This window comes from Hyaena hyaena, unplaced genomic scaffold (assembly GCF_003009895.1).
Source record: "Hyaena hyaena isolate Hyena2069 unplaced genomic scaffold, ASM300989v1 scaffold_73, whole genome shotgun sequence".
NCBI classification, from domain to species: Eukaryota; Metazoa; Chordata; class Mammalia; order Carnivora; family Hyaenidae; genus Hyaena; species Hyaena hyaena.
In genome coordinates, this window is record NW_024080705.1 from 1,170,658 (window position 1) to 1,234,556 (window position 63,899).

The window sequence follows — 63,899 nt, forward strand, 5'->3', positions numbered from 1 at the left end:
ATTGACATCTTTTTACTACATGGAAGCTCCCAGTCTGTAACACAATTTGTCCCTCTGCTTCTCTCCATCTTTTTCTTTTTTTTTTAATGTTTTATTTATTTCTGAGAGAGAGAAAGAGAGAGACAGTGTGAGCAGGGAAGGGTCAGAGAGAGAGAGACATACAGAACCCGAAGCAGGCTCCAGGCTCTGAACTAGCCGTCAGCACAGAGCCTGACACGGGGCTCGAACCCGTGAAGTGTGAGATCATTACCTAAGCCAAAGTTGGATGCTTAACCCACTGAGCCACTCAGGTGCCTCTCTCTCCATCGTTTCCTGTTTCTTCCATCAGCATTGTGTAGTTCTCAGCATATAAGTGTTATACATGTTTCATTAAACTTACACCTAAGATTTCGTTTTTAAGTGATTGCAAGTGATATATTTTAGATGTTCCTGTCCATATGTTAATTGCTAGTATATAAAAATGCAATTAATTATTGTATATCTATCTTATATTCTATGATCTACCTGAACTCACTAGTACTAGGTGTTTTTGTAGATGAATTGGAATTTTCTATGTAAACAATCATGTCATCTGCAAATATGGACCATTTTATTTCTTCCTTTCCAATCTTTATGCCTTTCTTTTCCTTTTCTTGACTTAATGCACCGACTAGAACTTCCAATACTGTGTTGAATGAGAATGGTGAAAGTAGGGTTGTCTGGGTGGCTCAGTCAGTTAAGCATCTGACTTCAGCTCACGTCATGATCTCACGGTATGTGAGTTTGAGCCCCGTCTCAGTCTCTGTGCTGACAGCTCAGAGCCTGTAGCCTGCTTCAGATTCTATGTCTCTCTGTCCCTCTTCCACTCATGCTCTCTCTCTCTCAAAAAATAAACATTTAAAAATTTTTTTAAAAAAATGGAAAAGTAGACATCCTTGCTTGTTCCAATCTTAAGGGGAAAAATCAGGTTTTCACCATAAAATACAAGGTTAGCTGTAGGCCAATATATATACATACACACATATAATTCTGTCAAATGCTTCTCCTGTATTGATTGACTTGATCATGTCATTTTCCTTCTTTAACATGTCAGTGTGGCAAATTATATTGAGTGATTTTCAAATATTGAATCAGCCTTGCATGCCTAAAATAGTCATATTATATCATTCTTTTTATAAATCCCTGAACTGTATTTGTCAGTATTTTCTTTAGGATTTTTACATTCATTTCCATGAAGGATATTGGGGGATTTTTTTGTTTGTTTGTTTGTTTGTTTGTTTTGGCACTGTCTCTAATTTTGTTGTCAGGGTAATACTAGCTTCATAAAATGAATTAGTAAGTGTTCCCTCCTGTTTTCTCAAATAGGCTACACACAATTAGTGTTAATTCTTTAAATCTTTGGTAGAACTCACCAGTGATATCAGTTGGGCATGAAGATTTATTTGAGTAGTTTTAAAATTCTGAATTCAATTTCTTCAATAGTTATAGAGCTGTTCAAATTATCTATTTCCTACTGAGTGAGTTGTAAGAGTGTGGTTTTTGAGGAATTGGCCCATTTTGTCTAAACTGTCAAACATTTGTAGAATTGTTTGTGAAATTCCCGTAGTATCTTTTTAGCATCTGCAAGGTCTGCAGTGGTGTCCATGTTTCATTTCTTATACTGGTATTTGTGTCTTTGTTTTTCCTTTCACTCTTGCTGGAGACTTGTCCATTTTATTGTGTTTTTTTTTGGTTTTTAAAAAATATTTATTATTTTTGGGAGAGCGAAAGTGGGGGAGGGGTGGGGGTACAGAGGATCCTAAGTATCTCCTTGCTGACAGGCTGACAGCAGTGAGCCTAATAGGGAGTTTGAACTCACGAACTGCAAGATCGTGATCTGAGCCAAAGTCTGACAGTCAATTGACTGAGCCATCCAGGTGACTCCATTTTATTGTTCTTTTCAAAGAACCTGCCTTTATTTCATTGATTTCTCTATCGGTTTTTTTTTTTCAATTTCATTGATTTATGTGCTTTGTTATTTCCTTCCTTCTACTTGCTTTGGATTTATTTTGTTCTTATTTTTCTAAGTTCTTAAGGTAAGAGCTTAGATGATTTGCCCAAGACTTTTCCTGTTTTCTAATGTAAACATTTCTGGTATAAATTTCCCTCTTACCTTTAGCTGTGCCCTATAAATTTTGATCTTTTGCATTTTCATTTTCATTTAGTTCAATGAAGTTTTAATTTCCTTTATTATTTCCTCTTTGGCCCAAGTATTATCTAATAGAGTGTTTTTAATCTTCAGGTGTTTGGAAATTTTTCTTTTATCTTTCTGTTATTGATTTTTAGTTTAAATTCCACTGTGGTAAGAGAACACTCTTTGTATGAGTTCAGTTCTTCACAATTTGTTGAGGTTTGTTTTATGGTCAGAAATAAACCTTCCCCCCACCCCCCACCACTACTGTGGTTAGAAGTTGGCAGCATGAGAAAGGGGAGGACCGAGTAGAAATTTGGGGTGTCATTAAGAAATACAGCCTCCCCCCAGACTGGGGTGCCTGGGGAGAACTAGAACTGCCTCAATCCAAGAGGAATCAGAAGATCAAAAGTGGTTTGGGAAGACTAGAACTGTCAGGGACGAAGGAAAGTTCCAGGGGGTGAGAGGGATGTTTGACAATTAGGGTGAAGAGTTTGCCCTCTCCCTGCTGGGATCCCCATTAGCCTTTCTGGTCTGGTAGGAAGAGGGCACCCCAAAACTGCCATGGACAGGTCTGGAGCTGCCAGATGGTTTAGGTAGGGGGCTGGGGAGGTTCATGAAGGCTTGCCCTCCAGGGAGATGATGACGCTGATCCCCAGCTTTTCTGTCAGAGAAGCTATCTTGGTTGATATTCCATAGGTGACTGGAAACAATGTATGTTCTGCTGCTTTCAGGTCTATAAGTCACTGAGAGAGATGTGTTGAAGTTCCTAACTATAATTGTGGATTTGTCTACTTCTCCTTTCAGTTCTACCAGTTTTTGTTTCACATTTTTAGAAGCTCTGTTATTTGGTGCATACATTTTTAGGTGTGTTATATCTTTTTGGTAGACTGACTATTTTGTCGTATATAATGCCATTCTGGTACTATCCCTTGCTCTGAAGTCTACTATATCCTGCTTTATTTTCATTAATGTTTACATAATACATCTTTTTTCATAATTTTACTTTTAGCTTGCCTATATTGTTATATTTGAAGTGCGTTTCTTATAAATGGCATAATTTTAAACCTACTCTGCTGATCTTTCATATGGTATATTTAGACCACTTGCATTTAATGTGATAATATGTTAGGGCTTATGCCGGACAATTTTATTTTGTTTTCTGTTTGTTTTCTCTGTTTTTGTTTTCCTGCCTTCCTGAGGTTACTTGTACATTTTTTTAATTCCATTTTTATTTATTTATACTGGTTTTTGTTATACCTCTTTATATAGCTTATTTAGTGGTTACTGTATTACGTTACACATACATAATTTATCACAACCTACTGATGACACCATTTTACTTTTTCTTTATGTTTTCTACTTCTTTGTTGAGGCTTTCTATGTTGTCATTTGTCACAAGTGTGCTCGTTATTTGCTCACTTCACTATTTGAGTGAAGTATAAGAACCTACTTCCCTTCGTGTCCTTTTAATCTCCCAATTATAGTGTAATTGTCTTAAATATTCCCCCTACATTATTTAGAACCACATCAGACAATGTTATTATTTTAGCTTCAACTGTCAAACACAGTTTAGAAAACTCAAGGGAAGAAGGAAAGTCTATGTTATTTACCCATATTTTTGCTTGCCATGTTATTTCTTCCTCTTGGTATTTCAAGGTCCTTTTACTTTTTCTTTTCTCTTTGGGGAACTCCTTATAGTCATTCTTTTAGAGTCAGTTTCCTGATGACAATTTATCTTAGTTTTCTTTCCAGAGGCTGTCTTCATATCCTCTTGCTTCCTGAAGGATATAGGATTCTGACAGGTATTTCCTTCAATGCTTAAAAAATATTGTGGCCTTTCCTCCTGGCCTCATGGTTTTCTAGAAAGAAATCTACTGACGTTAGAACTGTTGTGCCCTCAACTGTTGGTTGAGGTATTGTTTTACTTCTGGCTGCATTCGAGACTTTTTTTTCTTTGTCTTTAGTTTTCAGAAGATTAGTTATGATGTGTCTTAGATGGACTTCTTTGGCTTTATCTTCTCTGGAATTCATCTGCTTCTTTCATCTTTAGATTTACATCTCTTGCCAAACTTTGGGAAGTTTTCAGTCATTTTTTTTCTTCAAGTACTTTTGCAGCCTCACTTTCCTTCTTTTCTCCTTCTGGAAATTCATTGATATATATATATATATTAGATCTTTTATTATAATCCCCACAGTCCCTGAGTCTCTGTTCTTTTTTTCCCCTCAGCATATTTTATTGTTCAGAGTGGGTGATTTGTATCGTTCTATCTTCCAGTTTACTAACTCCATTCTGCTGTTCAACCTACCTAAATGTCTTTTGTTTCAGTTATTGTTTTCCTCATGGTCTAAAATTTCCATTTGATTTTTCTTTATGTTTTCTACTTCTTTGTTGAGGCTTTCTATGTTGTCATTTGTCGCAAGCGTGCTCGTTATTTGCTCACTGATGCATTTTTTTCATGGTTGAGTTAAAAAGTTTGTCAGACAATTCTAGCATCTCTGACATCTCAGGGTTGGATTCTATTAACTATCTTTTTTTTTCTCCTTCTCTGATACCTTCCTGTTCTCGGTTTTAATGAGTGATTTTCAAATGAAATCTGGACATTTTCATATTATGGTATGAGACTCTGACTCTTATTTAAACCTTCTGTTTTAGCTGGCATTTTCTGACACTATTCCAGTAAGGGACGGGAGGAAACTGCCTCATTAGTGACAGGTGGGAAATAGAAAGTGCAGGTTTCCCACTCATCCTCCATTGGCACCCAAGAAGGGGCCTGAGGGTGGAGGAGAGACGTTTTTCATTACTGTTGGGTGGGGATGGGAGTTTCTACTCCCCAAATGGTCTCCACTGATACAATGGGGAGGACTACGGGGACTTGTTATGAGCTAGGGAGGATGAAGGTGACTCCCTACTTGGATTTCTCTTTTGTACAGCATCATGAGGACAGAAGTCTAAGTTCCCTGCTTGGCCCTTGCAGGTGTGGATGGGATCACAGGTTTTACTATAGTGTTTGGTTAGAACAGTGCAGTTTTTGTCTAAAAGTTTCCTGTCTTGCAAAGTACTTTTCCTAGTACTTTGCTAGAGAGAGCAGGCTCCTTCAGGGCTTTTATGGTCTGTATCCTTAACGGTTTCCAGGCTTTCAGCCTCTTCAGTTCCTAATCTGAGATACACAAGACTAAATGGAAATTCAGGGAACTTACTTCTGTGTTGTGTCATTCCTCAGATCCCCAAATCCCCAACCAGTCTGCCTGCTTGTCTCCACCTTTCAAAGTCTCCTTATATTGATTTTATACATTATATCCAGTGTCATTAGTTGTACTTAACAGGAGAAAGGGGAAAACATATTCACCCCATATTCCCAGAAGCAGGCATCCAAGGCCAATTTTAAAGTTATGGAAATGAAGACATCTAGGTGCAAGAATAATAAAGTGACCAATGGATAAACAGAATCTAGGGACAAATCCATAAATTGGGATTTGTGGTAACATAGAACTGCAGAACAGTAGGGAAAAGATAATCTTTTTAGTAAGTGGTGCTGTGGTAATTGAGTATCCATAGCAGAATAAAATGAAATTGGACCCTTACCTCACATATTTATACATGTACCAAAAATAAGTTCTAGGTGTATTATAGACCTAAGTATGAAAGACAAAACAACAAAGAAATAAGAATGTAAACCACATAATATATATATATACATAAATGCATATATATATAAACCACATAATATATATATGTATATGTACATATACATATAGAGAGAGAGAGGGCAGTTCTAGACCTCAGTAGGCAAAGTTTTCTTAATTTGTCATAAAAAGTAACAACAATAAAGGAAATGAATAATAAATTTTACTACATTAGATTTATATTAAAAGTAAGAACTCTTATTGCTCAAGATACTATTTAAAAAAAATAATAAAATGTCAAGGGTAGCCTAGGTAGCTCAGTCAGTTAAGCGTATGACTCTTGATTTCAGCAGGTCATGATCTCATGGCTTGTGAGTTCAAGCCCTGTGTCAGGCTCTGTGCTGACAGCCTGGAGCCTGCTTGGGATTCTCTCTCTCTCTCTCTGTCTCTCAAAAATAAATAAACTTTAAAAATTAAAACAAAATTTCAAGTATAGTATGCAAGAAAAGGTCTCTGCAATACATATAGCCAACAAAGGACTCAGTTCCAGAATATATAAAGAGCCTTTACAAATGAGCAATAAGATAGACAATCAATAAAAATGTGGGCAAAGGATTTGACATTACAAAAGAAGAAATCCCAATGACTAATAAAATTTTGAAAGAGTTCATTAAGAGCTCATTAATAATCAGGGAAATAGAAAGTAAAACCATCATAAGATGCCACCACATGCTCATCAAATAGATTACGATTAAAAAGTCTGACAAGTGCTGGTGATGATGTACAGCAATGGAAGTTCCCATACACGGTTGGTGGATTTGCAAGTTGGTATAGCCATTTTGGAAAAAACACTTGGAATTGCCTAGGAAAAGTGAATATTTATATTCTTTATGATCCAGGACACTAAATGCTCATATGCACCAGGTCATGTATACAAGCATCTGTCATAATAGGAACTAGAAACAGTTCAAATGTCTATCAAACTAAATTGGAAAAATTAATTTTAATAGTGTCATACAATGGAATACAATGTGGTGTAATTAAATCTTAAAAATACTGTATTGAAGGGGCACCTGGGTAGATAAGTCAGTTGAACATCCAACTCTTGATTTCGGCTCAGGTCCTGATCCCAGGGTCGTGGAATTGAGCCCCGCATTGGGCTCCATGCTCAGTGTGGAGCCTTCTTGGGATTCATTCTCTCTCTCTCTCTTTCTCTCTCTCTCTCCCTTCCTCCCTCTGCCCCTCTTCCTTTCTTTCTGCTGTTTTCCCTGCTCTCTCTTTCTCTCTCTCTAATTAAAAAAAAAATACTATATTGAAAACATACAGCATAGAGAATGTAGTCAATGCTACTGTATCAACTCTACTGCAATTAAAAAAAATATTATACTAGGGGTGCCTGGATGGCTCAGTCTATTAAACAGCTGCCTCAAGTCATGATATCGTGGTTGGTGAGTTTGAGCCTCGCATCAGGCTCTGTGCTGACAACTCGGAGCCTGGAGCCTGTTTCAGATTTTGTGTCTCCCTCTCTCTGCCCTGCTCACGCTTACACTCTGTCTATCTCTCTCTCTCTCTCTCTCAAAAATAAACATTTTTTTAAATAATAAATAAATAATACTAGTGAATAAAAGAAGCCAGATCAAAGTAAACCTTACTGCATAGTCCATTTCTATAAAGATCAAAAGAAGGTAAAATTGAATTACATTATTTAGGGCTATACACTTTGTGTGGTAAAAATCTAAAGAGAAGCAAGGAAATTATTGCCAAAATGTAGGGGCTAGCTCTAGCAGAAAGGAGGGAATTGTGTCTGGCTTGGAGCATGCATGCAGTAGGCAGCAGAGGCTAGGAGGTCCTGCAAATATTCTATTTCTTGATCTGGTTGGTGGCTTCATGGATGTTCAGTTTATGGTAATGTGTTAAACTGCACAGAGAAGAGGGAGAAGCAGAACTGAAGAAGGAGTTTGTTTAGGGCAGTGGTCAAATGGCTCTATTCTTTCATTAGAGGCAGCTGAGGTAGGAATTAAGTGTATGGCCGCTAGGGCCAGTTGCCTTTTATTTGTATTCTCTGGCCCTGCTACCTACTTGCTGTGTAACCTTGTGCAGTTTGCTTAACCTCTCTGTTCCTTGATAGTCTCACCTGTGAGATAGATAACACTACCTAATGTGAAGAGTAGTAGCTCCTAGGCATAGAGTAAACAGTACGTGAGCTTTGTTAAATACGTAACATAGATTCGTTCCACATAAAAATTCTCTGACCACCTGTGCTGTGCTGGGTCCTTCCATCCGCCTTCCCAAGCCAGTGGACTTGGGCCAAGGGGGAACTACAGAGCTTTTAGAACTGGGGCTCCCCCTTAGAGTCATTGCAGCCACCTCCCCCTGAAATCCTGGTTGGATCACAAGCCTCGGCGACGGCGAGCCCACAGGTTAACCAGGGGGGGCCCAGCTTGCTGCAGCCCTGGGGGGCCTGGAGGCCAAGCAGGCTCTTGCTGGCCGCCTGCTTCTACAGCTGGACACGGGGCCTTCGGGCAGCCTGGCACCAGAACCCGGGCAGCCTCGTCTCTCCGGGGCCTCAGAAGAGTAGAGGGAGGTCAGGTGATGAGAAAAGAGGGGCGGGAGAGAGCAGGAGCCAAGGGTCTGTGACGCTTTTCATCCCTTCCACAGAGGCGGCAGCAGAAAGAGGCATGGGGGCGGGGTGAGCGGAAAAAGGAGCCAAAAGCAGAGAATGAGGCCCGCCCAGCCGAGCGCTTTTTGTGGGGTCTTAATTAAGCCTGGAGGTCTTATTGTTCCTTTCATGGCGGAACATATGTTCCGGGCCTGGCTGAGGTTTGGGGACGAAACTTCAATGGTGCTGGGCCCTATGGCCTGCCGGGGAGGGGCGCTAGGAGAGGCAGCAGGGTAAGGGGGAACTGTCCCTAAGCCCAGCCTGAACTGATGTCACCTCCCAGAGTCACCTTCCACTGGGGCAGGAGATAAAACAACCAGAAAGGGGAGCAGAGCCTCCCTGCGGCTCCACCCGCGGCTCTAGTGCAGGGAAATGCCCACGGGGTGGGTCAGAGGGACCCTCACCTTAGCAGGCTGTGTGACCTTCGGTGAGCCTCAGTTTCCCAGTGTGTGCCATTCTGATGAGGCTGGCCAGGGGGCGGACAGTCACCAGTATCTGCCACTGCCATGAGCTGGAGCCCCCCAGTGGCCAGACGGCCCAGTAGTGAAGGACTTGAGCTGATTGCCTGTCAAACTTCCATTTGAAGGCTCTCTCTGCTGCTCACCAACTGGGTCCTCCTGGCCAAGTGATTCATCTCGCTGAACCCACTCCTCTGTAAAACTGGGGGTGATAATGCCCATCCTCCACGTTTGCAATGCGAATTAATGAGGGTGATCTGCGTCCAGCACTCAGCACATAGTGCCTCACGCGTGCTAACTGTTACCAGCAGTCTGTCCCCTCCTGGAGTCCTGACACAGCCCAGGAGCACCCCCGGTAGAGTGAAGAAATGGATGGTCGGTCACAGTGATGACCATAGCACAGCCCACCCAAGCTGCAGGAGCTCAAGGTGAAGAGTAAACTCCGTAGACGGGAGGGCTGAGGGTCTTGTACAAGCGCAGCAAGTAGAGGGCAGGGGTGGCCTTGCGCAGGAGTGTGGCATTGCAGAGGTGTGAGGCCGGGGCTCTGAGCACCTTGTTTAAGGACAGAGCAGGTTGACCTGGCTGGTTGGAGATCCTGTTGGGGAGCAGTGGCACAGAGCGCTGCCGGCGTTGTTTGGGTCAGAATGTAAAACAACATGCAGACGAGCCAGGGCTCTGGGCACTTCTACCACCTTATGATTAGAGCTTGGTCCATTCGTGGACCTCAGTGCCAAGGGAACCGGTCAAGAGAAGGAAAGTAGAATGCAGACTAGCGAAGGGTCCCTGGGTCAGATGTGGAGCCTGAAAAAGGAAGCCAGGCTGGGTCACCTTAAGAGTGTGGAGGGACTAGGTGACTCCCTAGAAACTGGGGCCCGAGAAGGGACTTACACAGAAACAGCAAATAGAGACAACACCCGTGCCAAGGCAAAGATACGTGAGAAATCCTGAGTGATAGAGATGGTGTCCAAAGAACCCAGGAAACTCTTCCTAGAGGAGGGTCAGCATTTGGAAAGAGCCACACCCAACAAGCATCAGCACCAAGTTACACCTACTACAGTCAAGTCAGAACTGCTCCGATTCTCCCCACCCCAGAGTACTAACCAGCAGCGAGGCAGGTGGGCAGGAGAAAGGAAAGAAGAGAGAAGCTGATCACACCTCCCACAGCACACTTGTCCCATGCAGGGCTCCCAAGACTCAGGGGTCTGAGCTTCAGGGAGGGAGACGCCCTAAATAAAGTTGGAGCCTTTACATTCCACTGGAAAAGGATGCTATTCATTACCTGTCAGTGATTGGAAAAGCCCTGAGAATGGCCAGAGATTTCACCCAGGGGAAATGAAGAAGAGATGGGAGGGAGAGCCAGTGAGAAGGGGCAGTGGAGAGAAATGACATAGCTACCGTCTGGTTGCATCCTAATACATCCAGCTCATTCAAAATCCAGTTACAGGGCGCCTGGGTGGGCTCAGTAGGTTAAGTGTCTGACGTCGGCTCAGATGATAATTTTACAGTCCGTGAGTTCAAGCCCGGCGTCAGGCTCTGTGCTGACAGCTCAGAGCCTCGAGCCTGCTTTGGATTCTGTGTCTCCTTCTCTCTCTGCCCCTCCGTCACTTGTGTGCCCCCCTCCTCAAAAATGAATAACCATTAAAAAAATTAAAAAACAAAATCCTGTTACAGGTACACAGCTATGGAATGATGATTCCCAGGTGCAAAAAGCAAAGTACAAAGCAATGCATAGTATGGTGTCTTCTATCTAAGAAAGGAAGAGTATAAACACAAACAAGTAAGTAAATAAATTTGCTTATGTTTTAAGCAATGAAAGGATAAACCAAAAACTAATAAAAGTGTTTTCCAATAAGGGGAAAGAGGAGACAGGATTGGAAAATAGCCTTCACTAAAAGTACCTTGTTTTATAGTTCTGAGTCTGGAGCCATCTACATGTCTTACATAATTATAAAACAAAATTAAATCAATACATTTAAAAGTAACAGCTAAAAACAACAGAATGAAGCATATGAACTTAACTAAATATCGGGGTTGTAACTGAGCCACAGAGAATTATTTCAAGTGATTTTAAAGCACAGAATTTTGTAATAGGGACTAAAATCTAGGCTTTTGGTATGGAGAATCCTCTGGACTCTCCTAATCTTCGATTCCACCCCCAGCCTCCTGGAGTACCTCACTCTCAAGCTAATCCATACATAGACACCAGCAATCAGTCAAAATTACCACTTTAATGTAACTAATTAGTTACATTAGTTTGTGGCCCTAGCTGCTTCTATTCCAGGTAAGCTGATTCTGACTGTGATTCTTTCTATTCACCTGTCTCTCTGGATTCCGGGGTGATGGTGTGCCCCGGGACTTCAGTGCTCTCTTGGGTCTAAGAAAAGTGGTTGATTTTCAATTTGTTCACCTTTTTCTCATTGTAAGTATGAAATGATGACTTCCAACCCCTTTACACGTTGAAACTGAAATGAGAAGTTCCATCCACAAATCCATTAGTTATTTAAAAAAAAACAACCAAGTTATTGATTGCGTTGGTGGTTGCTAGGTAGGTGGTCTGTCTGTCAGAATTCAATCACAGGCAGAACCCATCAGGAAATATTTACAATAAAGGGTTTATTACTTTCACCGTGTGAAAAGGTGTGCATGGGAGGAATTTGTAGTGATTTTTCAAATCTACCAGAAGTTTTTTTTAATTAAACCTTATATTTTAAAATAATTGTCGATTAACATTCTGTAGTAAGAAATAATGCAAACAGAGCTCTTATATATTTCATCCAGTCTCCTCTAATGGTAGCATATTTGCAGAATTCTGGTACAATATCGCATCAGGATACTGACATTGACACAGTCAAGATACAAAACACCTACATCACCACAGAGATTTCTGATGTTGCCCTTTTAGAGCCACACCTCCCTCTTCATCCTAGAAACCACTAATCTCTTTTCCGTGTCTATAATTTTGTCATTGAAATATTGTATAATTGGAACCTTATAATATATAATCTTTTGGAAATGATGTTTTTCGCTCCAGAAAATTATCTAGAGGTTCATCCAAGTTGTTGTGTCTATCAGTGGTTCATTCCTTTTCATTACTAAATAATATCCTATTGTAGGGATGTACGACAGTCTGTTTAACCATTCTCCCATTGAAGGACAATTTGATTGTTTCCAGTTTGGGCTTTTAGGAATAAAGCTATTTGTGATATTGTGATTTATAATAAGAAACATGTATTTAGTCTTCATATTCTTTTCTGATACAGAGCTCCTAAAGCCCTTGGGATTTCCTCAGTGATAAGAGAGGTGAAGATGTCTCTTGTTACCCATACCAAGTTCCTTTCAACCACACCTGAGTTTATGTTTTGGAAATCTTCTAAGGATGAGGGCTAGTTGCCAGGGGAACCAACCACATGATTAGAGGATCGAAACATTAGCCCCAACCCCTTGACCTCCAGGGAGGGGAGAGGGGATGGAGGTTGAATCAATCAATCTCCAATGGCCAATGATTTGATCAATAGGTCTCATGTAATGAAGCTTCCTTAAAAATTCAAAGGACAGCGGTTGGAGAGCTTCCAGGTAGGTGAACACATGGAGATGCTGGAAAGGTGCGATACCCAGGAGGGGCATGGAGCCTCCATGCCCCTTCCCATCTACCTTGCCCCATGTATCTCTTTTATCTGGCTGTTCCTGAATTGTATCCTTTTATAATAAACCAGTGATCTACCAAGGAAACAATTTTTCCTGAGTTATGGGGGCCCCTATAACAAATTAATGGAACCAGGAACCAGTCAGTCAGAAGCACAGGTAACAGCCTGTGATTGGCATCAGAAGTGTCAAGGGACAGTCTGCAGGACTGAGTCCTTAACCGGTGGCATCTGATGCTAACACTAGGTAGACAGTGTCAGAACTGAATTGACTTGTAGGACACTGAACTAGTGTCACTGAATTTCTTGGTGTGGGAAACCCCCACCCACACACACACACATTTGGTGACCAGAAGTATCAGATGTGGAGGAGGGTATTCTGTGGGTTGACGGAAAACAGAAAATTTCCCATACACTACGATAAGCATTCATGTACAGATTTTTGTGTAAACATGTCTTCATTTCTCTGGGAGAAATGCCAGGACAGCAATTGCTGAATTGCATTGTCCTTGTATGTTGGCTTTATAGGAAACTGCCAAACTGTTTTTCCGAAGTGGCAATACCATTTTACACTCCCATCAGCAACGTAAGAGAGACTAGTTTCTCTACATGCTCACAGAAACTTAGCATTGTTGCTATTTTTATTGAGCCATTCTGACAAGTGTGTAGCTATATTTCATTGTGGTTTTAATTTGCATTTCCCAGGGGTCAATAGTGTTGAACATCTTTTCATATCTTATGAATCTTAGAGATTTCATTTTCTTAGGTGCCATCTACGTATCTTCTTCAGTAAAATATCTGTTCATGTCTTTTGTTCATTTTCTAATTGGATTGTATGCTTTTTTTTTTTTTACTGTTTAGTTGAGTACTGTATATATTCTAGATTCTAGTCTTTTGATGGATATGTGCTTTGCAAATATTTCCTCACTCTATAGCTTGTCTTTTCATCTTTTTAGCAGAACCTTTCATAGAAGTTTTAAATTTTGATATAGTCCAATTTATCCATTTTTTTCTCTTATGAGTCTTGCTTTTAGTATCACATCTAAAGGCTTTTTGTCTAGATCCTGAACATAGATCCTGAGGAATTATTTTTTCCAGAAGTCTTATAATTCAATAGTTACACTTACGTCCAGAATTCATCTTGAATTAATTTCTGTATGAAACATGAGATTTAGGTGGAGAGCTTTGGTTTGTTTGCTTTGTTTTGTTTTGCCTATGGCTGTCTGCTTGCACCAGCACCATTTGTTGAAAAGGCTATCTTTCCTCTATTGAATTGTCTTTATGCTTTATCAAAAATCAGCTAGGCATATTTGCATGGGTCCACTTCTGGGTTCTCTATTCTGTTCCATGTGTCTCTGGTCTGTGTGTCTGTCCCTCCACCAATACTGTACAGTCTTGGTTACCATAGCTATATAATAAATCTGGAAATCAAGTAGACTTCATATCAGTCTTCCTTTTCAAAACTGTTTCAGCTCTTCCAGTTCCTTTGCCTTTTCATATAATTTTAGAATAATTTTTCTATACCTGCAAAAAATCTTTCTTTAAAAAAAAAGATTTTATTTCTTTAAGTAATCTCTACGCCTGATGTGGGGTTCAAACTTATAAACCCAAGATCAAAAGTTGCATGCCCCTTACTGGGGTTTTGATAGGAATTTGTGTTAAGTCTGTAAATCAATTTGGGAAGAATTGACATCTTTACTGCATTGAGTTTTCTGGTCCATAAACATGGTATGTCTCTACATTTATTTAGATCTTCTTTGATTTCTTCCATTGGCATTTTGCAGTTTTCAGTATACAAGTCTTGTACATATTCTATTAGATTTATTCCTAAGTATCTTATTTGTGTTGTGTGTGTCATTGTAAATGGTATCGTATTTTTAATTTCAGTACCCACGTGTTCATTGCGAGTATACAGAAATACAATTGACTTTGTATGTTTATCTTGTATCCTGCAACCTTGCTGAATTCACATATTAGCTCTAGGAGGTTTTTGTATATTTCTTATGGTTTACTATGCAAATAGTCATGTCATCTGCAAACAAGGACAATTTTATTTTTCCTCTCCAATCTGCATGCATTTTTCTCCCTTGCCTTATTACAGTGGCTAGAACTTCCAGTACTATATAGAGTGGTGAAAACAGGTATCCTTGCCTAGTTTCCAATATTAAAGGGAAAGCATTTAGCTTATTATCATGTCTTTCATCACTTAATTTTTCATCATTGTCTGTAGGTTTTTCATAGATGCACTTTTTTCTTTTAACTTATGAAGTTCCCTTCCATCTTAGTTTCCTGAAAGTTCTTACCATGATTGGGAATTGGATTTTGTCAAATGCCTTTTCTGCCATGACTGATATTATCATATGATTTTTATTCTTCAGTCTGTTGGTATGGTAGATTATATTGATTGATTTTCAAATGCTAAATCACTTTTACATAACTGGTCATGGTGTATACTTTTTTTATACATTGTTGGAATTAATTTGCCAAATTTTTTGAGGATATTTGACTCTAAGTCATGAGAGATACTGGTCTATAGTTTTGTTTTTGTTTTATAGTCTTGGTCTGGCTTTGTTATCACAGTAATGCTGACCTCTAAATGAGTTGGGAAATATTCCCCTTTGTATCCTCAAGAAAAATTTGTGTTAAGTTGATGTTAATTCTCAAAATGTTTGATAGAATTCTCTAGTAAAACTATTGAGATAGTTAGAGATATCGCTTCCAGAAGGTTTTTATTTATGAACTCAATTTTTAAAATTATCATTGAACTATTCGGATTGTGTATTCCTCTTGGCTAAGTTTTAGTAGCTTGTTGTTTGAAGGATTGACCTATTTCTTCTATTTGAGTACATAAGCATAACATTATGGTATTTTCTTTTATTAACTTTAATGGCTGTAACATGGACAGTCACATCTTTTTTAATTCCTCACATTGGTTATTACAGTCTTCTCTTAATTTTGTCAGTATTTGCTACATGTTTATCAGTTTTATTGATTTTTTCCGAAGAACCAGATTTTTGTTTTATTTCCCCTATTGTTTTCCTTTTTCAATTTTTTTGCTTTCTGCTACAATCTTTATTATTTCCTCTCTTCTTCTTGCTTTGGGTTTATTTTTATTTTGTTTTTATAGTTTATGAGGTAAGAACTTAGATTATTGATTTGTGACCTTATATTCTTTTCCAATATAAGTATTTAATGTTATAAATTTGCTCTAATCATTGCTTTAGCTGCATCCCACATATTTTGATATGTCATATTTTCATTTTCATTCAGTTCTATGTTCTTTTATTTCCTTTGCTACTTCCTCTTTAATCCATGGATTATTTAGAAGTGTGTTGTTAATTTCCAAGTGTTTGGACATTTTCTTATGGATCTATGTTGCTTAGATCCTTGTTGAGCTTCTGTCTAATAGTTATATCTGTTGCTCAGAGTGGAGTGTTGAAATTTTCAATTATGAACATGGATTTGTCTGTCTCTCCTTTAAGCTTTATCAGTTCTTATTTTATGTTTTTTGAGCCTCTGTTGTTCAGTGAGTACACATTTAGAATCACTGTGTCTTCTTCAGATTGATGGTTTTATCATTGAGTAATGTCCGTTTTTGTCTTGAGTAATTTTCATTGTTCTAAAGTCTCCTTTATCTGATATTAATCTTGCCACTTCTACTTTTTAAAATTTAATTTTTCCATAGCATATCTCTTTTCATAACTTTACTTTTGACCTACCTATGCTGTTGAATACTGAGGTCTTTGTAAACTACATGTGGTTGGGTCTTGCCTTTCTTGTCCACTCTCTCAACATCTGCCCAGTATTATACCTAAACAATTTACACTTAAAGCATTAAATGTAAATGGTAACAGTATATGTAGACCATTTATATTTTAGGGAATTATTGATATACTAAGTTTTACTCTGCCATTAAAATTTTTTTCTGCTTGCTTCTTTTTTAAAAAAAATTTGTTCATTTTTGAATCTCAGCTTCTGTTCTAGGTAATTTCGGTAAAAAATATATAAGGTAGTACCAAACAGTTGCTTTTGGTGAACTGAGGGAAGAAACTCTTCTACTAGGCAGGCAGCTACAACTTTTCAAAGGAGCCTACGTTTCTCTTTCCTTGCCTTCCAGTGGGTTACTTGAACATTTTTTTAGGATCCCAAGTTAACTTACAGTGTTTCTGAGTACATCACTTTGTATAGTTTTCTTAGTCATTGTCCTTGATTTGTAATACACATGTAATATACATGTGACTCACCTCAGTCTACTGGTATCAACACTTCAAGTGCAGTATGGAAACCTCACTTCCGTTTAGATGTCTTTAACTTCCCCACTTTTAAATATAATTGCTTCAAATAGCAGATGTTCTTATAATTTTTGTTTCAATCCTTGTATATAATTTATAAAACTCCTAAGAAGGAAATTCTATTGGATGGACCCATATTTCTGCTTTTTTTTTTTTTTTCTTAATTCCTAATGCTCCAAAGAACTTTTATCATTTCCCTTCTGTTTGAGGAATTTCTTTTACCCAGTCTTTAAGAATAGGTCTGCAAGTGATGAATTGTTTTGGTTTCTTTTTATCTTTTATTCCTGAAAGATAGTTCTACTGGACATAGAAATCATATTTGAGTTTTTCCTTCAGCAGCTGAAAAATGTGTGCCACTTCTTTCTGGCCTCCACATTTCAAATAAGAAACTGTTTTCACTAGATTTTCTGATTCATATAGGTTAATGTGTTATCTTTCTCTGGCTGTTTTCAAGATTTCTTCTTTGTCTTTAGTTTTCAGAAGTTTAGTCATTATGTGTCTTGGCATAGATTTTCTTGCATTTATCCTATTTGGAGTTAGCCCAGCTTCTTTAACCTGTGGGTTTATGTCTTAACAGATTTGGGGGATCATCAGCCATTGTTTCTGTGAATATGTTTTTAGCTCCACTCTCTTTCTCTTCTTATCTGTGATTTGAATGTTATGAATATTGGATCAGTTATTTTTGTCTCACAGTTTCCAGAGACTACTGAGAAAAAACACTTTCTTCCTCTCATTCTCTTGTTTTAAAATGCAATTTTGTTTCTGTTGTTCAGATCGGGTAAATTCTACTGAGCTATGCTCAAGTTCATAGATTCTGTCCTCCTCACTATACTATTAAACCTGTCCATTGAGTTTTTATTTTCTGTTATTACTTTTTTTCAGTTCTATAATTTCTAGCTGTTTCCTCTGCTTCTTTGCTGAGATTTTTCCAACTTGTTTCAAGACAATTTACAATTGCTTGTTGAATCATTTTTATGCTATTGCTTTAAAAATTTTCATCAGGTAACTCCAGCTCTGATTCATCTTGGTGTTGTAATCAGTTGATTGTCTTTTCTCATTTAAGTTATTGCTTTCCTTATTCATGGTGTGATTTGTAATTTTTTTTATTTAATGTCTTTGGAGATGAAAAATGTGACTATAATTACATCCAAGTGATAACTTTTACCAAAAGTGGCCAAATATTTCTTCTGTTTGAGGATACTGTGCCACACCAGCAGCAGCCAAGAAGGAGAGATAAATGAATGAAAATGGACCTGTGACAAGCCATGGAAAGCAAGTCTATAAAGGGCTCCAGCCAACTGTGGCATGAAAGAATAGCAGGCTAACATTAAATTTAGATTTTTAAGAGAGATTTCTTATTTTTTAAATATTGGAAATCCACTCTTTTTTTTCCCCAAGAATGTTCTGGCCAAACAAAACAAGATTGGATTAAGCTTTTAGGAAATCCTTTTATCCCTCATATTTGGAAAGATTCTGCAAGAGAAAAGGGATAGAAAATGCTAGGTATGCAATCAATCAAACTGGAAGTGTCACTCACTGAGTACAGTGACATAATCAGTTCACTAAAAGTACAATGCAGCTTTCAAGGATGCTGCTGGGGACTGAGTATTTGTGCACCCCTATCCTCACCCCCAATTCATATGTTAATTCCCTAAGCCCCAATGTGAAGGCATTTCCATATCCACCAAAAACACCCTTCAAGTTGAATGTGAAATAAAGATATTTGATAAGTGAAATTTGAGATAATTTGTCTCCAGTGAACCTGGGGTCTAAGAAATGCTAATGGAGGCTCTTCAAGCTAAAGGAAAATGATTCCTAATGATAACTCAAATCTACAGGAAGAAATGAAGAGCACCAGAAGTTGTAAATAAATAGGTAAATATAAAAAACTATGTTATTTTTTATTCTTGCGATTTCCTTAAAAGAGAATATACTTTTAAGGAAATAATAATAATGTAAAAAAACAAAAATGATAGTAACGCAAGATGGGTTTATAACACTTGTCATAAACATAGCACAAAGAATTCAGGGGATGGGTAAATGACTTCATATTATTGGGAAGAAATAATAAAAAGGTATAGAATTAAGAAGCAAATAGAGGAAATTAGGTGGAACACTAAAAATATGTGACCCAAAAGAAGGCAGAAAAAGAGAAATGAAGTAACAGAAACTTGAAGAAGCAAATGAAAAATATATAGCAAAATGATAAACTTGCACTCAACCATATCATTGATTACACTAGAGGTAAATGTATTACACACTCCAGTTAAAAGGCAGAGATTGTCAGAAGAGACTAGATTATTTTTTAAACCCAACTATATACTGTCTGTAAGACAGATAATTTAAATTAAAAAACACAGATGTATGGGAATTAAATATATGGAGAAATATACAATGCAAACACTAAACACAGAAAAGTTGGTATAGCTGTACAGTAAAATCTTGGTTCGTGAGCATAATTTGTTTTGGAAACATGCTTGTAATCCAAAACATTTGTATATCAAAGCAAATTTTCCCATAAGAAATAATGGAAACTCAGATGATTCATTCCACCACCCAAAAATATTCATATAAAAATTATTACAATACTGTAATATAACAAAATAATAAAGAAAATACAAAATATAAAGAAAAATAAACAAATTAACCTGCACTTACCTTTGAAAAGCTCCATGGCTGATGTGAGGGAGACAAGAGAGAGGAGGGTTATTGTGTAGGACAATTTTCACCATCACTAACAGAATCACTGCTTTCTATTGGCTCAGTGGAATCTTTGTACTTCTGTGCAAGTTAAACAAGGAACCGAGTCAATGTCCTAGAATGAAGTACATCATTCCTAAGCTCACTCTTGCATGAAAAAGCGAAGAACTGTCCATAGAAGCTTTGCGGTGACAAAAAATACACTAGTGTCAGTTGTGGGAACCTGCCAAAACTCTGAAAAATCACTGATTTCTGCCAAACACTGCAGCCTGAGACCGAGCTTCTGAGCATGGGAGATGATCACCCACAATCCCACAGCAAGAAAGAGAGAGAGAGAGAGAGAGAAAGAGAAAAGGAAGAACCATTGGGTCAGTTGTGATCATGCGACGTCTGGTGTTATATATTACTTGAATTGCAAGACAGCATTCATTTATCAAGTTAAAATTTATTAGAAATGTTTTTTCATCTTGTGGAACATTTGCAGAACAAGTTACTCACAATCCAAGGTTTTACTATATTAATGTCAGACAATATAGATTTCAAGACAGAGCTTATTACCGGAGATACAGAAGGCCATTTCATAAGATAGAAAAGGCAATTAATTAACAAGATATAACAATTCCTAAAATGTATGAACTTAATAGCAGCATTTCAACATTTGTGAAGTCAAACTGACAGAACAACAACAAAAAAGAAATAGACACATCCACAATCATACCTGGATATTTTAACACCCTCTCTCATCAATGAATTGAAGAAGTAAGCCAAAAAAAAAAAAAAAAAGTGAGAATATGGAAGATCTGAACAACACTATTACCCAATTTGACCAAACTGACATTTGCAGACTGTTACATCCAACAACCACAAAATATAAATTAATTTCAAGTGCATATGGAACATTCAAGAAAGACTATATTTTAGACCATAAAATAAGTTTTAATAGATTTCAAAAACTTGAAAATTTATAGACTGTTTCTCTGGTCATAAAAGAATTAAATTAGAAATCAATAAATAATAAGATATCAAGAGAGAACTAAATAGATATTTAGATAGTTTAGATAATATCTACTAATAAGATATTAGTAAAAACTAAATAGCACACTTCTATATAATTCATGAGTCAAAAGAAAAAAATCACAAGGGGAATAAAATATCTTGGACTAACAATGAAAATACAACACATCAACATTTGTACTATGCAGATAAAGAAGTGTTCAGAGGGAAATGTGCCACTTTAAGTGCCTATATCATAAAATAATTATCAGGGTTTTCACCTTAAAAAGCTAGAAAAAGTAAATGGAAGAAACTGAATCCTACGTTAATAGAGAAAAAATAATAATTAAGAGCAGAACTCAATGGAATGGAAAGAGATGAAAAAGAAAATGAATAAAGACAAAAGTCTGTTCTTTGAGAAGACTAATAAAATTGAAAAATTCCTAGCTAGACTCATCAAAAAGAAAGAGAGAACACAAAATACCAGTATCAGGAATACGGGCAGCATCACAAGAGATCCTACAGACTTTAAAAGAATGTTAAGGAAGGGTGCCTGTGTGGCTCAGTAGGTTAAGCATCTGACTTCAGCTCAGGTCATGATCTCCCTGTTTGTGAGTTCAAGCCCCATGTTGGGCTCTGTGCTGACAGCCCAGAGCCTGGAGCCTGCTTCCAATTCTGTGTCTGCCTCTCTCTCTCTACCCCTTCCCCCACTCACTCTCTGTCTCTTTCTTTCTCTCAAAAATAAATAAATGTTAAAAATTGTTTTAAGGGGCGCCTGCATGGCTCAGTAGGTTTAAGTATCCGACTTCAGCTCAGGTCATGATCTCATGGTTCATGATCTCATGGTTCGTGGGTTCAAGCCCCACGTTGGGCTCTGTGCTGACAACTAGCTCAGAGCCTGGAGCCTGTTTCGGATTCTGTGTCTCCCCCTCTCTCTGACCCTCTCTTGTTCACACTGTCTCTCTCTCTCTCAGAAATAAATAAAACATTAAAAAAAAAGTTTAAAATATTGTTTTAAAAAAGAACATTAAGGAAATAGTGTTAACAACTGTTAAAAATTAAATAGTATCCAGGTGCCTGGGTGGCTCAGTCAGTTAAGCATCTGCCTTTGGCTCAGGTCATGATCTCACAGTTCATGAGTTTGAGCCCCACATTGGGCTCTCTGCTGTTAGCACACAGCCTGCTTTAGATCTTCTGTCCCCCCGCCCCCGCGCCCCTTCCCACTCATGCTCTCTCTCTTTCTGAAAAATAGAAAGAAATAAAACTTTGAAAAAAGAAGATGAAATGGGATCAATCTTAAACCCCCCTTCAGAAAATAGGAGGAAGCACTTCTGTATCATTCAGAGTCCAATCAAGAGACAGGAATTGCACAGTAATTCAAATGGTAATTTGAAGTTTAGGATAAAGAAGTACTAACAGGAGATTGGGGAAAAAAAGGAATTGTCTACTAAGAGTCAACAAGAGCTCTAAAGAATATAGTACAAGTAGCAAACATAAGGAGCAGCCACAAACTCTAGGAGCTTATCTAGAATGATCATACAGATACCCCTCCTTGGGCTGAGATCCAGACCTCACTGAAGAGGACATGACCTGATTCATTGGGTGGTGGAGGGATTACTGAGGTGCCTGAGGTGCGATGCTAGTGTGACTTGATGGGAACGTGCCCTTTGAGATGCAGAGGGAAGTCCTCCACAGTGACGTGGAGGCCTTAGAACCTGATACACATTTGCTGGGGTGGCCATTCATGGGCGGTGCCTCACCAGCAACACTGTACTGCCCACTGGTCCACCCGACGAGGGGCCAGGAGAGCTGCTGGGTGCCGTACGCTGCAGGAACAGGGAGCTGGAGGAGCCACCATGCTGATGTAGCTAAGCACTAGAGAAAGCTCGTTGTGCAGGGAAAGAAAATCCTTTACTCCTCCAGTGTCCCTCCAGCACCCCCTACTGACAAGGCTTAACAAGGTGCCAGCTGATAAAGGGTAATACACCAGCATCTCCTTTATCACAGAGCAGCCAAAGAAGGGTTTTGGAGCTGAGAACCAATACATTCCTAACTGGCACAGCCTCCCCTTTCATTTTATGTGACCAGAAAGACCCTGATAAAACCTGACAAAGGCTATGCAAGAAAATTCCAGGCCAATATCCTTCCTGATCATAAAAGTCCTTAACAAAACACTAGCAAATCAATTACAGCAGTGTATGAAAAGGATGATACATCATGATTAAATGGGGTTTATCCCAACAATGCAAAGTTGGTTTACCACTTCAAAATGGATCAGTATAATTCACCACATTAAGGAAAAAAAGAGGAAACTTACACAATCATCTCCACAGATGCGCAAGCACTTAACAAAACGTAACATTCACTCATGATTTCAACTCTGAGTGGACTAGGCACAGAAGAGGATTTCTAGCTGTTTAAAGCCATCAATGACATTATGCCCGGTGGTGAAACTAGAGCCATGGAGGAGATGTTAAAAAAATGTAACTGGTAAATTTGCTGCTGGAGATGCTACCTTAGACAGACAGGAAAGACGAGAAATGGACTAATTTCTCTTCCTCCCACCTTTCATCTCCCACCGGTGTGTCCTATTGGCTGGTCCCAGGCAGAAACCGTTCTCCTGCGAGCCCCAGAAAGAGTAGTTCTCTGCAACTCAGAGCAGAGCCAGGGAAAGGCAAAGTGGAGATCTGAGGAAGAAGGAACAGCGCCCAGAGACACTGCTGCCTGCTGGGAAATCTCCCATATCTCTTGGCAGAAGAGGGAGGGCTTGGCCCATCGCAGACCGGGCAGTTCATGGTGGTCCAGCTGCATCCTCTTGTTATCTCAGCTGTGGAGGGCCTCCTGCTGCAAGTCTGGATTCTCTTCCTCATACTATAATCCCTCTTCACACAGCAACCTGTTGAGTTGCCAAGCGTACCTAAGTCTGACATACCTGGCAACCTAGCCCCACCCCACGCCATGCCCCCTCCACCTTGCCTGACGTTGAGATCACCCAACCAGCCACTCTGCCGTGCGAGTCTATCTGAACTCTGGATGCCTTTGGGCTCAGAGGGTCTCCAAACGCAACATGGTAGGTATAGAAAGCTAAATTCCTCAAGTGGGTCATTGAGAGTGATAGAAAATGGGGCTACTCTTGCTTCCTCTCTCTCTCTCTCGATTCCTGGACTCTAGCCTACTGAGTACACAGCACCATATAGTGTCGCATTTAGTATGTATACAATGGTCCAGAGGATGGGGTCCCATCCTTGTTGATTTTGCAGTGCCTTCAGCTGGCTCTTCCAAGGCTCTCTTAAGCCAGCACCTAATGTCCTTGCACCATTGCTGACCATCAGGGACAAGCTGAAAAATAAGACCAGTGATGAATTCCATAGGGTTTCCCTGCCCTGCATTCTGAGTTTTCCAACCACCCCTTTTACCAACCACCCCAGGGGGGAGTAAAATCTAAGTCTCATTTGCAGAGCCCTCTGCTGTTCATAGATCACTTCACCCACACGCTACCTTAGTAATGACACTGCTTTCTTACATCTATATAAAACATCCAACTCTCTCCATCAACCTGCTTCACACACGGTGTCCTACTCCAGCAGAATTGAGAGATCCTTCCCTTGGCCTTCACAACAGCACACCTCCTGGTGGTCCCCCTCCCTTTCTGGCCCCTCCCCCTCAATCACCTTAGCTCCTCCTCATTCCTTCTGCCTTTAAAACTTGGAGCTCCTGAGGTTCATTCGCCGACCCTCCTCTTCTTTATTCTTTGCTCATTCCCTAAACTAATCTCATCTGCACCCTAACTCTGGCTATGCCCAGATGATCCACAAATGCACATCCCCAAAGACAAATACCATAAGATTTCACTTACAGGTGGAATTTAAGAAACAAACAGATGAACATGGGGAAGGAGAGAGAGAAGCAAACCAAAAAACAGACTCTTAACTATAAAGAACACACTAAGGGTTGCTGGGAGATGGGCAGGGAGATGGGTTAAATGGGTGGTGGGTATGAAGGAGGGCACATGCTGTGATGATCACTGGGTGTTGCACATAAGTGATGAATCACTGAATTCTACACCTGAAACTAATATCACACTGTATGTCAATTAGCTGGAATTTAAATAAAAACTTGAAAAAAGAAAAAAACACACAAATACACATCTCCAGACCAGATCTCCTCCAAGATCTGCATAACCAACAGTCCACTCCACACCCTCATGTGGACATCTCAAAAAATTGACAGAGGTCCCCTTCATCATCCCTTCCCTAATGCCCTGCACTCCATCTACTGCCGGACTCTTCCCACTCTCCCTCTCTCAGCTAAACCCACTCATTTTTCTCCACTCATTTGCCCTGTTCCATGCCAAGCCTCATCCTCTTTCATCCAGACAAACTTCTTCATTTCCCCTCTGTTTATGCCAGTTTTTTCTTTGCATACACACTGATCTTTTCATAAATGTACATTAGGAACATGTCAGTCCCCAGTTCAAAACCACTCTGTGACTTCCTATTGCTCAGGGTAAATCCCCACAGAGCAGGGCCCAGCCCAGCCCTATCAAGTAGCTCCCTGCCAGCCCCCCAACTTCATCCTAAACCTCTCAACCTCCTCAGAGCTCCCTCCACAGGCCTTTCACTTTATCAAAATGTCCCATGCTCCTCAAGCTTCAGGCCTTTACGTATGTTGGCCTTGTCCCTAGAACCCTTTCCCTGACCCCAAGCATTCGATGTGCTCTCAGGCTTGTCACTCATAGCTCTCTCCAGGTTCTGCTGTCATCTATTCCTATGAATGCTTTGTTAACATCCGCCTCTCCAATTAGACTAGATGTCAGCCTCTTAAGAGACTATGATGTTTTTCTCTCCTACACATCCCTATCAATGGCCCAGTGACCAGTACACGGTAACCCTCAATAAAGCATCACCTTTGCCATGAGCTGGGCGCTATTCTAAGTACTACACATCTACCAGCTCATTCAATCCCATAACAACCCTAGAGGTGAGTATATTATCACCTCCATTTTATAGATAAAAGAATCAAGGCCAGAGAAATTAAACAATTGTCCAATACCACTAAGACCATACAATACATACATGGCCTGGATTCAGATCTACCTTGCTGACTCCAGAGTCTGCACCTTGATCACTCCCTGCATGCCTCTTCATGGATGAGTGGGTGATAATTCCCACCTAATGAGAGGAGCTGTCTACAGGTACACAGAGCTGGAGTTAGAACCCAGAACCCAACACTCATCCTGCCAGACTGTACCTTGGCTTGTAGGGACCTCATCAAAAGCTTGTAAGCTAGGCATCTATGGTCTGGTCCCAGTGCTGGCTTGGATCAAAAGCACCTGAGGGATTTGCTACGTGTACAGACTCCTAGGCTACCAGAGGGCCTATTCTGGAACAGCAGGCTCAGAAGGGTTCTGTAATTTCTGTAAACACCATTATACCTGTCTCACCACTAGACTCTGCACTCAGGAGGCAAGGACTGGATTTAATCCCAGTGCTGACTATTGTGCTCAGCCCACTTCAGACCTCGGGAAATATGTGCTAAATGGCTGAAAGGCCTTCATCTTGTTTTATCACAACTCTTACTCAAAATTCTACATTCACTCAGAGCCTCTACACATCTCTATAGAAAAGAACTCTCAAGGAAAAAAAAAAGAAAAGAAAAGAAAGATTGTATGACTTGCTCAAATTTGCTCATCAGCCTTCAGACTACTAATTCTCAGTATTTGGAGAAGGCACCATGAACCCCTTAGACGACCTAATGAAACCAAATCTCCTCAGAAAGATGTACGCTCACATAGAATGTTGTCTACAATCTTCTGAGGTTCACAATCCACCCCCTAAACTGGAGTGACAGGGGTGGAGATGGACACAACACAGTAATCCAAGTAGGAAAAGTTTATATTTTCTAATAACTAAGCATAATAGGGACCATTGTTAATGGATTTTTCCAACTGATAGCTGGGCATATGGTCATCCAGACTTCAGACTCCATTTCCCAGCCCCTCTTGCAGCTAAATGAAGCCATATGACACTTATGCTAGTCAGTGTGCTGATGTATACAACTTCCAGGTTGTGCCCTCAAAGAGAAGAATGTGTCTCCCTTTCTCTGCTTCCATTACCCCCACAGTCTTGGCTCCATCACCTGCATCAGAGTTTACAGCATATGGGTCTGATCAGCCCCTTCCATTAACTCCACATCCTGCCAACCTCCTTCTGGCTGCCCAGATACCTAGATCTCACATAACCTTCATCTTCCTGAGACCATTAAGCCAATCCCTACCAGATATCCATCATTTACAATATCCCTGCTAAATTCTCAACATGACACCGCTGGTGATCTGAAGGACTTCACCTTCTTTTGAAGGATACATGGGACAAAGGACCTCCACATACCAGGCAGAAAGATGGGTACCAAATGAGAGCAACTCAGAGCAAGGGTTCTGGGGCTTGGTCATATATTAATGGAGAGAGACTTGTGTTCTGACGTGGCCACCTTTGCAGCATGGCCTTGGACAAGACACATTTCCTTTCTGAGACTCAGTTCCTAATCATTTGTTAACTTAGTGTTGGGGACTTCATACCAGGGAAGGTCTTACTCAGCCCTAACCTCTGGTTCTTGGTATTTCTCACAACACCTAGTATGACTTGGGTTTGTGCTACTGTGCTATAACTCTTTAGAAGGGGACTGGTGTTAATTTCAATACACTCAGGTAAATAACTGGAGCAATGAATTCTACCCATGATCTTGAAGGTCTTCTGGGGCAGGTGACTCCCCAGTTGTGTTCTATACAACTGAACAGTTGTCCTAATCCTTAAATAGCCTAAATCCCTGTGTTTTCAATTCAAACCACTTCCCACAGTCTAATCTCTGTGACTGTGGGGAACAGCTGGTCACCACCTTCTCATAATGACCCTTCATAAACATTTATGAGAAAGAGGTAAGGTGTGCCCAATTGACCCCGGGCCATCTTGGTATCTGGGCAATTGTATTGACAGGAATTTGATTTGTAGTTTCCTGTGCCGACTTGAAGCTATGCATAAAAGTGTTGTCTTTCACACTTGTCTCTACAAAGTGGACCCCACCCATCACATAAGGTTATGTGCCAGGTTGCCTCCAAGCCTGCTATGGTTTCTGGTGGGCAAGAGTAAATGAGCCAGATGCACACACCACCAGCTGGCTTCATTGATCAGTCCACATCCCCTTTTTCGGTAGTTGTTTAACAAGAGTCTAACTGGATGGGTGTCACAAGTTGCCAACCAGTTCACAAGTTGTAGGACCCACAATGTAACAGAGAGAGAGGGTGGATGGGGCATAGACTAGGGGGTCAGAAGACCTAGATTCTTATTCCCACTAGCCCATACAAATTGGGTGTCCTTGCGTGAGTCACATCAGCTCTGTAAAGCCTCAGTTTCCTCCTATGTAACATGGGACGCTGATCTCTGACCATGCTACCTCAATGGTTTGAAGAGAAATATCAATGGGTGAGAATGTTCTGAACAAGTAAAAACCTGTATCCTGGCTGTAGATGATGCTGTCATCGCGGTTGCTTAAGACAGCGGATTCCAATCAGGTTGCCTGGAGAGGAGAGCCCAAGAACTTCTAGTTATATTTTATTTTCCTTTCCTAGGTGCAAATTTATGTGAAGGTATGTTTTCTAATGTAGATATCATCAATGATTGTATTCATAAATGATTGAGCACCCACTACCTGTTGATGGTGATCACTTCACATGAATTAAAATCATTTAAGCCCCATGAGGCAGATGCTCCATTATTATCCCCATTCTATAGGTGAGAAAATGGAGGTCCTTCAGAGATGTTGCATCAATAGGCCAAAGTTCCACAGCTATGAGGTGCAAAAGTCCAAATTGGAACCCAGGGTGTCTGGCTCAAAAATCACATTTCCTTCTCTACTACTTTTGCTGCCTGGTACAGAAAGACATCTATAATTTATAACAAATCCTATTTTGCATAGGTTTTATATTGCATATAATATGTGAAGAATAATGAATAGCTATAATAACATATTATTATATATAATAACATATCACTGTATATTTTAAGGGTATGCCCAAAAGAGTATTCTGATAATGCCACAGAATCAAAAAAAATTAGGACCACCTGGTTTTAAGGTCTAAGCAAGGGGGAATATGAAGCTTATTACCTTCAGGGCAGAACTGGGGCTAGAATGAGGCAGATGGGGTGCCTTGGGCACCAAATTTAAGAAGGTACTCACCCTCAATACCCCGTAAATCTGGCCCTGCTTCAATAGCATTGCTGGGGAGCTAGGAGAAGCTTGTGGAAGCCATAGGAAGAGAAAGATGAGAGAGAAGGAGAAAGTCTCCATTGTTTATTGGCCCCCAATCCTTCAGCTCCTGAGCCCCCAAAGCTCTGACAGACCTGCTCACTCCAAAGGGTTCCTGAAGCATAGGCAGTGGGTAGGGAGCCAGGAAGGTGACAAAAGGAAGATGTTCTGCCAACTAGCTGGAGTGGACACAAGGGAAGAGAAGTTCCAATACTCAGCTCTGTGACCTTGAGTCTCAGAATGCTCAGAAGTTAAATTGGGAACAAGGAAAATCCTTCCACGCCCTGCCCCCCACTCCCCTGCCAGTGATATGAGAGGGTGAGCTGCCTCCTTCAAAGTTCTATGTGGATATTAAAATTACTGGGGCACCTGGGTGGCTCAGTGGGTTAAGCATCTGACTGTGGCTCAGGTCATGATCTCACGGTTCGTGAGTTTGAGTCCTGCGTCGGACTCTGTGCTGACAGCTCAGAGCCTGGAGACTGCTTCGGATTCTGTGTCTCCCTCTCTCTTGGCCCCTTCTCTGTTTGCACTCTCTCTCTCTCTCTCTCTCAAAAATAAATAATAAAAAAATTTTTTTAATTACTCAGTACTATGTGGGAAAGAACACTGTATGACATTCTATTGATTCTCCACTGACTTAGTCTAGAATTAATTCTTGACCCTCCCCACCTTCCGCCCCTGCCCCCCTCCTGCCTTCCAGAATTGATAAGTGGAGGTGGGGTGAGTATGACCTGAAATGTGAGGAGGAAAGGTTTCTCCTGCCGTCACCCCCAACTCACGGCAATTCTGACAGCCTTTGGCTCTCACTGCTGTTGCCCAGGCACAAGCCCCGTGGCACCGGGAATGGGTGGCAAGGGGGCATCGGGGCTAGGGAACAGAGGCACCACTGGGAAGACACTCCCCTGGCTTGTACAGAAGAGACTTCTCCCAAAGAAAAATGTCCCCTGCCCTGGGCCAGTGGATCTCAGAAATGTCAGGACCGGGGCGCCTGGGTGGCTCAGTTGGTTGAGTGCCGGCTTCGGCTCAGGTCATGATCTCACGGTTCGTGGGTTCGAGCCCCACATCAGGCTCTGTGCTGACAGCCAGCTCAGAGCCTGGAGCCTGTTTCTGATTCTGTGTCTTCCTCTCTCTCTGACCCTCCCCTGTTCACACTGTCCCTCCCAGAAATAAATAAAACATTTTAAAAAAAGAACGAAATGTCAGGACCATGTTCCGTCAAAACCAAAAACCACAGGGAAAATAAAAACAACTTGGGTAAGGATGAGGGAAGGAGCAAAGCTCATCCAAAGTCACACTGAGGGTAGGAGGAGTACATTTTTCTGTAAAATCAGGCCTGGAAAGAGGGAGAGGCTTAAGAGCCACATGCCCACCTCCCAGCTCTCAGCTCCAACCTCAGCGCTAGAAGAAATGAAGGGCTGAAAGCCTGGCATCAGCAGGCATGCTGTCACTGAGTGTCACAGTGGCCCAAAGGTTGCCTGTGCTCCAAGAGCGGAAAGCCGGAGGGGACAGAGGATTGCTCCCCACATCCTTCAGTGCCTGTCTTTTCCCACTACCATCACTGCCGCAGGTGCCTCAACTGTTGGTGAAAGACCCATTGGACAGAAACTCAAATCTGGCAAACTGAGTGTGGGTATTGGAGGACGGGACCACCCTCTCTCTGGGTTTCCTCCTCTCCTCCCCTAAGACCAGTTGATATCCAAGGTTTCCAAATTTTGCAAAACTTGAAAAGAAAATGACAATGTATTTCCTTTATAGCTTTTTCCTTTACAGATGGGAAGGGGGCCCAGGTGAAGTAATTTTCTCAGAGCCGCACAAGGACAGAGGTAGAGCCAGGCCCCCACCCCCCGCCCAGTGCCCTTCTCGTCCCATTGTGTTAGGGCAGCCCAGCTCGGTGAACTTGCAACCGACAAGGAGATAAGTGGGAAGGAGAATGTCAAACGGACTCCTCCAGGGGTACGGGGCTGCCCCTAGTGCGCTGCAGGTGGATTTCCTCTCCTGGGAATCCCAAGAAGACTGGAGCATCCTCACCACTCAGAAACTGAGAAGTCCAGAAGTCAAGCAAGAACTAGAGAGGCCAGGCAGTGCCCCACCGGCCCCCCCAGAGCTACTGGCCCTCTCTGCTCCTGCCAGGGGCTCCTTTCCCGCCGCCTCACGGTCGGCGCCGTGCGTCCACAGCCGTGCGCTCCCCAGGCTCTAGCGTTGCGCGGAGAGGTGCGGTGCGCCCTCGCTCCAAAGGGCAAGCTCGAAGTTAGAGGGGCCCGGAGGTGGCCTCCCCGCCCGCGGCAGTTTCCGTTTATTCTGGGCTGGGGAGAGAAAATCACACGGTCTTGTTTGTTTCCCCAGCCCGGGCGGGCGCGGAGCCGGGCATATGGACATCTTGCGCTCCGCATCTGTGTCCTCGGTCGCGTTTTCTGTGGATGCCTGCGTGTGTGCGTGCGTGTGTGTGTGTGTGTGTGTGTGTGTGTGTGTGTGTGTTTGAGACCAGGCGCTGGGAACAAACGTGCATCTGTTAAATTTGACAATAACGTCCTACAGCGAAGCTGCCAAGATTGGGGCGGCAGGTGGGGGCGGAAGGCAGAGAGGGTGGGGGAGAGCTGGAGTCTCAAAAGGCGACGCCAAAGCGCCCGGCCCAGGTATTATGTCGGGAGAAGGTGAGGAGAGCAGCTGCTCTTTCTCGCGGGGTGTGTATGGGAGCGAGGGTGCGTGTGTCCCTGTGAAGAGTACACACCAATCTGCTCAACATATGTCGCCACAAATCACAGTATCTCTCCCTCCTCCCACCCCCCACTCGCTGCTGACCGAGGGCAGAACCGAGAGGCGCTGAGAAGAGGCGCCGCTTCAACAGGTGTCTTGGTGAGCAATGCACCTTTTCACGCATTCACTGTGGCGGACGGCTGGGATAATGTGGACACTTTGTTTCCAGGCGCTGCGCGCAGAGCTACGGACATCCCGGGGGAGGTGGCCCTGGAGAGGGAGGGGGACCTGGAAATAAAGACCTCCGGCGCTCCTGAGGTCCGGGGCCCTCTCTTCCCTTTGTTCGAAGACTCCCTGGGCTGGAGTTCCCTCCTACGCCTTGGGGGGTGGCATATGGCGCCCTCTCACCTACCCAGGAAAAAGAACCAGCCACCCACTCAAGAGCGCACGGGGCCTCTGCGCCCGAGGAGGGGGAGTCTCTGAGGGAATGGTTTCTCTCCCAAAGCGAATGAGGAGTCCGCCTTATCTCTCCCCACCCCACCTCCGCCATGCCCTCAGCTGGCGCGGCAGCCGTTGAGTGGGGAGCAGCGCGCCGGGCAGCACCAGCCTGCGGAAGCGCCCCAGCTCCCGGCAGATGAAATATGGGGCTGGTGAGCCCCTGGAGACCATATGCTTTCAATAAAAGAAGACAAATAGGACCGAGATAGGCCTTGCAGCCAACCTGTTATAAATGGGTGGCAATTGGGCCAATGTACACGGAGGCAGGGCCCCCGGGGGGAGGCCTGCTCGGTGCCAAATCCATGTGTCAGCTTCTGGGACAGGTGTGCCCAGGGGCCAGGGGCCAGGTCTCCCCCCTCTGGGTTTATCACGGCAAAGGTAATATTGTGCTAACTATGAGTAAACAGTCATTGTGAAAACGAGGGAGAGTTTATCAGAGGCAAACTAGTTGGGGGGTGGCTTAACAATAAAGTTGTCCGCCTCGGGAGCAGGTGATGGCTGGCTGCGGGACTCCCGCGGTAGATGTTTTCCAAAGCACTCCACTTTACAATCTCTTGTAATTATTTATTAAACGAAATCTATTTATTATTATTTTAGCAAACACTGGAGACAGGTGGGGCTTTCTTTTCATCGTCTCCTTTTGTTTGAAGGGCTGTTTGAAGTGGCCAGTCTCGGCCCAGGCAGCTCGCTCGCCAGATTTTTGTCTTCCCCTCTTTCAGTGCCGAGGCGAAGGCGAGAGAAAGAAGCCCCCTCCTCTGGCAAGCCATTAGCTATTCAGCTTCCCATGGCTCCCCTCCCTCCTGCTTGTTTCTCAAAGAGCCCCCAGTCACTGCTAAGATTCCCCCCGCCGACAGGAAGGCGGCAAGGCGGACCGCTGCCTTCCTTCTTTTCCAATCTGCCCGCGGTCTCCAGGCGTCAGGCTGGCGCCTGTCTCCTGAGCCTCCTCAGCCTCCAGACGTGCGTCGGTCTCAAGGAGTAGAGGCGCGCGCGTCCTGGAGGCCTTACAGGCGGTGGCTGGTCGGGGGCTTCAGGAACAGGCTCTGCTCCTCGCTGGAAGAGCCGTTCCACAAATACCGCCAGCGCGCACTGAGTTACCACGCTTTGCGCCTCCGCCACCAAATGCACAGATATTCACTTTGGACAGAAGTCTGTACGTCCGTCCCCTACAGCGGAAAGGGAGAGCGTGGACCCTGGATCTTTAATCCCCCAGGACTCTTTGACCTCGGGCCCCGCCCTCCTGGCCCGAAGAGGGGACTGCGGACTGTTGCTGGCGGCCCTCAAGGAGACCGCTGCTCCTGGCCGCTGCGCGCTCCTCGCCTTATTTTGTGCGCAAAGCGGTAGTGGTGGCGTCCTGCAATCCCTGAAGAGCCCTGGGCCAGAGCTCCTCTGGGGGAGCTGGATAAAAATTCCACGTGGGTCCCAGAATTCCCTTCCAGTTAGGAAGGTTCCTAAGAATGCCCAGAATCTTGCCTGGCGCAGGAAGCTCGCCCTGAGGCTCCTACCAGTGCCTGTCCGCCGCTTGAGACAAAACTGAGTCCAGCCTTTGCCTTTTATCTGAGAGCCACTGCGGGGTGAGAGACTTGGTTTGGAGCTGCTCTTCAGGCCTCCCGGGACTCACAGGGATGTTTGGATCCCTTACAGCCAGGCCCAGCTCCCCGGAGTGGGGCTGGATCCCGTAGCCCTAGGGAAACTTGCTTTGGGCTTCCTGTCAGTTCATAATTTGCAGGATGATAGAAACCAAGCAAGGCTCGGGTATGGGGCAGGGAGGTAGAAAGAGGAAGCACAGGTGGACCCTGGCCCCCGTGGCACTGAGAGAGGAGGCCACTGTCCCTTTTCTACTCTGGCCCTGTCTTCTTCACAAATACAGGACTTCTCCTACTTTCTACACTTTGGGGTGTCTGGGTATGCCTTGGGAAAAAAATAGTCCCCCAATCAGGGAGAGGCAGCGGGTGCAAGGGGAGACTCTAGAAGTAGGAGTCTTAGGACCTGAGTCCTATGTGGTTCCGACAGAACTTGTTGTGTGACCTTAGGTGAGTCCCTTCCCCTTCTGGGCCTCGAGCTCTCCATCTGTAAAAGGGGCCTCCGGTTCTCATTCTTCTGACTCGGAAACAAATTTGGAGCAATCCTCACCTAAGGGAGGAGCAGCAGCAGAATGGAATCCAGGAGTCTCCTTCCCTTTGCTGCCCTGGAGCCTGACCCCTGGCTTCAGTTCTTAAGTAGAAAGGGCAGGAACCTCTCTCTGCTAACAGCGCACCGGCTGAGATCGGAAGGACAGCGCCCGCACCCCCATGCAGCCCTACAGCGCCCGCGCCCTGGCTGCCAAGCGTATCCATCCTCCACTCTTTGCCTTGGAGGTAACTGCGCCCTCTAAGCAGCCTGGGCGGGTGTGGAGAGGCAGTCGCTGGGGCAGATACGCGGACTTACCTCCCCATTCACCCCACCCCCTCAGCTTCCCAGCGGGCCCGGCCCCCTCCGCCAGCTTCCGGGAGGCACCAGGCCCGCTTGGAAGTAAAACTTTCTCAGCCTGCAGGGTAACCAGGGCCCCAGGCTTCCCACCCTCGGCTTCCCCCCCGCGCCCCCACCCGACACGTCGCGGTCAAGAGAGAGGAGCGGAAGCCGCGACCCCTCACCCAGAGTGACCGGAAGCAGAAGACCACGGGGTGTCCGAGGCGGGGACAAAAGGGGAGGGCGGGGAAGAAAAGAGGGATGATGTGTTCAGACTCGCTTTGGAAAGATTTCCAGACGGCGCTAACAGGGGCCTGCGGAGGCCCTGCGCCTGGAGCGGCACCAGGTGGTGCTGGCAGCCCCCGCCCGCCAGGGACAGGACAGGAGGAGGAAGGGAAGGAAGACGCGGCCCGTCTCGCAGCGCCAGCACCCCACGGGCATTTAAAACACAAAGCTTTGCTGCGAACTCCCGGCCCTCTCCTGACCCCTTCTCACCTGAGCTCTTCCCCGTAGACCCTGGTCCGAATGCTAGGGGACTGTCCACGACTGGTAGTGGTAGAATGTCCCCTGGGGGTCCCACCATAACCGCCCCCTCCGCCTCTGGGACACCCTGGAAAGGTCTTGGGTTCTTCACAGGGGATGGAGAGGAGAGGTTCTAAGCGCCTCCCTCGGGGGAGTGTGGGGCGTCGTCTCGGGGCGCTGTGATGAGAGGTGGGGGGCCCCTCACCTCCAGGGAAGGTCTCTAAGTGGCAGGATGATAGGCAGGATCTGTCTCTGTGGTTGCCGGGTCCCTCCTTCCAGAATGGAGAGGGTCAGTGAAACATCACTCTATGCGTGTTTCCCAGCCTGACCCTTAGGACGCGGAGCGAGGTGGCTGCGAGAACCCGCGGACGCTCCTCCAAGCTGGTAGTCAGGACACCTTGCTCCGCGTCCCATCTCTTGCCGAGTGACTTGGGGCAAGCCACCTCCCTCTCTGAGCCTAAAGGTCCCTGTAAGCTTCCCAAAGCCCTCTTCGAGGTACCAAAAGAGCGTCTGGACAGATGCCAAGGGAGAACAGAAAAGGAGCAAAGCGGTCTGGGACGGCCAGACGCGAGCCAGACGAGGCTCCTCTCACTGGGCGAGGCTCTTTGAGGAACCGAGAGTTGCTGGGACCGAGCCCGCAGGAAGAAAGCAAACAGAGCGGCGCTCCCCTCCCCCGACCCCGGCCCTTTGTCCGGAATCCAGCTGTGCCCCGCGGGGGAGGAGCGGGCTCGCGTGGCGCGGCCCCCTGGCCCCGGCGCTGATTGGCCGGCGGCTCGGGCAGCAGCGGGGCAGGCACGCTCCTGGCCCGGGCCGAGCAGATAAAGCGTGCCAAGGGGCACACGACTTGAGGCTCAGAAAAAATACGAATGGTCTCGCAGTCGCGCCGAAGACAACAGCGGTGGCCCGGGACCCTCTGTGCTCTTCGCTTCTCTTGGGCTGGGGAAACTTCCAGGCAGCGGCACCTGCATCTCAGCTGGATCTAGAGACGAAAAGGCCAGTTAAGCTCACCGTTGCTGTCGCTGCCCACTGCTCTCTACCCTTTTGCGCGCGAGAACAAGGTAACACCTGGAGGTCACAGACAGACGGGTGGAGGGAGAAAGGGGTCCTGTGATCCGGCGGGAGCGGGGGATGGATGGCTCTTTCTCGTATCTTTTTTTGTTTTTGTTTTTGTTTTTTTCTTCTCCCAAACTTGACCCGGGGACCGGGACCTGCGCTAGGGTGGCCCACCCACGCTTACCCGGACCTCTCACCCCAGCCTCAGGATGGCGCCTCATCCCTCGGGTGTGCTAGCCGTCCAAGTGACCCACGGGACAGAACAGCCCTTCCAGGGCGCCTCGGACGACGAAGTGACCTGCGTCGCGTCCGCTCCGCCCAGCCCCGCTCGCGCGCAGGGGACCTGCGCGGAGGAGGAAGGGGGCGGCTGCCGAGGAGCCTCGAGGAAGCTCCGGACGAGGCGCGGGGGGCGCAGCCGGCCCAAGAGTGAGCTGGCTTTGAGCAAGCAGCGGCGGAGCCGGCGCAAGAAGGCCAACGACCGCGAGCGCAATCGGATGCACAACCTCAACTCCGCGCTGGACGCGCTTCGCGGCGTCCTGCCCACCTTTCCGGAAGATGCCAAGCTCACCAAGATCGAGACGCTACGCTTCGCTCACAACTACATCTGGGCGCTGACGCAGGCGCTGCGCATAGCAGACCACAGCCTCTACGGGCTGGAACCGCCCGCGCCGCCCTGCGAGGAGCCGGGCAGCCAGGACGGCGGCTCCCCGGGAGACTGGGGCTCCCTCTACTCTCCGCTCTCCCAGGCGGGCAGCCTGAGCCCCGCCGCCTCGCTGGAGGAGCGTCCCGGGCTGCAGACGCCTGCCTCCCCCACGGGTCTGCGCCCCGGTGCCCTGGCTTTCTCGGACTTTCTATGAAGGGGCCTCCGGGTCTCTGGGCGGTGGGTGCTTTGGAGAGAGGGAGGGGGCGGTGGCCGTCGGGAATGCACCTCGGTTGCGGCGGCCCTCGTGAGAACTCGCTCCTCTAGTCTCTGGCTCGCTGACACCCGATGAGCCCAGGCGCCTACGAGGGGAACAGTCTGGATTCACTCCCCCGGTCCTCGGCGTCGCGCCAACTTCAGCCCACCGCCGGCAGGTGGCTGCGTAAGCAGGTGGGCGTTGCAGGTTTGGAGCGTTCCCCTCCCTGCAACCACCCCAAGTCTCCTGCTAAGACGAGAATGGTAGCACTACGCAGCGGGAGACACTCACTGTCTCCAGCCATCCTACCCTCACTCAAGTCTGTCAGTCTGTGTCTTACCAATCCTCCAACCAAGGTGACTTAATCCAGTATTTGATCTCTCACCGTTTGCTCTACTCGCCCAGCGTCTCTTCTGGAAAGGTGCCGCTGATCCTCTCCTCTAGTCCCTATTAAGTCCTGGTTTCTGGCCGTTCCGCTGCCTTAACCCACGAAGGCGATCCTCTGCCTTCTCTCGGTGCACTTTTCAGAGCCATTGCCCTCCCGGGAGAGGGAGACCAGGCTGTGAACTGCGAAAGAGACCTCTCGGTTCGGGAATGTCTCTCTTCCCTGCGACCTGAAGCGCCCCTGTCTTTGAGAGAGAGAGAGAGAGAGAGAGAGAGAGAGAGAGAGAGAGGAGGAGGAGGAGGAGGAGGAGGAGGAGAAGGAGAAGGAGAAGGAGAAGGAGAAGAAGAAGAAGAAGAAGAAGAAGAAAAAGAAAGAAAGAAAGAAAGAAAGAAAGAAAGAAAGAAAGAAAGAAAGAAAGAAAGAAAGAAAGAAATCAGTTTGTAAATTATATGATATCTTTTGAAATGAATTTTGGTACAGTAAATTATATACCCCTTCCCCTCTTTTACACGTTTGTATTTATTGATGAGATTTCACAGCAGGGGGGAAAGTCTATATTTTGTACATAAGATTATTTAGAGACTGGTGAATGAGATTTTGAGACAATAAAAAAAGTACCCTCAAGAGGCCTCAGTTAAGTAACTGGATTATGCAGAGGGAAGGGCCACAGCCTCTGGGGTGTGGGTGGGCCTCACTCCAAGGAGAGGGCTGATACTTTCTGGGGATGGTGGCCTCTCCTCCAGTTTGGGCTAAGATTGTGGCGCTAGGCTCCAAGGCGAAGAAGATTGAGTCCCAAGGGCAAGTCAGGTAAATCCACTTGGAAAGTCAGAGCTGGAAAGCTCTTAAGAAGTCATTGGTCCAGTTCCCTATCTTATTTATGGGACAATGACTTGCCTTATTTCAGACAGTGGTTTAGATGAAAGATTCCAACTAGGGCTACTGCTGGCCCTTTCCCCAGTGCCACTAACCTAGACTTAGAGCGGCTGCTGCATTTAGGGAGGAAAAGTAATAGCCTGCGCACAAGGTCAGAGCCCTTGGAAACGCAGACTGGGCATCCCAAGAATTTTCCCAAAGTGCTTACAGATCTCACACATCTTCCAAGCTCATTTCTCAGAGCCAGTTCAGCAGGGAGCAGAGAGGGTGGAAGTGCCTGCTGAAATCTCTGACACCCTGGACACCCGGCAGTCTTGACTGAAAACTTACCAAGGAACTGTTCAAGGTTTCCAGCCATGCATTCTCTATTACTCCCAAGTTAGAGTTGGGCTGGTGAGCAGTGGGGATGGAAGCTGAAAGGAGGGGAGCTATTGGAGTGCCTCTACGTGGCTTGCGGGACCCCCAGACGTCGGGAAGCTGGTTGAACTGTAAGAATCACAGAGTCCATCAGGTGCTCAGGAACAGGAAAATGGAATTGAACCCCAGAGGCCTCCTTAGATGGGCCAGGGGAAGAAGCAGGCCAACCTCAGTGAGGTGAGGCACCCGTTAGGGGCTGACAGCCAGATGGTAGGTGGGTTGGTTTGTCGTTAGAGTGCAAAGGCGGCAGCTTAGTCGTGGTCAAGGCCTCTTTCGTCTCTCTTTTGCCCTCCCCACTTCCAATTTCATTTTTTCTCTCCTCTAGTCCCAGTAAAGGTAGCCCTGAGGAGATATGTCTCAGTTACCAGAGACTGGATTTGAGGGCGGGGAGAAGGACCCGCAAACAAAAGAATGAATGAAGGTGTTGTTTCATTTCCGGGCTTTAATCTGGGAGAAGATTAATGGGTTCCTGGTGACTTCTGCAGCAGCCAACTTTCTACCTGGGGCACCACCCAGGGACAGGTGTCTGCAGCTCCTAGCTGCAGGGACCAAGCCAGTGCCTGCTACTTGCTGGGCGTTTAGGGGGAAGAGCATGGACAGACAAGAAGCAGGAAGGTCCATCTCTGTCTTTGCAGGAAAGCAGCAAGTATATAGACAACATTATTCAAGGCCAAAAATATCGGTACAGGGTAGAGGTACAAGGGCACAGGACAGAAGTGGGACAGTTGTTGCCTGGGGTGGATTGGGAGGTTTGCAAGAGAAGGTGGTGTTTGGACCAAGCACTACAGATTTAGAGAAGTCCTTAAGCTGGAAGATCATTCTTCCAGTGAAAGGCTCTGGAAACTAGTGTTCAAATAGGCAGGGGATTCTCTCAGGTGCAAATGACTCCCTGAAGCTACAAGAGTGTTGACTCCATGTTCTAGGTGGATGAACGCACTGCCCAACCCCCCTCCTACTTTTGAGTTTGCTCATTAAGGAGCCATTAGTCACTAAATGCACGCAGACTGGTCCTCCGCCCCACAAATTAAAAAGAAAAAAAAAGTAGGGTTTAACCAACTTGACTGCTGGGCGGCCACCTTGGATCTGGCTGGGAGTGGGGGGATTTGATCCTGGAGCTGTCTGTCAGCTCTACATTCCAAGTCAAGAGGAAGCGAAGAAAGGTTTAGGGGTTGCTAGAATCATTACAAAGGTTAGGGCTCCATTGGCCAGGGTGAGCTCCATCACTGTGTTCAGAATTGCTTTGAGATAAGAAACCTCGTCCACACCTCTTCCCCAGGGGCCACTCATCTAAAAGAGTTTGGAAACATTTCTGTGAGTGGCAGATACAACTAACTAGCCCAGCCTCATCATCACCACGCCCCTCACTCGCCGCGGGCATTTCGCTTTCAGAGGCGTTTAAAATCACTCAAGCTGCTCTCAGTCTCAGCTGGAAGCCCACGCTGGCGGACTATGCCTCAGCTCCTACCGCGGTAGGGCCTCCCCTGTCCGAAGTCGTCGCCTGCTCCCCAGTTCTCTGAAATCCGGACAAGATCCCAAGCAGGGCCAGAAAAGACCCTCGGGTCGAAAGACTCTTCCCCCTCTTCTGCCTTTGTCTGAGCCCAAGCTCGACTTCCAGAAAAACAGCACATGAATCTTGCACCACCACCCCACCCCCATCGGCTCACACAAGCAGGTAGATTTATGGTGCCCTGCCCCCATCCCACTCCACCCCCAAGCCGGCCTTGGTCCGAAGACAAAGCGTCAGGGGCCATTGGAATGCTAATGTCTGGGAGCCTGGCTGCTGGGCTGGCACAAAGGCAGGTAGGGCGGGGCCGCACTCTGCCCCTCCTCTCCCCCAAGGGCCACTCTGCCTGGCTGTGTGACCTTGGACAAGTCCTTGAACCTCAGCTAATTCACTGGAGAATATGGAGGGAGTCCTTAAAATACCCTTTCACTAGATTTCTGGGCACCTAAGAGAAGGCCATGCTTGTGGTGGACCCAGTTACAGCTCACACACACACACACACACACACACACACACACAACCAGAAGTCGTGGAGAAGATCCTCAGACCTTAGTAGTGGGAACAGTGATGGGAGGATATAAGGGGATTCAGGTGAGAATGTGGCACAGATTAAGTGCTGAGTATATTATAATTACAATTTTACATCATGTAATTAATATTCTCTGTTGTATTTATTTCCCCCTCATCTTCCTTTTTAAATATCTGCAGGCTGTGCTCAAGTGAAGGAAGGGGGCATTGACTAACCATGCCTTTCTGCTCTGCCTCCAAGGGGCCAAGAGCACAGACAGTGGGAGACTTGACACTGAACACTTCTCCTCCTCCTCCTCCTCCTCCTTCTTCCTCTTCTTCTCTTCTTCCTCCTCCTCCTCCTCCGCCTCCTCCTCCTCCTCGTTCCTCTTCTTCTCTTCCTCCTCCTCCTCCTCCTTCTCTTTTGAGTTTATTTATTTATTTTGAGAGAGAGAGCATGAGCAGGGGAGGGGCGGAGAGAGGATCCCAAGCAGGATCCACACTGTCAGCTTAGAGCCCAATGTGGGGCTCGATCCTATGAACTGGGAGATCATGACCTGAGTCAAAATCAAGAATTAGATGCTTAAACCAACTGAGCCACCCAGGTGCTCTGAGGCTGGACACTTCTTTTCTTAGGTCCCTTCCTACAGCGGGCAACAAGGGCAAGGCAGAATATTCACACTCATGAAAACTGACACTCAAAGTCTTGGAAGTAGGTGACTTACACAAGGCCCTCTATCACTTGGCAAATTACCGGAGTGAGCCAGCTAGGATTGTGACCTGGCTCTAGACTTGCAGGTTAGAGCTCTTTGCTCTCTGCTAGGACAGTTTGTAATAGTTCCTGCTTTGGCTGTACCTGGGTCTTCCGTGTCTTGTAAGACCAAGACTGCCCTGCTCCATTGCCTTTGGCCGCCCCACCCCCTTCTTTGACGAAGTCTCAGGCTGCTCTCTGCCCCTTCTGCTTCTGGGAGCTTGAGGGCCAAGGCTGAAGCTGAGGGCGGCTGCCTGGCTAACCCCGTTGGGCACAGACGTCCGGAAGGCGGTGGCGCGCCCCTGACCATGGTGCTGAAAGTTACCGTGTTCGTTCAGAGCGAGAGACGGTCCTGGGAATTTAGTGTTCTCAACACGGAAAACCAACGCCCACCCGCTCTGCCCACGGTTTTTTAGACCGCAGTCCCTAGGAAGACCCCTGTGGATGTGTAGATCCGGAAGAATATCAGGTTTCCCTGGCATAGTGGGGAAAGCATGGACTCTGTTGCTGTTTACTGACTGTGTGCCCTCAGAAAGGCCCTATTTTGTTTAGGCCAAAAGGCTCTTCTTTGTAAATGATGGAGCTAGAATTGAGTGACCACATAGGAACTTCTGACAGCATCTGAGAAGTCTGAAGTGGAGCAACATTGGAAGTTCAGGCTGCAGCACCCCTAACTGGGGAGGGGAAACTGGTTTGGAACTTGGCCCTCAATACGGGTCTTGTTCTCTTTGGGTTACAAAGAACTTTTAGTTATTCCAAGAACAAAGGCTTAAGGAGCCCCTCCAAATGCATACATAGGATGGCAGAGTGGTTAAGAACAGTTACTTCAGAACTACACAGACATTGGTTTGAAGCCTGGTACTTCCATTAGCTAGTGGTTTTCAATAACTGTGAAGTTGGGACAATAAATAGTAGCAGCCTAATTGGGCTGACGTGCTTGCTTTTAGTGCAGGCTAAGCTGCCATAAATGGTAATTATTTCCATTAGCATCTTCATCTGTCTCAAAATCTTCTTATTCTCCCAGGATTTTTTGGAAGAGGTGCTTGTGTATGAGGTTGAATTTCCTCTGCACCCCTGTACAGTGAAAATTGGTGCAAAGGTCAAAGGCCACTTACCCCTTCCTGGTGACCCTCCTCAGCTTCTATCTACCCTTTCTGAGCCCCAGGATTATATATCCAAATGTACCTCGGGCACCCCAAATGAGACATGTCCAAAATAAAATTCCTCTTCCCTAACTCCAAGTGAATGCTGCTTTCTGTTCTTAATCTCATTAAGTATCACCACCAAGACATCCATACTGGAAATCTAGGTTTCATCTGGAGTTTTCTCTCTCACTGCCTACATTCAATTAACCCTTAAGTCCTGCTGCTCCTGCTGACTTGTTCTTCTCACTATTTCTTGAATCTGGCCTTGCCTTTACTTCCTTATCATCACTGATCACTGCTTTGTTTAGGCTTTCATCCTTCACATGGAGAGACTGCCTAACTGATCTCCATATCTCTATTTTTAAGTTTATTTATTTATTTATTTTGAGAGAGTGTGTGTGTGCACATGCACAAGCAGGCGGAGAGGCAGAGAGGAGAGAGAAAACCCCAAGGGCAGAGCCTGACAGGGGGCCCCAGTGGGGCTCAACATGGCGCTCTATCCCGTGAACTGTGAGATCACAACCTGAGCCAAAATCAAGAGTCAAATGCTCAATCAAGTGAGCCACCCAGGCACTCCTGATCTCCCTATCTCTAATCTCAATACTCATCCCTATATCCTCCATGATACAGCCAGAGTAATATGCAAACACAACGTTGTCACACTTCTGTTTAAAATCTTCAAGTGGTTTCAATCATGCCTGGGATAAAGCTCATGTTCCAATAAGGAATGATGGTGTAATGTGAGCTGTGAAGTGATATGAATCTGGGTTCAGTTCTTAGCTGGTTCACTATCAGTATGACCATGAACATGTTCCTTGACATTTCTCTCAATTTCTTCATCTGTAAAATGGGGACAAATTGCTTTATAGGATTTAGGTTAAAGTCAGTCACCAATAATTCAAACTGTACTCCAGTTTGAGTACTCCAGGTAGGTAGAAGCTCGGCTCCACAACACCATTCGGGGACCTAGGTTCCTTCCATCTTCCATCCTAAGTCCCTGCCATCCACAAGGCTGAGGCTGCATTGTCATGAGTTACAGCCAGTTGGCAGGGGAAATATGGCATGGAGGAACCACAGTCTTAAAGCCACCCAACTGAGACTAAGAAGTGGCACATTGCACTCTATTCATGTTCCACTGCACCCAACTGGAAGAGTAGTTATGTGCCTAGGAGGGAGTGAAGAATGGATTCTGGTGGTTAATGAGCAGTCTGTACCACAGGGTTTCTGTCAGGATGCAATTGGATTATGTATGCTATTATTATTTGTTTTTAATCATCACAAATCACTTATGCTTGTGACCAGGGTACTGCTGCACAAACCTCTTTTTCACAATGCTTTACTTGCCTTGACATTTACCGTCCAGAAATACTGCCCTACTTGAAGGTTTTCCCTTACACATACTCAGATATCCCTTCCATGCTTTTTTCCCCCCACACTGGTCTCTCTGCCCAAACTCTCCCTCCTTCTTCCCCAGCCCCCACCAAATCTCTAACACGGACATCACCTTCCCCAAGAAATTCCCTATGAACCATTCCTCCATCTTTGGTCCTGCTCCCATAATATCCTGTGCATATGAATATCCTTGCAATTACCTGTTTGTCCATCTGTGCCTTCCACTGGTCTGTGGGATCTTCACAAGGACAAGAACTGTCCTTCATCGCTCCAATATGTGCCCACTCTCAACCATATGCTGCATGTTTTTAGAATGAATTAATGAGTTAGAGTGCAGTAATGAGTAAGTGAATTGACTAATAAATGAAAGACATTTCAGTTATTTGTTTAGAATTTCAATCCTTCCCCAGACTAGCTACCACATAAGGCCAATGAATATTTGAATAAATGAATAATTTATATAGAGACCCATCATCCTTCCTGCATCATACCCTCCTCAGCACCAAAATAACCTGTCCTGGTTGCTTCTGGGTCTATTTTAGAAGATGCCCCATCTGATTAGGTGAGACTGAGTTATCACAACAGTATGATTATTTCTGAGGTCGCTAATAACAATGCCAATGGTCAGGTGTGGGTGATCCCTCCTGAGATAGTCCATTAGAGCATAGGGTTGATATCTATCACGACTTCACTACTTCCTAATTCTATCATCCTGAGCAAGTTTCTTCGCTTCTCCAATCCTCAGTTTCTCCATCTTTAAAAGTGGAGAAAACCACACCTGTCACAGAAGGTTTTATGAGAATTCAAATAAGATGACAGATGTTCCCATACACTTCATGTGCCTGTCAGTAATTTGAAGTAGAACTCATTATAGTACCTACTCCATTTCCATCTTATTCCTACAGATCATTAGCCAAGAAGGCATTGATTTTCCCTCATTGACTAGGGAAAGGTTATATGAATTGCCCAAACCCTGTTAATTGTGGAGACAAACTGAGGTCCCTGCTATCCTAACATTATCACCAGCTATGCTTCCTCTATTGTACTAGTTAGTTATTGCTTATACAAATCACAAAAAATTTAACTATTTAAAAAAGAAACACTCATTATGTGGGTCTTCTGTGGGTAAGGAACGAGGCATGGTTTGGCTGGGTGCCCCTGGCTCAAAGTGTCTCATGACTGTAGTCAGGGTGTGTCAACCGGGAATATGGTGTCACCTGATGAGACTTTCACCGGGGGTGGATCCACTCCCAAGCTCAGTCGTTTGGGCTGTTGGCAGGACTCAATTCCTTGAGGGCCATTGGACTAAGGGCCCCAGTTCCTAAGTGGCTTTGGACCAGAGCCTTCCTCAGTTCCTTGTCACGTGAGGCTCTCCACAGGGGAGCTTACAACATGACAACTGGCTGTCTTCAATACAAGTAAGCAAGAAGACACCGAGACCAAAGCCACAATCTGTTGTACTGTAATATCAAAAGTGACATCCCATTACCTCTGTCACATTTTATATATTAGAAAGAAATTACTAAATCCAGTCCAAAGCCAAGGGGAAGAGATTACACAGGGCATAGATACCAGAAGGCAGGAGTCGTTGGAGGCCGTCTCAGAGGCTACTCATCATACTGGCAGTGGCCAAATGTTGCTGCCTGCTTTTCACATCCCAGAGACAGACACATGTGCATGCCTCTCTCTCTCTCTCTCTCTCTCTCTCTCTCACACGCGCGCACACACACACACACACACACACACACATACACACACCTCCCCAGAGCCAAATACATCAGTATTCAAAAGAAGAAAACCCAGGTGATTTAACTCATGGGGCTAAGGCAGATGTCTCCAGTGCTAGGTTGGCTTCCAAGGGCCGAGGAGGGGAGACCATAAGTGCACATTTGAGCCACCCCAGCTGATCTCTGACATCCATTTACTTTCACAGGCCTCCCCACCCCCACTCCTGGAGGCAGAGATTTAGGACGTCTGGGGCCCGGACATCGTACCCACTGACGGGAAATTTACTGCCTCTAGAGAACCAGGGCCTGACTTGGGGTCTTGAATGCATCTTTTTCCCCTTTGCCTCTGCTTTATTAGGTTAATCATTGCTTGAATTGGTTGCCATGGTTTGGGCAAACCCATGGCGACTCTATAATGAAGCCTGAAAGACTCGGACCCCATTTATCATCCCCGGTGTTTGGGAGGCCCAAAGCCTCATTTGCCTCCCCCAGGGTCTGGGCACCACCCTTCTGCCTGGGGCCCCGAGTCCCCTTTAGAATGAGGAATGAACAGGTGGCGACTTGGAAAAGAAGAGGAAACCCACACAGGTGGAGTGTGCAGTGCACTCACATCCCTCCCACACACACTTCTATTTTCCACTCCAGGAGTCCAGACACAGACCAAACATACAAGCAGCCCTGCCAGGCTTTTTCTTCCTGGAGAGTGGGAGGCAAAAAATGATCTTTGGTTAGAAGGGTTCATGGCTGTCCTCAGAAAGGGGACTTGTGTCTCAGCAGATCCAGGTGTTATTACACTCTTTATTTCCTGGGCACAGACTGAGCAGCATTGTAATCCTGAAACAGATGGGGCAAGGCCCAGTGGGGAAACTGAGGCATACAGAGGTTCAGCAACATGTTCAAAGTCACTCAGTGATAGCATAGCCAGGGCAGAACTCAGAGCTGGGAAAATTTATTATGGAAAATTTCAAAAATAGAAAAAAGAGTATAATGAATTCTCATGTTATCCATCACCCAGATTCAACAGTTACCAACTCAGAGTCAAGTATGTTTTACCCACATATTTACCCATTTCCCCCAGCACTATGTTTGTAGATTATTTTGAAGCAAATGTTCAACATCACACAACTTTAACCACACATCCCTCCCCAGTTCCTTTTTTGCTCAGCATAAATTGCATAATAGAGTGTAGCAGTTGAGGGCACTGACTCTGAAAGCAACAACCCTGGGTTCAAGTCCAAGCTCTGTATTTTCCCAGCTGTGTGACCTTCAACCAGTGACCAAATGTCTCTGAGCCTCTGAGCCTCAACTATAAAATGATGCACTATTACCTTTCTCATAGGACAATTGTCAGGATTAGATGGAAGAATGCAAGGTAAGTGCTCAGCACCTGCTCCAGATGCAGAGGAAGTGGTGGCTTCTATTGTTCCCATTCTCGTTACCACTGTACCATCAGCAGTGGCTGTCACTGGGCAGAAGGTTGGCTTTTGCCCTCCAAAATCCAGGTCTCTTGGTAAAATCTCTTGGCATGGAGGCAAGTGTCTTGTCACTACTCTGCCTGGCACTGGACTCTGAGAACAGGTCTCACCAGTGAACCTGACTGCCAGTGCTGATGGGCCCCAGACTTTGCTGCTCACAGTCCTGCTCAGTCCTGCACCATGAACGCTTGCGCCTGGCCAGCAAGGCCAGCAGCGCTCTTCTCTTCCTCTTGCATCTTTAACTCTTTTTTTTTTGCACATTTTTAAGTGTTTATTTATTTTGAAAGAGAGAGATAGTGCAGGGGAGGGGCAGAGACAGAATCCCAGGCAGGCTCCGTGCTGTCAGTGCAGAGTCTGACCGGAGGCTCAGTCTCACGACTGTGAGAGCATGACTTGAGCTGAATCGACAGTTAAGACGCTTAACCGACTGAGTCAGCCAGGCGCTTCTGACCTCTTTGCTGCTGGTCCCACTTGTGAGCAGATGCTGATATACCTGCCTAAAGTTTGCATGCATGTGAGTACATGCAAGTGCACACGCTTCTGCATATGTGTGTGCATGTGTGTCTGAGTGTGTGTGCTCTCCCCACATCGGAATACTCACACTTCCTTGGGCTCAGCCTGTGCGGGAGGCCCCAGAAAGAGAGTAAGACCTGTCCTCTTGCAGCTCATGGTTGACAGACAAGAGAAACTATTCAAACAAAGGCACGAAGACACAAGCATAGACCCTAAGACCTGGAGGAGGTGAGGAGAAAACTAATCTCTGCCAAACACATAAGGTTAAAAACAGAAGAGAGGGTAGGCAGGGGGCTCCACGGAGGCCGAGGGCACGGGAAAGGAGGCAGCCCATCTGGGTTCATCGTGTACGTAAGGCCTAGCCCCAGGAGTGGACTTCTCCAGGGAAGGTTTATTCTGGGAAATCACATACCCTCTCCCGGGGAATCAAAGCTCCAAAGCATCCCCCTGGCTGAAAAGCTATGTCCTCCCCCAAAGCTCCCCTTTTTAATGGCAATTAATTTCTGTTGAGTGTTTATAATGTTTGATCACAGTCCTAGCACTTTCTGTTAGTTATCCTATGCAAGTGGAATTGATATCTCCGTTTTACAGATGATGAAAGTGAGGCTGAGAGCAATTCAGGGACATGTTACACATCACCCCATTAAGAAGTGGAGTTGGACTGAATCCAGGCTCTCCTGACCTATAGCTGGAGGCCTTGATCACCACTGCTGCATCATACCACTGATGTACTCTCCCTTTCGTTTCTTTAAGTTGTGACTTTAGATATTTTCAAGCATGTACAAAGTGGAGAGAGACAATATGCAAGCACTCAGTCAGCCTCCATAGCCACCAATTCAGAGCCAAACTTGTTTCATCTATTTGCCCCAACCTTATCAACCCCAATCCTGCAAACACATTTTTACTTTGTGTGTGGAATATGGAATATTTTTAAACACATCCAGATAGATATCATCTCACTAGTATATACTTCAATATCCATTTCTAAATGATAGGATTTTTAAAAGTTCTTATTTTTATTTATTTTGAGAGAGAGAGAGAGAGAGCATGGGGGGGGGGGAGTGTCCAGAGAGAGGAGAGAGAGAATACCAAGCAGGTTCCATGCTATCAGTGCAGAACCCCACGTGAGTTTCAAACCCAAAAACCATGAGATCGTGACCTGAGCAGAAATCAAGAACCGGAGGTTTAACTGACTGAGCCACCCAGGTGCCCCATGGTAGGACATTTTTAGAAAACAGAACCACTGAGCCATTCCCATACCTGATGAAATTAACAATTCTGTAACATGATCTAACATTCAGTCATATTCAATTACTTCCAATCATCTCTTTCAAAAATGTGTAAACAAACAATGAACCTCCCAGTTTTTTTAATGTTTATTTATTTCTTTATTTAGAGAGAAAGGTAGAGCATGAGCAGGGAAGGGGCAGAGAGAGAGAGGGAGAGAGAGAATCCCAAGCAGACTCTGTTCCGTCAGCGTGGAGTCAGACATGTGGCTCAAGCCCACAAACCATGAGATGGTGACCTGAGCTGAAATCAAGAGTCGGATGCCCAACCACCTGAGCCACTAGGCGCCCCCAAGAACTTCCCAATTTGGATTCTCCTCTCTGCCAGCCTGAGCAGATGAGCCAGTTGGCTGGCTGGAGGCCAGGACCAAGGCCAAGACCAAGACCAGGCCAGCCCTGACTCCGTGGTTTGGTAGGACTGGCCCTGGGTAAGTGGATTCCCTCCCCCCTCCTCCAACCAGCCCCACCCTCCACCTAAAGTTTGGTGACCAGCCATCCTGGTTTGGCCAGGACTTTCCCAGTTTGTGCGCTGCAAGTCCCTGGCAGACCCAGATGGGTGGTCACCCCATAAGGAGCTGGGAACCTGGTGCCCCCCCAGGCTCCCCCCAACTCCTTGCTCCAGTGTGGTGTTACCACCCAGAGCAGGGGGAGCCTGCCACTGAATTTCAAGGGCCCTCGAAATAACAAATAATTTACCGAAACCTTTGAGAAGAGGGCCCCAAGCACCCCTGTAGCCAGCAGAGAATCAAGGATCTTTTCATACGCAGGGGGCCAAATTCACGAGTCTCCTCCCTCTGTCTTTTTCCCCTCTCCAGATCTAATGACAATCCAAAGAGTTCTTGATAGGGTTTTAAAAGATGCTCTTCATTCACCGTCTACCAAGCATGAAAATCCAGCTCGTTTGTCTCCATTCTTCACCCTAAAGGCCTGGCCGGCCTCAGGCCTGCAGCCTCAAACTTGTCACTCACTTTCCCCGTCCTTTTGTGAGCTCCCCTTTATTTCATTCTCCTGTCTCCTCCTACGCCCTCCTCTCCCCCTCCTCACTCCATCCTGGTCCTTCCCCTCCGCCCTCCCCCGGCGTTCCCCAGTTCCTCTGTCCACACAAAAAAGGCAACAGACCAGTCTGGGAATTTCTTTACAGTCCCTGTGTACCCACCCCCAGCCCTGCCTCTCCTCACACACTGCTTTTAAAAAGTGGGAGCAAAAAGCCAGCATTAGCTAAAAGGCCTCAGGATCCAGGAACAGAATTGCCTCATACTCTGGCTGGAAATGGCCTCAAGGACCCCTGAGTGCTGACCTTTGGCTTCACAGCTGTGAAAACCGAAGCTTAGGGAGGGGAATAGACTGGCCCAAGGTCACACCCAGAGCTAAAGGCGAAGCAGGGCCCAGAGCCAAGTGTCCCAGCTTCTCCACTGGACTCCTCCATGCAGAATTGATGGCTACTCCTCCGTCCTTGTGGCTCTGAATTTATTCCCCTTTTATTTTATGACTCTTAGCTGTCCGGGCCGAGGAGCATGGCTTGAAGGCCAGGGCCACATACAGCTCATCACTGTGCCCCTTGAATGCTTAGCACATGCTAGGTGTTTGGTGGCGGCAGTGGTGTTTGTGTGTGTGTGTTTATGTTTATTTATTTATTTTGAGAAAGAGAGAGAGAGAATCCCATGCAGGCAGGCTCTGTGGTATCCATCTCCCAAACCCTGAGATCAAGACCCAAGTCAAAATCAAGAGTCTTGGCGCTTAACTTACTGAGCCACCCAAGCACGCTGCCCAGCAGTGGTGTTTTTAATGAAACTGAACTGAAGGAATGCAAGCACCAGGCTGCTTCTTATTCTTTGGATCTCTTCTCAGACACCTTCTGGGCTATGGCTTTGTTGCCAGGCTCAGGGTGTCCGCCTGGGTCCAGGGGAGACAAGACGGTAAGGACACCCAAGAAAAGGGTATGTGTTTCCCAGCCATGTCCCCTCCTAAGAGCCATCTGACAGTGGGAGGAAGGGAGAAGGGTGCCCCCACTTCTCCAGGGGCAGGGCAGATAGAGCTCGGGTCCTCGAGAGCATGGCAGCTGGCGACGGGCCTCTCACCTGGAGCAGCATGAAGCAGAAGAGTGGAGGAGAGAAACAAGACAGAGTAAGAGAAAGCAGAAGCAGTTACGAGGGGGTCTGGCCCTGCTAGTCTCCATGAGTGTAATCTACGTGCCAGCCCCTGTGAGTGGTAAGAAAAGAGGCAGCCGCTGGCTGTGGAGCCATGTGGGCCTTGGGAAGAGGGGAAGGTCAGGCTCGAAAGCACATCACCAGTGGAGTACGGCCTCTCCTCTGCGACTTTACCCACTCCTCTTCCTTGAGCCTCCACTGCAACGGCACCGCTTAGCCAGCCACCTACCCAAGCTGTAAAGCTAGAGGCCAGCCTCACCTCGGCCCTGTGGATCCCACCCTGGCCCGTCCCTCCCAGCTCTCATCTCTGGCTCTTGACTGCACTGTGGTCCCAGACACACAGTGGCCCCTGCCTGGAGCCTCCCTATCACCTCTCCTGGTCCAGCCTACCATAGCCTAACCTCACTGCAGATCACATCTCTCCTCCACATAGAACCTTCCATGGAGGCAAGAGAGCGGCTTACAGCTTTACTAACTTATGGTGGTCAAGACCATGGCTTAGGAGTTAGTCTCCCTGGGTTCAGATTACAGATCTGCCACCTACCAGCATGGTGACCTTAAGCAACCTCTTTAAGCCTCAAGGTCATTTGTTAAATAGGGCTAATTATAGTACCTCTCTCATAGGGTGGTTATAAAGATTCAAAATAGGATCTACAAGATAATACATTAAGTATACACTACATACAATATAATAACATATAGAAGTAGGGGACTAGTGACCATCAATGAATGTCAGTTGTTGCTATTATCATGATTATTGTCCTTCTATACTTAAAACCTTTTTATTATCCCCTTTTTATTATTATTTAAAAAATTGACCCATCCTTTTTTCTTGGCTATTATCAAATGCCTTAAAATAGTCAATTCTTGGCCCAGAAATTCTTCCAAGAGAAACCATCAGAAATTACATGAAAATGTGTCAACAAAGGTATTCATAACAGCACCTTTTATAACAGTAAAAACTAGATACAAAAGAAATGTCCAACCATAGAAGACATAATAGATTATTACATATTAGATATGTTAATGATATAGTATATATTAATATTAGATTATTATATATTAGATTAGTAGCTTATCATTCATATCTAAAATTACATATTTTAGATAAGGTATATATGCACATATATAATCTTAGATATATTAGATATATAATACATCTAAAAATGAGATATAAAAGAAATGTCCAACCACAGATGGCCAATCAGATTATTATGTATATTCAGTGGGGCTGTCCCCCATTGAAAATTGTGTTAAAAAAAAAAACACTTGTTAACATGGGAAAATGTTCACAATATATTTCCAAGAGGAAAACACAAACCGGCTTTTAAGCAAAATGGCAGGTGAGGCAACTTGCAGATTTCTCCGCAACAAAATATCTAGAAGCTCTGGAAAAGAGCTAATAAACGTTATTTCAGAGGTATAGTAGGAAGCTATTTGCACAAAAGATACATGCATGTTTATGCTTAGGAAAGAATCTGGAAGGACATCCACCGATTTATTGACTAGACAAAGACATTGTAGGATTTTCTTTTGTTTCTAAATTTTGTTAGTTTTTTGCACTCAGCTTGTATATTATTTTCTACTTAGAGGGGAATGTTGTTATTTAAAAGCTTTAATTAATGAATGGAGTGGAGGGGCACCTGAGTGGCTCAGTCAGTTAAGTGTCCAACATCAGCTCAGGTCATGATCTCACGGTTCGTTGGTTCGAGCCCCACATCAGGCTCTCTGCTGACAGCTAGCACAGAGCCTGGAGCCTGCTTCAGATTCTGTGTCTCCCTCTCTCTCTGCTCCTCCCTGCCTCAAGCTCTGTCTCAAAAATAAATAAACATTAAAAAATATACAGTGGTATTTGGACTTTAAAAAATGCCTTTGGTGGGGTGGCAAAAATGGCTTATTTTTTAAAGTTCATTTATTTTTGAGAGAGAGAGAGAGCCTCCAAACTGTGGGAGAATAAATTTCTGTTGTCTTAAGCCACCAGCGTGCGATCATTTGTTATGGCAGTCCCAGGGAATGAATATATATATATATATACATATATATATATATATATATATGTATATATATATATCGCATCTTTCTGTACCTTTTTACTCAGAGCACACACCACATGCCGAGTGTGCGGCAAATAGAAAAGCTCAGCAAGTGTCCACACTCACCTCTCATGATGGTCAGGGAGCTACGTACGGTCCAGCTCTGGGCCTTCCTGGAGCTCCTGAAATGTGCCCAGTCCCTGTCATGTGGCCCCAGGCTGCTGTGAGGATGGAGCCTTTCTCTCTGCTGTCCTGGCTTCGGCTATTTTAGATTGCCTGGCTCTGGCAGCTGGCCACCCACTTTCTAGTCTGCTGCCCTTGTCACCTATGGCCTGGGGGGCCAGTTATGCAAGCTCGATGGGATTGCAGGCAAAAGACGTGAGGCCCATCTAAGTGAAGAGTCATGGAACTTTCCTTTGAGTGGTATGTATGGCTTTGGGTTTTGGTCTTGATGTCATCAGGATGATGCCAGAGAATGGGAAGAAGGGAGGCCTCATCTAGTGCGTAAGGCAAAGACCCCAGGGCACCAGCTCAGGGCTCTCAGATGTGTAGCCTAATCAGTATGAATGCCAACTTGCTATGGTGGGCACAGTGCTGGCCTTAAGGGCTTGTCAGAGGACAGGGTTTCTAGAATGACTGAGATGGCACAAGCCAGGTTTGGAGAGGAGTCCCAGAAGGCCACCTAGAGGAGATGGGAATTTGAAGGAGGAAAGAACCTCGGGACAAAGGCAATGACAGACAGTGAAATGAACATGGGATTTGAGCCCCAAACACTGGATTGAATCTCAGTCCAGTCATTGTTAGCAATTGGTGAATATTTTGCGTATATGTGAAGAATATACAGAGGGTAGACTATAACAGATTATAATTAGTATAGAGTATATAAATACTGTATATACTCTACTTTTGTCCTACTGTGCTTAATATATTACAAACACCTTTCATTTCAGTCTTAATGAAATACAGATCTACCTTGTCAGTTGAATTGCTTCCATGTTCGCATCTATAAAATGGTGATTACCTGCCTCGCTGTTTTCTTGGGCTGAGGGGAGGTTTGAATGAGAAAGCTTGCGGTACCGCAGATGAGCGTTGGAAGAGGGGTCTGCGTGTGGTTTGTGGACATTTGTCAGCCAGCCTGCTCCCAGGAGCTGCATCGGCCGGGGCAGGTGGGGGGTCAACAGCAGGACGGAGCAGCCTTCCTGCGACTCATCCATCAGCGCTGACAAACCCGGCCCCCTGCGGGCTCCTGCCTCAGCTGCTGAGCAACGGCAGGTATGGGGGGGCCGGAGCCCCTCCCTGGGCCCTTGGCACCCTCCTCTTAGGTCAATAGACAGAGTGGGCTCTGTCGGCCAGGTGAGGACAGGGAAGATTAATGGGGCAGGTGCAGGTTGGGGCGGGACAGTCACCTGGCCAGACAAGGTCCCCCCTGGAGACTGAGTGCCCGACACAGGCCAAGAACCAAAGCCAATGTCATTCGGCCTGGATTGGCTGGAGCCAGCTATGTCACCTCTGGCGCCCATCCCTTCCCCAGTCTCAGCTGGCCCCACCTGGCCTCATTCAGTCGCAACGTGGGGCCCTGGAGGGGTGCCTGGAGCCCACCCTGTGGCACTTGGCTTTAAAACAAAGGTTTTTCTTATTTCTTTAATTTCCCCAGTACCTCACTGCAAAAAGAAAAGTGTAGATTAACAAAATACTATAAATCACCCATTAATCTCACCACCCAGAGAAAGCCGTGTTAGCATTTAGTTGAGATATCTCTAGCTCTACACACACACACACACACACACACACACACACACAGAATGCACTCTAGTTTTTGTCCTATAATCTTTTTTTACACTTAATATATTATGAACATCTTTTGGTGCCAAAAAGATACTATATCATCATTTTAATTGCTAAATTCCATTTGATTGCTACCTGAGTGTTCAGGTGAAGAATCACAATATATTTAATCAAAAATCCCCTCCTGGATGTTTAGGTCACGTCTAATGTTTGCTCTTTATAAATAACGTTGAGATGAATGCTTTTATTATTTCTTTAGGAAAATGTCCCAGAAGTACAACTATTATGCCAGAGGGTACGTGCTTTTTAACGCTTTTGGTGTGTACAGCTACAGGGTTATACCTGTGTTACTGGAGCTCATGAAAGGTGCCTTCCGCATCAGGGTGAGGGGGAGACACAGGAGGAAGGCAACCTGGAGGCAGAGGCTGGAAATGAGGCCAATATAGCATGGGTCCCACTGTCCAGGGGTTTGTGGTCCAGCCTCCCGCCCTGGGGAGAGAAGTCTTTGAAGGGGCAGGTAAGGAACGTCGTGGGCTTGGGAGCGAGCCCCTGGGTACAGCCTGAAGTCAGATTGGAGAAGGAGGAAATCTTTAGGGGACATGAAGTCAGAGAAGACTTCCCAGAATAGGTGATATTTCTGCCAGGTGAAGAAAAGTGAGGCTCACTATATCCAGTAGTTGACATTAGGGGACACAGTTGGTGGGCAGCCAGCACTCAACTCCAGGTCTGCCTGGCCCTGTGGCTCATGAGCCTTCCCTGGGCCGAGTTGCCACCAGAGCTGAGATTACTTCTCAGCATCACTCAGGGTAGGAGCCCTTTGGAGTGCGGCTGAGGACACCAGGGACCAGGGAGTGTGGGATCTGAGGCTGTGGGGACAGAAAGAAGGCAGGGCCCCCAGCCGCTGACACCACCACCACTGGCCTCCTCTGCAGGGGGCAGCCAGCTGGTGACCTGACCTTGGGTCTCTGACAATGATTTAACCACATTAGTGGGGGTTTGGGGGAGATCTGTAAAGCCGTCAGTAGGGGAGGGGCTTGAACTTCAGCCTCTTGGCTCTGCCACTAGTTGGGGGTGGGAGAAAGAGGGCCCAGGGAGAGGCCAGGGGACCTGGTGGCTCTGTTTGCATTTCCTGCATGGGGTCCACCATGGAACACCAGGGACCCATGGAGCCCATGCAGCTCTGTGTCCCTTCCCCTACCCTAGGTCCAGCGTTCCTTAGTATGACCCCAGGCAGCTCGGAAGTATTGTCACTCTTCTCTCCTGTCCCACATAGGGAGAGCCTGACTGGCCATAGGAAATAGCAGAAATCACATTGGCAAGGGAATCCAGAGACGTGGGTTCATACCACAGCTTCCCTATTGTCTGCGCAGAGGCCCCAGGGCAAGTGTGCTTGGGACAGGCAGGCAACACGCATGAATCAGAGCGACCAAGTGGAGACTGTGGTCACCCGGAGAGGCGACAGACCCCTAAAGGGACCGGCTGGTACCTAAGTCCAGCTTATTATTTCTATGCAACAGTGAAGACTTAGAATTTTTCAAGAGAACTGGAGATTCAGATCTGTATTGTGAAATCTTTCCAATGTTACCAACTGACCAGAAGAATATGCAAACAGTATAGGACACATGAAAAAAAAATTCCAAATGTAGCCTTAGGCTAGAATCTTTGGCCTAGACACAGAGACAATAAAGGCCAGAGGAGCCGCTATTCGATCATGTCTAGCATAACCCCTTTGTTTTCGATGGAGAAACTGAGGCCAGACTGGCCAAGAGAGGCATAACTTGATTAGAGTCACATAGTGAATTAGTGGCCCTGCTGAGCAAGGAATCCAGGCCTTCAGCCCCTGGCCTGTGCCTTTGCCATAACTCGCCTGCCTGGGGGGCCAGGAGGGAGACACCGGGGGCTCTGGACACGGGGTGAAGGTTGGAAAGCTGAGCTCTCCTTTCTGTGCCAGACTCACTTCAGTCCTCTATGAGCCCAGGGATCCAGCACCCAGATCCACATCGCTCCCTCTCTGTTCCAGAACTCTGTGTTCAAGCTGCTGTGGTCAAACACACAAGGCAGGTAGAGCAAGGGTCTATCACCCTTGTCCTGACAGGGACTTGACTGACAAGCTACCCACTGTGGTGTATGGTGGTGGTGATGGTGGGGGGTGGGGGGTGGGTGTCATCGCAACAAACACAGATTTCTAAACCAAGTAAGAAATTAGACGAAGAAACAAGGCAGATAGAGGCTAAATGTGACACTTACGATGGATGAAGCTGATTTTGAAGGACATGGCTCATGGCTGTGGACCAATGGGCTTCCTAACATGGACACCTAGAATTGTAGTCAGACTTACCAACGAACTCACAGGCAACCCTGCACCATCACCAGCCTCCCCTAACTGCAAAGGGGGAACAGAAACATGTGTTCCTTGAAGGTAGCTTGTAGTCAGAACCAAATGGTTGGGTCACTTTAGCCTGACTCATCAGATAAGCCATTCAATAGTTCCTGGAGCAGAATGAGGGAAAGGCTGCAGAGAGACGAGGTAGGTTATGATAATGACGCTCATTACACACAGAAGGAAATATTAAGATTACATTTTATCTCTGCTTTTGGCTCCGTCACTATACTTGTTATTCACTTAGCGATCACTTAAGGGCTTACAGTGGACTTGCTTCATATCACTTATCACAGTCTGCCATCATTGATATGATACCATACCTGAGTGGAAGTCAGGCACTTAACCGACTGAGCCACCCAGGCGCCCCTATACTGGTCTTTTAATGGCATGCCAAAACAAGGTCCAGCCCTCTTTAGCGGAGTACAACCAAATCCAGTACCCAACAACATAAATTTATATTGCACAGCATCCAATCAAGAATGACTAGAAGTGCAAAGAAGCAGAAAAATGTTACCCTTAACAAGGAGAAATTAAATCAATGGAAATACACTCAGAAATTCCAGAGACCTTAGAATTAGTATTCAAGGATACTAAAATAACTCTTACAGATACACTTATGCTCCATGATTTGGAAAAAAAACCATAAACATAATGGGGAAAGAAGTATATGATAAAAAGACCCAAATGGACTACTAGAAATGAGAAATAGAGTACCTGAAATGAAAATTTCACTGATAGGACAAACAGCTAATTAGACACTGCAGAAAACAAGCTCAGTGAACTTGAAGACAGCCTTAGAAACTGTCCAAAATGAAGCAAACAGAAAAAGTGATTAAGAAAAATACCAGTGGAGTCTCAGTGACCTGTGGGGCAATATCAAGTAGTCTGACATACATGAAACTAGAGTTTCAGAAGGAGAAAGTGGAGAAGGAAAAACATTGAAAAAACAATGAGCTCTGGGCTGCCTGGCTGCCTCAGTCAGTAGAGCATACAATTCTTAGTCTTGAAGTCATGAGTTCAAGCCTTGTGTTGGGCATAGAGCTCACTTAAAAAAAAATAAATAAATAAAAATTATGGGCAAAAGTTTCAAATTTGCAGTAAACTATAAATCCGCAGATGAATGAAGCTCATTGAACCCCAAGCAGGATAAACACAAGTAAAATCTGACCAAAGAGTATTACAATCAAATGGCTGAAAGCCAGCAATAAAGACAAAACCCTGAAAGTGGTCAGCAAAATGAAAAAACAAAAAACACAACAAAACATGCATCCCAGAACAAAGATAGGTACAGCAGACTTCTCATCAGAAACTATGCAAGCTGAAAGACAGTAAAGTAATATCTTTAAGCTTCTGGGGGAGAAACCTGTTTATTTAGAATTCTCTTCCCAGGGGAAATACTTTCAAAAATTAAGATGATATTATGTTTTTCATACAAATTAAAGGTGAGAGAATTCGTTGCCAGATCTACTCTATAAGAAATGTTATAGGGGGCACCTGGGTGGCTCAGTCGGTTGAGTGTCCACCTCTTGATTTTGGCTCAGGTCAATGATCCCAGGGTCATGGGATTGAGCCCCATGTCAAGCTCCACATTGGGCATAGAACCGACTTAAGACTCCCCACACCTCTCTCTCCCTCTGCCCCTCTTCCCCACTCATGGAGGATGGAATCTTGTCTTCGTGCTCACACATGCTATTCTGCCACAATGATATTCTTTTTTCCATCTGGAAAATGCCCACTCATAAGTGGATCTTATATTTTCTTCCCATATACCAATGGATCATCTTGTGTGCTCCTTAGAATATACATAGTGCACTTTGAAGACACTTGGGCAAAGACCTCAAACAGGATGTAGTCAGATTTGGGGGTGAGGTTGAATGTGACAGAAAACAAATGAAACCAGTAGAAAAGGGAATTTATTGGTTCATATAAACTGCAGGAAGTGCAGAGGTGTACCTGGCCTCTGAGATTGCCTGGACATCACTCGTGTTGCCAGGACTCCGTCTGCTCCTCTCAGGCCTTCTGCCTTGATCTCTTCTACTATGGAAATGAAGAGAGGAGTCAGACATGTCCACAGGAAACTATAGGCTTATATTATTCCAGACTAGACAATGCCTCAGGGAAAATCTATCTTTCTTACCATCTATGTAAAAATCTTAGAGAAGGGCTGTGATTGGCCCAACTTGGATCATGTACTCACCCCTAAACCAATGACTGAAGAAGGGAGATTAAGAGCTCTGATTGGCTGGGCATGGGTCACATACTCATCACTGTTTTCTGGAAGGGAGGGCACTGGGATTGTCAGCTCAAATGGAACCATAGAGAATAGGGGAGGAACAGTTCTCCAAAGGAAGACAGATGTCATAACCAGGAGGAAGGGATGATGTGGGACAGACCAAAAGAAAATGTACTACAGTGAGGGGGGCAGAACCACATCCCTGATCCATGATTCTTGTCCATTGCACCACATGGCATGGTAGCTAGATGATCAAGTAGAAGAACATCCCTCAGAGCACAGGTACGATTCTAAAATTGTCCAGGTCCTCGTTGTTGCTCACCCTTGTACAGGAACATTAATGGCAAGACATTTCCTCATTCCAAATGTTTCTTTCTAGACTTTTCTCAGTCATAAGGGAGTAAGAGGGGTGGACTTACCTAGAAAATGGGACAAAACATATGATACAACAGGAGTGCCTGGGTGGCTCAGTTGTTTGAGCATCGGATTTCAGCTCGGGTCATGATCTCGTGGTTTGTGAGTTTGAGCCCTGAATTGGGCTCGCTGCTGTCAGTGCAGATCCTGCTTCAGAACCTCTGTCCCCCTCTCTCTGTATCCCTCCCCCACTCACGCTCTCCCTCTCTCTCAGTAATAATAAATAAATTTAAAAAAAGAATAAAAAAACAGGGGCGCCTGGGTGGCTTAGTCGATTAAGCGTCCGACTTTCGCTTAGGTCATGATCTCGCAGTTCGTGGGTTCAAGCCCCGCGTCGGGCTCTGTGCTGACTGCCAGCTCAGAGCCTGGAGCCTGTTTCAGTCTGTGACTCCCTCTCTCTCTGACCCTCCCCTGCTCACGCTGTCTCTCTCTCTCTCCTAGAAATAATATATATATATATCTCAATGAAGGCCCAGGAGGTTCCACATTGGGAGCTTGAGACAGAAAGTTTCATGGCGAGAAGATAGTTTAGAGGGAACATGAGTTCCATTGACAGTGTCTTGTGGGTTTGTGTTGAGACATCCAGGTGGATGTATCCTAGAGGCCATGGGATTTGTCGGGGATGGAAGTAAACTTGGGGGTTGTAAGGGAAGAGATAATATGAAAACAATGAAACTGGTTATAGATGAGAAGCCTAAGGAATGAATCCAAGGCACATTCAATGCATGGGACCAACATTGCAAAATTACCTCACTCCCGAAGGTATAGTCTTGAGACTCTACATATTATATGTATATATATATATATAAACACACACACACACACACACACACACACCCTGACAGCAGAGGCCTGGGAGAGATCCATAGAAAGAAGTATGTAGCATGCTCACCGAGTAGGAAGAGGCCAAGGACACAGTGGTTTCCTGGAAACAAAGGAGACTGGGTATAAAAAGGCAGAGCTTTCCATAGGATCAAATGCCACAAAAAGGTGAAGAATAGGGATTGGAAATGGGTAAATGGCAAGGAAATACTGGGCAAGCTCTGCCCTGACTAGCCGGTATTCTTGGGCCAGTCCCCTGGCCTCAACTAACCCCTGGAGCAGGTAAAGGAGCTGAGCCCTTGGAAGTGCCTGGCACGTGCTGAGTAAATGTTTAGGGAATGCTGGCTCCTTCGTTATTGGTTATGATTACTCTCTTTTCACTTTCTCTAAGCTTCCTTGACGGCTTCAACCTGTGCAAACCACCCCCGTCTTGGACCTCCCTCCCTGCCTCCCTCTCCAAGCATCCCACTGACTAAAGATCTCCTTGAAGACTTCCGGGGTGCCCCTGGTTCTCTCATTCAGACTTGTATCTCCCCAGTTTCCACTCCGCCAACCATTCTGAAGATGGAGATGGCCTGGAGGAGCAGATGGGATCCCGAAGTCCCCAAAGCCCAGAGTGCTCCCTGATTGGTGGAGCAGTGGCCAGTGGGCAGGGCTTATTCTGAGCCACGCCCATAGCATGAGCTGCCCCTGCCTCAGTCCTCCCAGGTTGCCAGAACTTTCCCAGGGGTGGGGCTGTATTGGCCCATCCTTGTGTTCTGAGCTCTTCTGGGGCCAAAGCTTTTCAAAATGTCCCCATGGATTAGGAGAAGCAAGCAGTGTTTCTGGTTTGGAGAGGGCATTGGCAAAGACACCTCTAAAATTCTGAATCCTCCGCACTTCCGAGTTCCTGTGCCTCAGGAGACTCCCATCCATGTGTCCTGGGCAAAAGATTTCGATTAGCTGGGAATGGGGGGAAAGTGGACAGGGAGAGAGCCACAAAGGGGCACACTGTGGGGCCTGGAGGTTGATTGGCTTCTTACAAGCTGATTTCCTCTGGCTGGGCTGGAGGAAGCAAATGCTCATTTCTTCCAGAAGAGGGTCTGCTTTCCAAAGGAGAGGGAATGGGGAGGACTTTCTCCTTGCCCTGGGACAAACGTCGTCTTCCACAACGCCCAGGCTGCTCACACCTTCTGAGACCCCAGTGAGCACAGAAAGCAGTTCCATCCAATATGCAGTAGTCCCACTTTGCCCCTACTGCCAGCTCAGCAACTGGGGCAAACGAAGGTTAAGGGCAGCCAGGCTGAAGCCACCACAGCCAAACTGCTGGGGAGAGAGGTGTTCTTTTTTAATCCTTTTCATCCTGTTGGATTAGACCCAGGAAAAGTCTGGGAGTGTTGCAAACACTTGCTCACACCCACCCCCAGAGAGCCTCAGGTTTCTAGCTCCAAAGCCCTTAGCTGCCCAAGTACCTAGCTGAGGCATTAACGACATTGGGATATTTGAATTCCATTTCTTTTTAGAATTAACTTCTACTTTCTCTATTTGCAGTTAGGATATAGGCTTTTCCTTTTAAACACTAAGCCTGAATAATACACTTTAAATAGCACTAAAGAGAAAGGATTGATAGTTCAGGTGGATGTGGTGAAGGCAGAAAGTGTACAGTGGGTACCTGAAAACTGCAGTCGGGGAGCCGGTGGAGTGATGGGCAGAGAAGTGTTCAGAGAGACTGGGGCTTCCTGGGAAGGAGCTGAGTGGGAGGGTCTCCTGTACCACCCACGCGGCTCCAAAATGGTGGCCTAGCTGACCAGTGACTCCAGGGACCTGGAGCTTCTGAGGCAGGTCCCCTGGCAGATCAGAGTGAATTTAAAGCCCCCGGATCCACCTTCCTGCCTGCTTGCCCCTTTTCCCCATGCTTCCTTGGGCTGAGGGCTTTGTTTCTTCCAGGCTTGGACTACACACACACACTCTTTCCCCATCTTCCCCTCCCCTTTTCTCCCTAGGCTGTGAGGCCCCTCTGGGAGCCCCTTTGTAAGGTAATTGGATTTCTCCCCTTGTTAGTTTGCAATGAAAATGTCATCTATTCCGGGCCACCGCCAGGGAGGGGCCAAGCCCTCATTCAGCTAGCCTGGCTGAACTGTGAAGCTATTCAGGAACTCCCTGCCTCCCAGTCGGGCAGCTGGCTGCTTCCCTGACAATGCCCCCTTTCCCCTCCACCCCTACCAGGGTACCCAGCCAACCGGGGAGTGGCCCTGACATGGCCATGGTTTGGGGGGGGGGGCTAGACTCTGAGGTTCCTAGGTCACCACCACCCAAGTCCAGCAAGTAGGCACTGGAGGAATTTGATTTTAAGAATATGCCCCAAGTTTGGGCACTTGGGGGGGGGGCAAGAGAAAGGGAAGCGGCTAGGGGGTAAATTCCAGAAGTTCTACTACATTAGGGCACTTGTAAGGCAGACTGAGAGAAACTGCAAAGGGGAGATGTTGGGACAGGTGGATGGACCCCTTGACCTCCCTTAAGAGATTGCTAAGTATCGCAGAGCCGACAATCCAAAAGCCATGGTGGAGCTACCTAACCTCAACTGGAAGTACCTCGGACGTGGGCACACTCCTTGCCCTCAAGACTCCAAGTTGGAAACAGCAGGAGAAAATCGCTCACAACCTCTCCAGGCATCTGCTAGTCCTTCCTCCAGAGCTTGTGGATGAAGTGAAAAACTGGACAGAAATGAGATGGAAAGGCATTCATATGAATCTGTCACCTGTTCCCCCAAAGCAAGAAAGATAAATCCCCCACCCTTACTGTCCCTATTCAAGTATAGAAACTGAGGTCCATGTACTGTCTGAGTAACATGCTCAAAGTGGCTCAGCCACCAATGGCAGAGAAGGGTTTCAAACCTGCATCTGTCCCATTTTTAAGCTGACTGTTTAAAAAGCAAACCCACCATAAAACTCATAGGCATCCGACAGAATGGGAAAAGATAGTTGCAAATGACGTATCAGATAAAGGGCTAGTATCCAAAATCTATAAGGAACTCACCAAACTCCACATCTGAAAAACAAACAACCCAGTGAAGAAATGGGCAGAAGATATGAACAGACACTTCTCCAAAGAGGACATCCAGATGGCCAACAGACACATGAAACGATGCTCAGCATCCCTCCTCATCAGGGAAATACAAATCAAAACCACACTGAGATACC

General features: G+C 45.6%; 1 protein-coding gene across 1 annotated transcript; it reads left to right on the top strand.

Moving 5' to 3' along the window:
- Window positions 1-36,241: 36,241 nt before the first annotated feature.
- On the top strand, window positions 36,242-36,889 carry NEUROG3 (neurogenin 3). Its single transcript, XM_039233257.1, has one exon. It carries the CDS (start codon window positions 36,242-36,244, stop codon window positions 36,887-36,889), a length of 648 nt encoding a protein of 215 aa, XP_039089188.1.
- The last annotated feature ends 27,010 nt before the right edge of the window (window positions 36,890-63,899 follow it).

Bases quoted from the DNA above. Each gene is read 5' to 3' on its own strand.
- NEUROG3 (XM_039233257.1), top strand. From the start codon at position 36,242: ATGGCGCCTCATCCCTCGGGTGTGCTAGCCGTCCAAGTGACCCACGGG.